Raw genomic sequence first — 60,948 nt, 5'->3', positions numbered from 1 at the left:
AACCGATCATTTGCAATGTTTGTAATTTTTAATGAACGTATATAATTGTATTTTATATGATATACTTATGTGTTCAAACAAGCACTGGTAGATTGTAGGCATATATGAATGAATGAATCAGATCAGTTAAATAATATATCCAAATAAATACACGTTTATCATCTCTTTCTTTGTCTTTTTCCCCCTGCATAATAGTAATCAACCGTACTGTAAATGTGATGCATGAATTAAGTTCTCAGACAATTTCACTTAGTTTTATAAAAATTGAATGGATTTTCCTTTTAATAAAGACAATTCGATCAACCACAACAAAGCTTTTGTGACTTCTCCAAAGAGGCTCCATGCGAAGGAGACATGACCGCATTCATAACAGACAAAAGTCAAATAAATATCGATCAGCTTGATTGCTGCCATGTTTTATTCATAAGCGCACATGTGTTTACAAGCGGACACACAGTATTAAAAAGCGGAAGCGGAAGCGCTTCCACACTACCAAGTCGTTCCTAAAGTCCAACGTTACAAACGCTAGGAAGCACTCGAGCTAGCACTCTAGTCTCATCTCCATAGGACGCGACTAGCAAGGACGCGTCCTAGCAACGCTGCAGCCTTCACTTTGGGAAACAGCCTATAATAGGTCCATGTAAAAACCATGCGGCAAAGGAGCTGCCGTCAATTGTGTTGTTTTTGTCGTAAACTAGGGTCCGATGGTTAAAAAATAGACAGATATTCCAAGGTATCCTTAAAAGCCAGGTTGGATGTTTTTATTTTCTGCAGTTTAGACTTCGTCTATCACCTATTTTTGAAGCAAAACACCAAGCTCATTGATTTAACGAGGCAGGATTATTTTAAACAATTTATTAAATATGTGTGAGAGGTCAGTCCTCCTTCTGAGTTTGCTTCCTATTTATGTCTAGTGTACACTCCTACTGTCCACCCCCCCACCTCCCCATATGGATTTGGAGAATTGTTGCCACGTCCCAGTGGTGGTAGGCCTATATGAAAGAGGGCATTCAATTATATTACAATGATCAATTAGAAGGCCGAAGCCATGAAGGAAGTGATGCAATAGGTGACTGGGGTCTCTTATATATCAAAGGGGGTCTCAAAGGACGCATACGCATCAACCTGTGGCTCTGGCCCTACAGGAAATGACTCAAGTGCAAGTGCTCCATCTCGTTGCACCTCACCAAGCGGCACGCTTGGAAGATTTTGGCCTGAAGTTCTTCCCAGACCTATACCCTAGCCATCCAACATGCATATCGGAGATTCAGGCCTCTCTTTAATGATGACAAACAGTTATGAGAGAAACACACATTCACTTTTTGTTATCTCATAAGCGGCGTGGTGCCGGCTCTTTTTGACCTTTTGACCCCAGACTTCAAAAAAGGAATTCTAGGGCCTAACTGGGACCCCCGCACCGAAACTTGGCCCGGTCGGACCCCGAGGGCAGAACAACTAGGTCTTGCAGGCACACTTCTGAGGGGCTTTGTTCAAATAACAGTCAATTTGGGAAAACTTTTTTTCTCTAAGGGCTAGAACTCCAAATCTCGGATATGTCATTTTCGGGACCCGGGGAAATGTGTGTAAATATTTTAGCATCCCTAGCTATCTCGAAAAGGCCGGAAAAGGGTCGTGACCTCCAACAGAGTAAATGTACAAAAGACAGAGGTTAGTTTCTAGTCCCCATTTTTTGTGGGATGGAGGTGTACATTTGTGTGTGTGTGTCTCTCTCTCTCTCTCTCTCTCTCTCTCTCTCTCTCTCTCTCTCTCTCTCTCTCTCTCTCTCTCTCTCTCTCTCTCTCTCTCTCTCTCTCTCTCTCTCTCTCTCAAAATGAATGGTTTGACATTCCGTTCTGTGGAAGACGAAAAGGTGCAACCGTGCACTGGGACACGATTCAATAGTCTAACGTTTGTGCGCATGAGCACGAAATCGCATGATATCGGTAATATATATATATTTATTTTCATTTCACGGATCCCTGTGAGACCAGGTCGACTCGCTCATTGAAACGGGAATCCGTGTGTGTGCCACGGAATATCAGTGTAATTTACTTGCATTGGAGCAAATTCCGCCGTGTGTGTGCCACGGAATATCAGTGTCATTTACTTGCATTGGAGCAAATTCCGTGCCCATATCACGGAAATCGGCGTGTTCCTGTGATGATCCCACGGATTTTGAGTTAAGCGTCCGTGGTCATTTCACGGATTCCTGTGAGACCAGGTTGGTTATTTCGTCTTTGGCAACATGAGCGCGAATGTTTTTTGAAACCTGCTCTAAACACTCAGTTTACTAGCTAAATTCGATGAAAAAATTAAATACAATACAAATATAAAGTAAAAACAAGTGTTATCTAGCGATCCGTTATCTGTATTATGTTATTTAGTCTTTGGCAACATGAGCGCGAATGTTTTGTGAAACCTGCCTGGCAAAAAATCTGTTGTCCAACGGACAACTGATTACGTAGGCGCAGGGGTGTCAAGTAACAAAGTACAAATACTTCGTTACCTTACTTAAAGAGATACTTCACCGTTGGGTATATAAAGGTTTTATGAATGAAATAATTCAATGTATTATAAATGTGAAAAAAAAATTGAAATCGGTTCATCCTAGCCTGAAAAAAGGCAAAAAGAGTGTTTTCATGGTCTCTCTGGCTCAAAGTAAGAAAACCTCCAACTACCACAGTGCATTGCGCTCGCTGCCCCGCCAACCTGTCAGTCTCCTGTCCCCCTCATTCCCCCTCAGTACGCGAGCTCCCGCCCCCTCTCATTCCTTATTGGTGGAAAAATTTGCCACCAAAAATGTGTTGTAGTCCTCGGCCCTTGTAGCGGGACAAGAGGTTTCTCCCGAAATGACGTCAAACGCGTCATTTGACGTCATTTCGGGAGAAAATTAGATGAGAAAAAATGGGCCAAGGGGAGACTGGTTTAGACTGATATTTATTTATATATTTATTTATATTACAATAGCGATTTTATAATGATAGAACGCCGGTTCTAAATGGGTGAAGTATCCCTTTAAGTAGAAATTTTTGGTATCTATACTTTACTGGAGTAATTATTTTTCAGCCTACTTTTTACTTCTACTTCTTACATTTTCACACACTTATCTGTACTTTCTACTCCTTACTTTTTAAAAATGGCTTCGTTACTGCTATTTAATTTCGGCTTGTTTTTATTCCGCCGGCAAAAGAATACAAACAAAAAAACCTATCCAGATAATTTGCGCCATCGGATAGAGTGAATTTGATTGGTTTGATGAGAATAGAAACATATACCATTCTGACACCCTATTGGTTTATACGCGATCCATGGCACCTGCGCATGACCAGAGCCCGTCTACATTCTCTGACATGACATGAATCGTGCCACATTCGAGCTACGAAATAGCAGCCTTATGGATCCGTAGCCTTGCTTGTGCGCGTGTCGGCTCATTAGCATCTGTACCGTAGCGGTCCGTACCGTAGCAGCACACCTCTCCCAAGTGGCCAAATTGGCCTGGCCTGGCCAGACTGGCCACACTCACATTGGCAGATTTGAGCACGGTTAGGTTATGAAAACGGCCACGGCCACGGCCAGATGGCCTAGTGTGAGTGCACCCTAGATGAGCGAAATGTCCCAACCAAGCCCCAGTCAACCCATCTACATCCCTGGAAGAATTTTTTGAAATGGTTGGATGCAAAAACAACTCAGTTCTTACTCTTTACATCTTAAATTCCTGCAGCTAAGCTTGGATACCTACATTTACATTACCAATAAAGGCTATTGATAACATGCCTCTGAAGTTTGACTTTTTGAACCATTCCAATACTTACAGGGAACTAGTCATCATATCTTCCGCTCCATGAAACACATGTTAATGCTCAGTAGTACACATATATGGTTCTTTAATGTTTTTGCATTGTACTAATATGCATTCATTTTCAATGGGCATAAATGTGTCTGAAACAGGTGCATCCCAATTTTTTCAAGATTAACATTATAGTCATTAGATGGCCTTTAGAAAAATGTTTTTTTGGGGGAAGTGGGGCAGTGTGCTATAGAGGTGTGCTGTGTGTGTGTCACTAATTCACGGATGGGATAAATACAGAGACCAAATTCCTTGTATGTGTGAGCATACTTGGCAAAAAAGCTGATTGTAATTCTATTGGCCCCTGTGGCACGGCCTAAGCTTTTGTCCTTAATGGCATTTTTTCCCCCTTGCATTACTTTTACTTTAATACTTTAAGTAGTTTTGAAACCAGTACTTTTATACTTTGACTTAAGTAAAAAGCTTGAGTTGATGCTTCAACTTCTACAGAAGTATCTTTAAACGCTAGTATCTATACTTCTACTTGAGTAATGAATGTGAATACTTTTGACACCTCTGCGTAGGCGTTACAAATTCGGCACCCGGTACAAATTTGGTTTGACACAGCCGAGTCTACTTGCAGTTGTGTGAGTATTGGGGAGGGGCTGGACCCGAAACGGGGGTGGGGTGGGCCTAAAGGTGGAGCTGACTAGGCAAAGCTTCCCCCATTGGCTCTAAGGGGAGCAGCCTCTCGGATGAAGAGGTAAAGAAGGAGAGGGGAGAGTCGAAGGAGGGTACTTTATTGGAAGTCAGTTTAATGATTGCTTTTCAGTCCAATTGATCATCTGGGAGCAGGTAACCGGAGGAATATCACAAGGTCCAATCCGCTTGGTAAAGATTTTTTTCAATCGAATTAAAACAATTTCACCTTGAATCCTTTGCGTTCAACGAACTTGAAGGGATTTCTGAAGGGATTTCTTCGCATCTAACGTTCAAGGTGGTTTCAACGCCTTGACTTAAAATGAAGAAGACGCAGCTGATCAGGTATGTTTGGAAATGGAACGTCTGGGAGTATACTTTATAAATATACTTCATAAATACTGCCATCTATGCCCGAATGAGGACGACTAGTCAATGAGCTACTTGAAACCACTGCACACAAGACGTTGGTTTTCTTTTTCAGAATCCTGCTCTCGGCAATCACCCTCCAAGCGCTGGCCTTTGGATCGCCAGGTTGGTAAAGCACTTCAAAACAAACGCATAGACGGAACGATCGAGAGTGGGTCCTTCGATGTGTGTTTTATTTATGTTAGGCTACTCTTGTAGTTTGATCACTTGGTAGCCTATCGGTAATGGTAGTGGTGTTTGTGGTGGTAGTTGGGATTCGAGCTCTATTTTCTAAATTAATATTTTTAAAACACTTATCTTCTCTGACATGGTTTGTCAATTTAGGTCATTAAAACTAATAAGAAAATCTCACAGACAGACTGATCTCTTTTTCATAATATTTTATTTTTCTTAAATATCACGATAAATGTGTCTTAAATAGTCAAGAAAATTTAGCTTGAAATGTGTGCTTTTGTATACAGGGCATTATATTGTCACACAAGCACATTGAATATTTACATGTAAAATAACTGACCTTTAACAAATGATAAACAGATGGAGTAAACAAGGGTACAGTTCAATATTAAAATAATACCATAATCGCTACCTTGCCTTTTCAGATTGTGAAGAAGAAGAGTGCCAGAAAAGAGCCTCCTCCTCGTCGCCCCCCTCCTCAGCTAAGGACTTCCTGGGCCAGCTCACCCAGGTCAACTCCCTCCCGGGTGCCGTCGACCGCAAGCATCGCCACCCCAGCCCCCTTCTGCCCTTCATCGGCCTCACCGGAAGTAGGTCACACACACACAGGATATCTATATTCAGATCAGGGCTTTGTCTTATTCCAGATATAAGATGTACAGATGACAGCTTTGGCAGCCCAAATGGAGGTATAGAGTCCAATATGTACACATAGAATCTGAGCAGTGGGATAGATGTGTGAATCTTAGCGAGTGACCAGTGGGACAACACTGGGACAGCTCGCTCCGGGGATGTTGGGTTCAGGGGTTAAATGGGATTCCGTGCCTTAACAACCTCCTACCATTGTCCGTCTTCTGGTGGTTATCTCTCTTTTTGGCGCTGACGGATGCGTCTAGAGGTTCTATGGTTGCAGTGAGGGGGTCGAGGAGGCTCCACAGAGTGAGGGGGTCGAGGAGGCTCCACAGAGTGTTGTGCTCTGCTCTCAGCCTGCCCTGCAGGTCGTTGGAGTCGCTGTGTCAGTTTTGGATGTTTGCACCGGATTTTCTCGGACAAACAGAATAGTGTTGTTTACGGCTGGCTGGCATTGGAGAAGAGGGCGTACGGCAAGAATGTTAGCTTGTATCTTTTGAAGGGAGAAAGGGAGAGTGGGGGAGGCAGACGGTGATGGAGAGGGGGCCTGGTTAGTTTCACTAGCACCCAGATAACGCTACCACAGCCTGGTGCCAACATGGCTATCTCAAAACATGTTAGAAAACAGTCAAAACACTATAACAAGATGGGACCATTGCTATTAAGGCTGCCACGTCTTTCTCTCTCTCCCTCTCTCTCAACACTTAAATTGACAAACCAGTTCCACCAAACGGACAATAACAATAGTATGCCTTGTAAAATATAAGAATACATGAATACATCCCTGGAAAATCTATTTCCAGGGATATTCAAACAAAGTACACTTGCATTTTAAAGCATAAATCCTCTCATCTCGTCAGGTACAAAGCAGAGCCGCGCGTGCTGTAAGAACGGAGGGACGTGCATTCTTGGTAGTTTCTGTACGTGTCCACGGTACTTCACCGGCCGGAGCTGTGAATACGATGAGAGGATCAGGTTTGTTCCCATGCCTTTTTTAAAGCTCTCATCTTTATGTATTTAATTCTGAACTAGTTTGGCATGTAAATGTATTCATGAACAACCATCATGCTGAATTAGTATGGTTATTATAGGCCATCTATGACCCGCCTCCCCTTTAAACTGAGATTCATCCTGAGCCTGTGGTTGGTCTCTGTCTCCAGGAGCTGCGGAGTGATTCCTCATGGGGAGTGGGTTCAGAAGGGCTGCTCCTACTGCCGCTGCGGCTACGGCACCCTGCACTGCTTCCCCCACGTCTTCCACAGGGACTGCGGTAAGCTACGCCCATACACAGCCCAGGGCACTAGGTACAGGGCTTGATCTAAAGGCCTCACCAAAATACTGAGGGTATCATCTTGAAAGTAGAGGGGGCCGGTTCCCAGACACACTGTGATCGTGAAACTAAGCCCAAAATCCTCCTTCCAGGGACAAATACACATAAGCTCCTGTGTCATGTTTAACAGGTCTCGGTGGTCAACTGGGTCTTGGGCGGGGGAGGGGGGAGCTAGCATATGAAAGGAGTGACGAGGAGATCTGCAGGTCCTTAGCCTTGAGAGGTCGGGGTGGGGGGCCCATCCTTTGTTTTGTGTGAGCCAGACATTTGGCCTCAAGGGTTGCTATGAAGACATGTGTGGGCTCGTGTTTCAAGTTCACGTTTATCCCGTGTGTTGTCCTGTGAACATGAAAAGCTGACCAGGCTTCCTCAACAGGGCAGACAAACAGTCCATACAAAATAATAACAGAAAATCAGCTCAACATTGCGAAAATGTTTTGCTAGCATTGCTTTTTCTTTTCTAAAGAAAAAAAAATCACGTAAACCAACAAACAGAATTATTGGTTTACAATGAACTGCAGGTTGATGGCACAACACTGGCCAGATCCTTATCTTACAGATAATGGAACAGATATTGTCCCACACAGGAATGTACGTGGTGTTGGTGGTGGTGGGGGGGATCCTAGATAAAGTTAGAAAAAGCTGTGTCGTGTGTGTGTGTGTGTGTGTGTGTGTGTGTGTGTGTGTGTGTGTGTGTGTGCCATGGCTATTATCACTATTCAATAGTCTCTTGAAATCAGGATGTTTCTGCCAACAGAGGAGAGGCAGGAAGGCCCTTGTGCTGGAGCTTCATGGACTTGCTAACGGGGCCTTCTCCTCCTTTCCCCCCTCTCTCTGAATCCTTCTGCATATTCATACAGCCCTTAGACCGGCTTTAGACATGCTAACTCACAGCTCAAGTCCCGCTGCCTCCCCTCTGTTATTCACATCCCCCATTCCTCCATTTCCTTCTGTTTATGTGTGTCTACCTTTCTTTATCTTTCTGTCTGCCTTTTTCTCTGTCTTCAACATTTTTTCTCCTTTTGGAATTTTGTCTTCCTGCAAGCACTCCATATTATCCGGTTAACATGTTTTTCGCTTCTGTTTTCTTTCTTGCAGAGGACTCAGAGGAGGTGCAGTGGTTTCCTTCTTCTGGATTCGGGACGGTTCGGATCCACTACCTCCTGTACCTGACCGCAGTGCTGCTCTTACTGTTGTGAGGGACCATACAACATGGCGACTGTATGGCCCTGTATACTCCCCACAAGTCTTACCAGCGTGGGAAGTTTGCTTCTTTGAAAAATGTTTTCCTTTCCTTAAAAAAAAAATACTTTTGGTTAATACCACATTTGTGGTTTCCATTGTTATCGACATACAAATGTTAAGCTTAAGTATTATACCAGTGGTCATGTGGCTTGTATAATGATTGATTGAATAATTGTTTTTGCACTGAGATTATTTTAGTATTAATACCAAATACTATATGAGCTTTACTTTCTTCAATCACAGCAGTTCATGTTTTACTGTTTGGTTGTTTATTTAAATAGACATCTTCGAGACAAGGTACCAAAACAGCCTGCGAGTCTCTCGCAGACTGTTGAGGTGCATAAGTGTCTCTTTTTGTTACCCTTTTAAACGTTTCACTGGTTGGGTGTGAAGCAGCGGTGCTGTAAACATCTCTAAACAAAGGCGTGCCATGACGTCCCACAACCCTCACCAAATGTATATGTTGAGTATAGTCCTGTGAAAGGTGGGCTGAATGTGGACCATGAACTCTGTTCTTTCCAGTATAAGGTGTGTGTGTTTTTTTTTGTCTGGAAGACAGGAAATGTGAACAAAACTGTATATAAGATATTTTTTTATGAAAATATTTTCTTTTAATGTTGCTTTGTTCTAGTTTTTTTTTAAACTTCCTTTTGGATTCCCTGGACGATGAAACGGTTTTTCGTTTGGAGGAGAGAATCCTTGGATACAAAAAACACAAATGTTTGAAAAGAATAGTTAATAAACTCATACTTATTTATCCGGAACTCAAATATAGTAAATACTAACTTAAGTATCCTCATTATACAACTTAAACTAACTTATCTAACTTTCCTTATCTGCCTCTCCCTTTCTGTATTCTCCTTTCCCTCCGTCCCCAACCCCCTGGTTAGTTACTGTAACTCTCCAAAGCAAACACTACCCTGTCCTATCACCTGGCATTTCACTGATGTGTGTGTGTGTGTATCTAAGCTCTGGACAAACAGGAGGTTTGTCCGTCAACACGGCACATTGATCACTGTTCAGTGTTCCATTCACTGGAACATAGCGATAGAGGACAGCCTCCCATCCACTCTGATGGACAGGCTACAGCCTCACAGACAGACTGATAGACTGACATAAAGACTTAATTATACAGAAGCCTTGAAAAACCGGCAGGAATTACATTTCAGAGACATTGAATGGACAATCGTTAAGAGAAATGTGAAATATAACTATGAAAGTTGAAGAAAAACGTAATAAAAATAAGCATTTTGAGCCCTGAAAAATGAACTCTGACCAATCACAGCCTTGCATGGTCAGAACCCTGGGAACAGCACACAGGCAGCCCAGCCATTGAGCTGCCAGAAGCTACTGATTAGAGAGCTAGTGTATCTGATGTAAGGTATCAGTTTGATCCACCCATGAGCTGGGAGGTTGGAGCAGGCCCGGTGTGACCCAACTGCTGGGGGGAAAGGAGAGGGGGAGGGAGTTTAGATAAGAACAGATACTTCTGTAAGGGATCTCTGGTCACTGCCTTGTTCTGCTAAGAAAGATTTGAATCAGGACGTCTTGTAATCTATCAAATTAGTCTATGGTTCTGCAATTTCCTTCTCCCTCTGCTTGAGGTAATCTGGCTATTGGTGGGGGAAGAGCTATAGTGTCAGCCTTAATCTTATTGGTCACGTTGTTGGGACCAAAAGGTCACATAAAGCACTTTAAGATCGACGGGTAAAATAATCACTCCAGGAGAGAGGCTCATATAAAATACCTACTGACTATGTACTTGCCAACACATAGTTGGCTTTGAATGTTAATGTGAAGCAAATGTTCAAGATGCTTTTGGCTAAAATGGTTAATAAGATGGTGTTTGTGTGTGTGTGTGTGTGTGTGTGTGTGTGTGTGTGTGTGGTTTGGTTGAACATTGGGCCTAAATAGTTTGGAAACAAAGTGAATTGTTGAAAATGTTTCTAGTCTTACAAAGCTAATCTACAGCAAGTAGAAACCAGTAACCAAGATTATGTATATTATCCAAATGCTGAGAAAAATCTGTGGCCTTAAATGAAACACATGTGCAAACACACACACACACGCACACACATACGACTCAAACACACACACATATCTTTTCTCTCTCACACACATAAGCATGCATGGGCCCACACGCACACACCCAAGCAAACACGCACACACCCAAGCAAACACGCACACACACACACACATTTAATGACTTACACGTTTAAATGCTTTTATTTTGATCCAAAATTACAAAGAAGGGGAACAAGAGATGTAAAGATTTTGGGAAGAAAGAATGATAATGTAAAAGGTTCATCACGCTTACATGCCTTTATAAGACCTACATGATAAGTTACGATATTACACCGAACACTTAAAGGGTCCACTTAACACAATAAACAAAACATCTTTGTCTCCAGATTTGCATACTACCTATGGTGGCTGAAAGAGGGGAACAATTTGCCAATCTTCTTATGTAACCACCCCAACCGCAGTCCTCACACACACACACACACACACACACACACACACACACACACACACACACACACACACACACACACACACGCACACGCACACGCACACACACCCACGTCTACATAACAAGTCCCTTGGTGGCTTAACCACCCCAGCTGTTACCTAGCGACAGCAGACTGATTTGGGGAGGAAGTTTCGGAGGGCTTTTGCTCCATGTAATATGGTTGAATTAGGGGAGATTAGTGGGGTCCCGGGTATCACCTGACCCCCAGCAGAGAGCTCCGGAATTCCAGACCCTGATTTAATGACACAGATCTCAACGTTATTAAACAGTCAAAAGTTTGAGTGAGTGTTGGGACATGTCACGTATATTGGTATTCTATTATACAAATAATGAATGGACAATGTATTCAACATGGATAATGTTTCCTGTTTGTCATATATCACCACAAATGTTTCTGCAGTATTTGTGAATTATGAATGAACTACTAAACAAAGTAGAAGATAGTCAGACAGACTGACAGACAGCTAGACAGACAGACCAACTGATCATCACTCAACTATGTCTGGAATCTTTTCGTCATGGCAACAAGGCACACACGGATTAAACAAAATTAAATAAAAGGGAAGGAGAGGACTGGAGAGAGTGAGAGAAGAAAGGAGAGCGGAGAATGGTTTAAAGAACCGAAAAGACAGAGTGAGAAAAGGAAGGAAGAGGAGAGAATGGAGTACGACAGAGAGCCAGAAGAACAACAGAGGGCAGTATGTACTCTCCTCTTATATCCCGCTTTATTGATTAATGCACAGATAATTGAAATGATACCAATTGAGAATATTTTACAAACATATTTATAACATATGCCGATCTTTAGTGATTTTTTTATAAATCATCAAAGATTGGGCTTCAGTGGCATGGGTTGACATCAAAATAATGTGTGTCTTGGATCATAAAATAATTTAATATTGTGTACATGTTTTGTGATGTTCGATAGGAGTTTAGCAGTTTAGCAAGTGTAACTATATATTTATGTTAGGGTGTTTGACTCCCAGCTGAAAAGTCCAGGGCGGAAACCCTAATGTCTGCAGTCAACTGTAGATATCATCGATCAAGATGTCCCCAAGCCAATAGCTGCTCCTTATTTATCTGATCAAATTAAAGTTTTTTGGGATAAAAGCCGAAAATACTAAGTGTGTGTGTGTGTGTGTGTGTGTGTGTGTGTGTGTGTGTGTGTGTGTGTGTGTGTGTGCGCGCATGTCTAAGTGCTCCCAGGGAATGAGTGTGGCTAGGATCCATGACAAGCACAAATTGAAGTCCTTCTGGGAGCAGAGGATCCAACAGCACATCCTGCTGGAGGGGGCGGAGCATAGCAGGGAGAGACAGCGCTCTGCTCAGGTCAGTAGTTACCAGTCAGTAGTTATGATACCAGTCAGTATTTATGATACAAGTCAGTAGTTACGATACAGTCAGTAGTTATCAAACCAGTCAGTATTTATGATACAAGTCAGTAGTTACGATACAGTCAGTAGTTATCAAACCAGTCAGTAGTTATACTAGTCAGTAGTTACCAGTCAGTAGTTATGATACCAGTCAGTAGTTATGATACCAGTCAGAAGTTATGATACTAGTTAGTCGTTATGATACCAGTCAATAGTTATGATACCAGTCATTAGACAAACTTACCAGACCTTATGGTTTACCAATTACACCAGACATGACCAGAATTGTAACCCAGAACTGGTCCAGATGATGGCTGGTTACCTTTAGACTAACTAACCAGACACTTGGTCTGTTGGACCTGGTCAAAGAAGATGTTTACCATGGGACCTCCAGACAGTTGGAGGAGTAGACTAATCCGAAACTATGACTACTGTACCAGATCTAAATAGATGTTAGACAGACCTAAGAAGGTTGGGTCATCTTCGAGACAGACTGTTGTACCATCTAGAGAACCGAACTGGCTGTAAGACGTAGAGTCAATTCCTTTAACACTTGCTCCATATTATAATCACCAATGCAGCTCCATGTTTAGAATAGGATAGGATGAGCCAAAGCAAGCGGGGCTCCAAGTCAGGCAGAAACAAAGCAAGGCTTCATGCTGGGCTGACAGTGACTAATCCCCAGCCTGTGTCAGAGTCCAGCAGGGCTTGTGTCCGTATGTGAACAGAGATGATCAGGGCTGTGGGGGTCAACAGGGATCAACACCCGGGAAATGTCAGAATACAACCCTAATCCTCAAACTAATCCCCTCCAGACACACACCTCGCCCCCTCCCTCCAGCCAACTAGATCAAAGTTAGTTCTCTGAGAGCTTTACAAAAACGTGTAAGTAGTTTGGGTTGTGATAGACACACATAATGTTGTTATAACATTAGATATTATTATAGTTAATTATAGTATCACAGCAGAAAGAACAGGAAGTGATATGACTAGAGTATTTGTGTACACGTTAAACTATTTGAATTAAATCAAATCAAATATTTTATTTAGATATGATATTATAATCCCTGCTATTATTTCAACACGCTGACTGCAGTATGGGGACGCTTGCGGTTGACACGTGTCTGTCACCGGACGGGGCTCACGATGTGAGTTGATCTCAGGCATTGCTCTGGATTCAAGGACTAATCTCTAATCAAAGTTCCCAGGCTACCAGGTGATGATAGATGAGGAGATGGATGGGCGGGCAGGCCTGGGCGCTCGGGCGCTTCGTTTTTTTTATAGCGATTGAGATACTAAAGCTGCACCCTGACCAGTGACACACCGGACTGTCCCACACCGGGCTGTCCCACACCGAGCTGTCCCACACCAGGCTGTCCCGCTGTTCTCACTAGAGACAGGGTCGCTGTGGGCACTTGGTCCTTGGTTTGTATTTGAAGGGGCCTCTACAAGAGCACCAATGTTATGATAATGTGTTTGTTGAACAACAGTCCCCTGAATCTTGTCAACATAAAAAGGAAACTAAGGAAATGCATAGGTTATATTATGAAATTGACAGCCAAAAGTGAACAGAAACCAGATGCATGGATCAGATTACCGTAATCCTAATAATATATGTGGCACTCACACTAGGCCATCTGTACTGTACCTCAATTAAATATATATCATCTAAATATAAAAATTGTTGTTAGGAATAACATGATATTTAGCACATTTTCACTCAGTAAAACATTTTATGTAAATGTTTTTATTTTAATCATGGCTAAATCTTACAGTGCCAGTTTAAAGGTCAGAATATTCAAAAGTGTTATCAAAGTCATTTCAATAATCTACCATATAGGAAACAGATAGATAATGTTCTTTAATATAAAGTTGTAATAATGTAGCATTAACTGTTCATGTCTACCTAAATTTTTTGCATTTGCATTAAGGCAAGGCTAGGCAACTTTATTTATATAGCACTTTTCATACACAAGGCAGACTCAAAGTGCTTCACATATAAACATTGTCATACAATAAAATAAAATAATAGGTAAGTAAAAGAAAAACATATGCAAAAAATAGAAAGTTAAAAAGGCATTTTAGTATTAAAATAGAAAATAAAGGCAAAGTTAAAAAAGCTTTTTAGAAAGTGCAATGTATTTAAGATTTAGCAGAAAGCTATAGCAAACATAAAAGTCTTCAGTCTTGTTTTAAAGGTGCTCAGAGTTGGGGCAAGTCTTAAATCCTCTGGGATTTATTCCAGCTATTTGTTGCGTAGTAACTAAATCCTGCTTTCCCATGTTTTGTGTTTACTCTGGGGATAATTAACAGATTGGTCTCAGAGCTTCTTAGTGGTCTAAAAGGCTGATGTAGTGGAAGCATATCAGTTAAATATTTTGGGCCTAAACCATGTAGGGATTTATAGGTAAGCAACATGATTTTAAAATCAATTCTCTGACCTACAGGAAGCCAATGTAACGATTTCAGAATTGGTGTAATATGATCAAATTTTTTGGTCTTTGTTAGAACTCTAGCAGCAGCATTCTGAACAAGCTGAAGCTTCCTCAGAGTTTGTTTTGGGAGACCTGTAAGGAGACCATTGCAGTAATCAAGCTTACTAGTGATAAAGGCATGTACAAGTTTTTGTAAGTCTTCGGTGGACATGAGCCCTCTAAGTCTTGCTACATTTTTAAGGTGATAATATGCCGATTTTGTAACTGATTTGATGTGACTGTCAAAATGTAAATCTGAATCCATGATAACCCCTAGATTTCTGGCTTTGATTGAGGTTATCAGGGACAGAGAGTGAAGGTGTTGGGTAACTTTAAGCCTTTCCATTTTAGAACCAAATACAATTATCTCTGTTTTGTCCTCATTTAGTTGAAGGAAATTTCGGCACATCCATTCCTTCACTTGCTCAATGCACTGGCACAGCAGATCTATGGACCGATAGTCATTTGGTGATAGCGATACATAGATTTGCGTGTCATCAGCATAGCAATGATGGTCAATATTGTTATTTTGCATGATTTGCCCTAGTGGGAGCATGTAGATGTTGAATAAAGAGGGTCCTAAGATCGAACCTTGTGGGACTCCACATGTCACGTTGGTTGATTCTGATACAAAGTCGCCAATGGAAACAAAGTAGTTCCTATTTTGTAGGTAGGACCTGAACCAATTTAAGACAGTGCCTGAAAGCCCCACCCAGTTTTCTAACCTTTCCAGAAGTAATGTATGGTCTACAGTGTCGAATGCAGCACTGAGGTCAAGTAGCATTAGTATTGAGGTTTTGCCAGAGTCTGTGTTAAGACAGATGTCGTTTACAACTTTAATAAGGGCGGTCTCAGTGCTGTGCAGGGGTCGAAATCCTGATTGGAAGGTGTCATAGCAACCAGTTGATGCCAGGAAGTGATTAAGTTGCTGGAGGACAACTTTCTCAATGATTTTACTTATGAAGGGTAGATGTGATATTGGTCTGTAGTTGTTAATAATAGAGGCCTCTAGGCTCCGCTTTTTTAAAAGGGGTTTAATAACTGCAGTTTTCAAAGCTTTTGGGAAATTGCCTGACTGGAGAGAGTTGTTAAGTATCGGCAATATGGCTACTGCTACGCAGTCGAAAACATCATAAAGAGGTTGGTAGGTAGTATCAAGGCAACAGGTGGATGGCTTTAGTTGTGTCACAGTTTCCACAAGATTTTGAGAGTCTATAACATTAAAGCATGCCATTCTTGGCACGTAATTTTTGCCTGACACGCGGAGAGGGAGCGCTTTTTACGTGCGTGCGTGCTAGTTCACACCTGCCTAGGCGAAATGGTTGATTTGAAGATATTTATTTCAGTGCTGCTTTTACACTAATTTTTCCAATATCTCCACTTTTTGTTTGAAGTGGAGATATTGATGGCGCGTCTGATACCTTCAATTTTATCAATATAAAAAGCTGCAAACTCTTTGCATTTCTGCGTGGAAGGAGATCAGGTGGAATTTCTGTTGGGGGGTTGGTCAGTCTGTCAACAGTTGCAAATAGGGTTTTTGCATTATTAGTGTTGGTTTTAATGATATTGGAGAAAAATGTTTCTCTAGCATTTTTTAAGTCTAAATTGTAGGCACGGAGGCTCTCTTTATAGATATCATGGTGAATATGAAGTTTTGTTTTACGCCAGATGTGTTCAACCTTCCTGCATTCTTTTTTCTGTGCTGTTACAGAAGCAGCTTTTCTCCAGGGTGCCTTTTGCTTTCCAGAAATCGTTTTAACCTTATAAGGTGCAATGACATCTATGACTTTCAAAATTTTCAAATTAAAGTTTTCTACAAGATCATCAGCAGAACATGGGTTTAGAGGTGGTAGCAAGGAGATGGCCTTTTTAAAAAGTACATTAGAATCTTCATTGATATACCGTTTTTTGACAGTGTTTGATTTTGTCTGTATGTCGGGAATAAAAGATATGTTAAAGAAAACACAAAAGTGGTCAGACAAGGAAGGATCAGTCACAGAGAGATCAGAAACATTGAGGCCCTTTGTGATAACCAGGTCTAGAGTGTGCCCCTTACAATGAGTAGCCTCTTTCACATGTTGAGACAGTTCAAATGTGTCCAAAATGGTAAAAAGTTTTTTTGCACACTTGTCATTCAAATCATCAGTATGAAAATTGAAGTCACCAGTTATAACTAGACAGTCAAATTCTGTGGAGATGCTAGACAATAATTCTGTGAAGTCATCGAAAAAATGTGCAGAATATGTGGGTGGCCTGTAAATAATTAATAGGAGAACTCTGGGGGAGCATTTCAATACAGCACTAAGGTATTCGAACGATGGAAAATCACCAAATAACATCTGTTTCCCCTGAAATACATTTTTAAATATAGCAGCAACCCCTCCACCTCTTTTTCCAGATCTACATGCATCAAAAAAGTTATAGTTGGGAGGAGCTGTCTCTATCAGAACGGTTGCACTTAGGGATGGGCGATATGGCCTAAAATCCATATTGCGATATACATGCAACCTATTGCGATAACGATATATATCACGATATATAAATCATAATAGAACCATTTAAGAACAGGTTTCATAGACTCTAAGGAAAGCTAAACTGCTAAATGTATGTCGTTTTGAGAACATTTATTGTGCAAAACTAATCATACAACATAATGTTGTAGCTGCAGAGACTTTAAAAAAGAAAAAAATATTCTGTGCAATGACGTATAGCCTACTTCTCTTAATGAAATAAAAATGAGCGGTGTCTTGTTAATAAAGAAACGGATACTGTGAATTAGGGAAATACGTCCAGTATTACGCATGGCTATTTTAAATAAAGACAAATCTTCCAAGTGTTTGCACAGATACTTGCTATTAAAACATAAAACAATTAGTGGAAAATGAACGCATATAATTTTGAAATGAACATGAAATGAGAGCAATCACCAGCTCCTCCGTTTCGCTTTCAGCCATATTTACCTGGATGACGATGATGCGTTGAAGCCGGTTGGAGCTCATGGCTCTTTAAATTCCGCGGGTCGCGGACGATGCGTTGCAGCCGGTTGCAGCTCGTGGCTCTTTAAATTCAGCGGGTCACGGACGATGCGTTGCAGCCGGTTGCAGCTCGTGGCTCTTTAAATTTCGCGTGTCGCGGATGATGCGATGCAGCTGGTTGCAGCTCGTGGCTCTTTTTAAAATTTGCGGGTCGCGGACGATGCGTTGCAGACGGTTGCAGCTCGTGGCTCTTTATATTTCGCGAGTCATGGATAGATCGCGTCAAACATACATTATCGCGATAGAGCAATATAACTAAAATCTCTATCGTAGGCCATTTTTTATCGTTTATATCGTATATCGTTTATATCGCGCATTCCTAGTTGCACTGTTAATTTGTTCCAGCCATGTTTCAGATAAAAACATAAAATCAAGTTTAGAAGTGGTAATAAAATCATTAACTAAAAATGATTTGTTATTAAGAGACCTCACATTAAGTAGAGCCATCCTGATAGTGTTGTTGATAGGCTTTAAGGTTGTTTTTGGTTTGGAGGCAATAGATATGAGATTTGTGAGGTTAGCAGTATGTCTAAGTTTCCCTTTGTTTACTCTCTTAGTGGTTACAGCATGAATGCGAAAGTTGCCCTGCTTTGACGTAGGCAACCTTGGGTTCAGCATAGGGTTGCCGCGGTATACGGTATTACCGGTGTTAACGGTGTTGAGGCCAACACCGTTTACTCGGTGTTGCACACCGGCAACACCGCGTTTTTTTTTTTTTTTTTTTCAGTAATAATTTAATAAATTCAGTAAAAATGAATAATATAATTAGAATTAAGAAAATTAAAATGTGTAGAATAGGCCACAGTTCTGCTCTGTGCGGGAGAATTGTCGTGCCGAGAATTGACGTGCTTCCTTACAAGACCGGTAACCATAGCAAGACTGGTAACCATAGCAACGCCGGTAAACAAACCCCGCAAAGCCCAATCCCTACGTGAGCTCCCCGCGCTACGGCCATAGAGCTTTAGAGGCTCACAGAGCTTTTGGCCGTGATATTATGATGTATAAAATTATATTATATATAGAACGTTATACAACGGGGGGCCTAAATCCAGCGATCTGATTGGTTCCTAACTGTTGTATAATGAGGGTATACATAACTGCTATGACGCCCGATCATTTTGTGAAAGTATCACTCCGCGCCTTGAAGTGGAAACCGTTACAACCGTTCTCTCGGAGGGACGCTAAAGTGTGTTGCATAGCGACCGTCGTGCATTTTGAAGGCAGCCAGGAGGGACCGATCCGTTCCGCACTGTGAAGGGGGTCGCCGGCCCTCCGCTGCGCGTCGGGGCCGGACAACGCCCCTTAACAGTGGTATAATGAGCACATACCACAGCCTGGCGTGATCTATTGCTTAATTATAAGCACCGAGAATTGGCACGCTGCCAGCCGCTGTCACCGAGTGTGAGAGGAGAGTTGACGGAGAAGATGGCGGTTGACCTAGTTTCAAAGTTAATACCGTTTACACCAGTAATACCGGTGTTGACACGAGCGTATTACTCGGTGTGAAAATGTCCACACCGCGGCAACCCTAGTTCAGCAGATTATGTGAAACTTCCTTTATACTGTGTCTACGGCTGAACCCTTTTTTGTCTCAGTAATACTCAGGACTACTATCAGTATAGGGGGGGGGGCTGGGGCGCCATCCTCTTGGGTGTTATCAGCCTGTGGCCATGACATGGCGATGCTATCAATGACACAGATATAAGTTTGCTGCCAATATATTCCAGTCTCTTATATTCGGCTGGAAAATCGCAAAGGGAGGAGAAATTGGGGCTGGAGTTGTTGTTGTAGCTATTGGAGAGTTGAGGCTGGAGGTCATCGTCGATGGGGGAATGCAGAGGAGGGGGGTGGCCGTTCCTCGCCAAGCCAGCATCAGTGTTGATGGCGTCGGGCGGGCTGTTGTCTCTCTTCAAGGTCTGTATCTGTGTGTCAGATAGTGGCAGAGTAGATGTAGTCTCGCTTCTTCTCTGCTCGCCTCAATGGCGACTGGTTATTGTTCCGTCTCTGTCCGCACTGTCCGTCCGGACGCATCTCGGGGCTCAGGGGTGCATGGGTGGCAGGTGCGTTCGTGGAATCTTGAAGTGGCAGGAACCGGTTCTTCAGTGGCAGGGTTAATTTCAGTGACGGGCTAATCCGGGGGTGGCCGTTCCTCGCCAAGCCAGCATCAGCGATGGGGGAAGGCACAGTGTTGATGCCGTCGGGCGGGCTGTTGTCTCTCTTCAAGGTCTGTATCTGTGTGTCAGATAGTGGCAGAGTAGATGTAGTCTCGCTTCTTCTCAGCTCGCCTCAATGGCGACTGGTTATTGTTCCGTCTCTGTCCGCACTGTCCGTCCGGACGCATCTCGGGGCTCAGGGGTGCATGGGTGGCAGGTGCGTTCGTGGAATCTTGAAGTGGCAGGAACTGGTTCTTCAGTGGCAGGGTTAATTTCAGTGACGGGCTAATCCGGCTGATACATGTAACTTTAGCTTTGATGGCATTGGGCGGGCTGTTGTCTCTCTTCAAGGTCGGTGGGCTGTCTGCTACCTGTGTGTCAGATAGTGGCAGAGTAGATGTGTGGGGGAGGATGTAGTCTCGCTTCTTCTCAACCTGTGCTCTGATTGTGGCCTGTGCGTCAGACCATGGCAAGGTCTGTGGGCTGTCTGCTATCTGTGTGTCAGATAGTAGCAGAGTAGATGTGTGGGGGAGGCTGTAGTCTCGCTTCTTCTCAACCTGTGCTCTGATTGTGGCCTGTGCGTCAGACCATGGAGATTTGTGGGAAAGCGAGAAAAGAAGATTGTCCCACAACAGTTTTGAGCCTAACCTGTTTGGGTGTAGGCCATCTGCTTGATGATTTAGGGGGATTGCAGAGCAACCAGTTAGAAAACATAATGGAAACAAAATAATAATAACTAATAAGAGAAATCAATTAAATAAACAAAATCTATAATAAGTAAACACAAGGAGAAATCAGCAAAACAACTCTTACATAACATAACATGGAACAGGAAAAGGAACAAACTATCGCTAGCCAAATGAACGGCAAAGCGATCGGGTCCGAGTCGGCCCTGACAAGGCAGTAATCACGTGGAAGCAAAGCAGCAATGGTTTTTATAGGTGGATTAGCCGCCGCTGCGTCGCTACTGTCGGCCACCAGTCGGGCAGTCCCGGCCAACAGGGCATGGAGCAGGGAGCACAACGCTATACGAAAGCGACAGTTCAGTAGGCGGCATCGGCTATGTATTGATGAGCAGCGCGCAGCCAGCAGCAACATCCAAGTGAGCCCTGTCACTGCACAGAAGCGGAAATGGACGCACAGGAGCTACGTGACCCAGCTTCTGGCAAGCAAGAGCCTGTCACCGCACGGAAGCGGAAATGGAAGCACAGGAGCTACGTGACCCAGCCTCCGGCAAACAAGAGACCGAAAGGTGCTCTACGCCCGCCTTTATACAATAGTCTCCCACCGTGATTGGCTGGGACTGCCGCACAGCTGACAGTCACCATGACAACAAACTACATGTTGCCACAATCTGTCCCCATCAATTCAGTCGTCGTCCCGACGATGGAATAACCAACAGCAAATTGAAATGAAATCATCTCCAAGGCCCAAATAGTGCCGCAACTGCGTTAGAAATGGGCACAGAAGGAAGACTACCAAAAAGTAGTCCCTCCTGGCTGCCTTCAAAATGCACGACGGTCGCTATGCAACACACTTTAGCGTCCCTCCGAGAGAACGGTTGTAACGGTTTCCACTTCAAGGCGCGGAGTGATACTTTCACAAAATGATCGGGCGTCATAGCAGTTATGTATACGCTCATTATACAACAGTTAGGAACAATCAGATCGCTGGATTTAGGCCCCCCGTTGTATAACGTTCTATATATAATATAGTTTTATACATCATAATAACATAACATACACACTTTAAGATGTAGTTGCACCAACTAAAAGAAAAGAGACAGCGACACAACAGGAAAAGGAACAAACTATCGCTAGCCAAATGAACGGCAAAGCGATCGGGTCCGAGTCGGCCCTGACAAGGCAGTAATCACGTGGAAGCAAAGCAGCAGTGGTTTTTATAGGTGGATTAGCCGCTGCTGCGTCGCTACTGTCGGCCACCCAGTCGGGCAGTCCCGGCCAACAGGGCATGGAGCAGGGAGCACAATGCAATACGAAAGCGACAGTTCAGTAGGCGGCATCGGCTATGTATTGATGAGCAGCGCGCAGCCAGCAGCAACATCCAAGTGAGCCCTGTCACTGCACAGAAGCGGAAATGGACGCACAGGAGCTACGTGACCCAGCCTCTGGCAAGCAAGAGCCTGTCACCGCACGGAAGCGGAAATGGACGCCCAGACGCAACGTGACCCAGCCTCCGGCAAACAAGAGACCGAAAGGTGCTCTACGCCCGCCTTATACAATAGTCTCCCACCGTGATTGCCTGGGACTGCCGCACAGCTGACAGTCACCATGACAACAAACTACATGTTGCCACAATCTGTCCCCATCAATTGAATCGTCGTCCCGACGATGGAATAACCAACAGCAAATTGAAATGAAATCATCTCCAAGGCCTAAATAGTGCCGCAACTGCGTTAGAAATGGGCACAGAAGGATTAACACTTCCTTGTCCAGCACCCCCTGCAGACCGTTGGAGGTGGTGGACATTGGGGTGGTGACCTGCCGTTAACCTTATCGTGCGCCGGACAGCATTTCGAGCAACAGGGAGGGAAGAAGTACTTGCCACTACAGGAGCAGGAACTATTAGGGAAGATGGCACAGAGGGGGCTGGGTCAGATGGTGGAACCAGCAATCTAGGGGTGGTTTGGGTCACAGCTTCGGCCTGAAAGGAAGCAGGCAATGGATTCTCAGGCCTCTCGACTAGCCAATCACCATCACCTGACACCTCATCCTCTGACTGAGATTGCTCAGGAGGGGGTGGAGACGAAACAGCAGCGCCACCAGGAGAATCTAACCCTACCACAGCCTTCAACAAAGAACGATGGACCTGCCTGGCTCGAGTTGGATCATCCCTAGGGGCAATGGTGTAGACCGATCCCCCTTCCCTCGGTGCCCTCATGACACAATACTTAACCGAGGCCCACTGATCCTGGATCTTGTGGCGCCCTCGTACACCAAGATCTCGCAACCACACCAACAGGCCCTCTTCGAGAGGAACATCTCGGACATGCTGGTCGTGGTTTTTCTTACGGCGCTCGGCAGCAGCCTTCAACCGGTCACGAGCTCCCTCAAAGGCCATCTGTAGGCGGGCTTGATGTTCCTGAACCCACTCGTGGACGTAGCCCCCAACAGGATTCTGAACCCTGCCTAACAGGAAATCAACCGGGAGTCTTGGCTCCTGGCCAAACATCAACAGGAAAGGGGACTCACCAGTTGCCTGATGCGGGGTGGTGTTATAGGCATACAGGACCTGGGGAAGACAGGAACTCCAGTCGTGCTTACGGGACACGGGCAGTGTGCGCAACAAATCATGAAGTGTTCTATTAAAACGCTCACATTGCCCATTCCCTGAAGAATGATATGGCGTGGTTCGGGAGTTCTCTATCCCAACACACATAACTGACGAATAAGAGAACCCTCAAAACTCCGTCCCTGATCGGAATGTATCCGGGCTGGGACACCAAATTTTGAGAACCCAGGCCAGTAACAACGCTGCCGCAGGAGCTCTAGAGTCCTCTCAATCCCCTGATGACCATGCCCTTGGTGAACCTCCGTCAGCACATCCGTTCTTAAAACTGCAGGCACCAACAACTGAAACACACCCTCGGCCCCATCTGGCCGGAAAACCCGGCGATGCATCACCCAATTCCTTTCAATCAACCGGTCCCACTGCCGAAGCAGCACCAGGGCTGACTGAGACACTGATCTCCGCTCCTCTTTATTGGGACGCTGTTTACATGTCCAGAAAGCCAGGACTTCCTCGATGACTGGGTAAGCACGCTAGAGTGCAGCGATGTCAGATGGGGGGTGATGGGGCAAGGCGGCAACAGTGGCTTGTGTCGCATCTACCATGTCTACTTGCAGGGCCTGCTGTAAGGGTTTGGGGAGCAACGTGCCATGGACCATGACTTGCAGGTCTTGTGCCTTAGGGGAATGCTGACGAGAAAGGGCATCTGCGTTTCTGTTGCTACGACCCGAACGATATTTAAGTTCAAAATCAAACGACGCGAGTTGGGCTACCCAACGCTGTTCAGTGGCCCCAAGCTTGGCGGATGACAGGTGACTCAAGGGATTGTTGTCGGTATAAACAACACATATATGACCCAACAGGTATTCCCTAAACTTCTCAGTCATGGCCCACTTGAGCGCCAAAAACTCCAACTTCATGGAGCTGTAGTTACTCATATTGCGCTCAGTGGGCCTCAAACCACGGCTAGCATAAGCTATGGGCCGAACCTTACCATCCTGTGCTTGGGATAACACGGCCCCAAGACCACCATGGCTGGCGTCCACCTCCAAGATGAATGGGAGGGTGAAGTCGGCATACGCCAGCACAGGTGCAGTGGTGAAACGAGTTTTCAAAGCCTCAAAGCTATGACGACACTCCTCTGTCCAGCGACCAGACACTGCTCGGTCAACCCGCTTGGGTTTGAGGCCTGCCAGCTCTGCTACCAGCTTATGCAGGGGTGCCGCCAAATTCGCAAAACCCTCTACAAAGCGACGGTAGTAGCTGGCAAATCCAAGGAAGGAACGCAGCTCTGAGAGAGTGGCAGGAGGAGGCCAGCTAGAGACAGCTCTGACCTTGCCGGGGTCAGTGGAAACACCATTGTCTGAAATAACATGGCCCAGGTAACTTACTTCCTGCTGGAAGAAAGCACACTTGCTGAGTTTCACCTTTAACCCTTTGTGGCGTAAACGCTCCAGCACCACACCCGACCTCTCCAGATGTTGCTCGATGGTAGAGGAGAAAACCACTATGTCATCGAGGTACAGCAGCAGGGATTGGCACTGCTGGTCGCCAAAAATCCGCTGCGTTAGGCGCTGGAATGTAGCGGGAGCGTTGCAAAGCTCAAAGGGCATGCGGTTCCACTCAAACAGGCCAAAGAGGGTAAAAAAGTGGTGGGGCCTCAGATGCAACGTCCCACACGCATCTGAGGCCATAGCTGCATGTGTCCACAAAATTGAATGCGCATCCCCTGACTCACCTGTTCTCATCCTTGGGGATTTTAATGCCTGTAGACTCAATAAAATACTTCCTACTTACCAACAATATGTTACATGCACTACCAGAGGCGATAAAACAATTGACCTGTTATGGTAATGCAAAGAACGCATACAAGGCATTTAGATAACCTCTTCTCAGTACTGCGGACCATAACATTGTCCATCTTATCCCCGCTTATCGCACAAAGCTTCAAAGTGAGGGTGTTATAAAGAAGCAGGTGAAAAAGTGGGATTCTGCTGCAATTGACAATCTTGCAACCAGCTTGCTGGTGTCTACTGCCACCTTTTTAACCGCTCACTGGCGGAACACTCTATCCCCTCAGTCTGGAAGACTTCCATCATATGCCCTGTGCCCAAAAAGAGTAAACCAACCTGTGATAATGACTATCGACCTGTGGCCTTAACATCCCTGGTCATGAAAGGCTTTGAGAGGCTAATTCTCACACAATTACAGGCAGAGGTCAGTAAGTATGCTGACCCGCTTCATTTTGCGTACAAACGTCACAGAGGGGTAGACGACGCCACATTAACGCTGCTGCACAGAGCTTACACCCACCTTGAGAAGCCCAAGTCATTTCTGCGGCTGGTGTTCATAGACTTCTCAAGTGCCTTTAACACTGTGCAACCCCATCTCATCTCATCTCATTTTCGTCCGCTTTCCGGGGTCGGGTCGCGGGGGGAGCAGCTCAAGCAGGGGGCCCCAGATTTCCCTTTCCCGGGCCACATTGACCAACTCTGACGGGGGGATCCCGAGGCGTTCCCAGGCCAGTGTTGAGATATAATCTCTCCACCTAGTCCTGGGTCTTCCCCGAGGTCTCCTCCCCACTGGACGTGCCTGAAACACCTCCCAAGGAAGGCGCCCAGTGGGCATCCTTACCAGATGCCCGAACCACCCCAGCTGACTCCTTTCTAAGTAAAGGAGCAGCGGCTCTAATCCGAGTTCCTCACGGATGGCTGAGCTTCTCACCCTATCCCTAAGGGAGACGCCAGCCACCCTTCTGAGAAAACTCATCTCGGCCGCTTGTACCCACGATCTCGTCCTTTCGGTCATCACCCAGCCCTCATGACCATAGGTGAGGATAGGAACGAAGATCGACCGGTAGATCGAGAGCTTTGCCTTGCGGCTCAGCTCTCTTTTCGTTACAACGGTGCGGTAAAGCAAACGCAATACCGCCCACGCTGCTCCAATTCTCTGGCCAATCTCCCGCTCCATAGTACCCTCACTCGCGAACAAGAACCTGAGGTACTTGAACTCCTTCACTTGGGCTAAGGACTCATTTCCTACCCGGAGTAAGCAATCCATCGGTTTCCTGCTAAGAGTCATGGCCTCAGATTTAGCGGTGCTGATCCTCATCAAAGCCGCTTCACACTCGGCCGCCAGCCGATCCAGTGAGTGCTGAAGGTCACAGGCCGATGATCCCATGAGGACCACATCATCTGCAAAAAGCAGTGATGAGATCCTCAGACCACCGAACTGCAACCCCTCCCCACCACGACTACACCTCGATATCCTGTCCATGTATATCACAAACAGGATTGGTGACAAAGCGCAGCCCTGGCGGAGCCCCCACCCACTGAGAACGAAACTGACTGCCTGCCGAGGACGCGAACACAGCTCTCGCTTTGGAAGTACAGGGATTGGATGGCCCTGAGGATAGACCCCCTTACCCCATACTCCCGCAGCACCTCCCACAGTTTCTCCCGGGGGACCCGGTCATACGCCTTCTCCAGATCCACAAAACGCATGTAGACCGGATGGGCATACTCCCAGGCCCCCTCCAGGATCCTTGCGAGAGTAAAGAGCTGGTCCGTAGTTCCACGTCCGGGGCGAAAACCGCATTGTTCCTCTTCAAACTGAGGTTCGACGATCGGCCGAACCCTCCTTTCCAGCACCTTGGAGTAGACTTTACCAGGGTGGCTGAGAAGTGTGATACCCCGGTAATTGGCACACACTCTCTGGTCCCCCTTTTTGAACAGGGGAACCACCACCCCGGTTTGCCACTCCTTTGGCACTGTACCCGACTCCCACGCGATGTTGAATAGGCGTGTCAACCATGACAGCCCCTCAACACCCAGAGCCTTTAGCATTTCTGGCTGGATCTCATCAATCCCTGGGGCTTTGCCACTGCGGAGATGTTTGACTACCTCAGTGACCTCCACCAGGGAAATTGTCGACGAAACACCATCAACCTCGAGCTCTGCCTCCAACATAGAGGGCGTGTTATTCGGATTCAGGAGTTCCTCAAAGTGTTCCTTCCAACGTCCGACGACCTCCTGAGTTGAGGTCAACAGAGTCCCATCCTTACTGTACACAGCTTGGATGGTTCCCCGTTTCCCCCTCCTGAGGTGCCGGATAGTCTTCCAGAAACACTTTGGTGCCGACCGAAAGTCCTTCTCCATGGCCTCTCCGAACTTCTCCCACACCCGCTGCTTAGCCTCCGACACGGCAGCAGCTGCAGCCCTTCGGGCCTGTCGGTAGCCTACAACCGAGTCAGGAGTCCTCCAGGATATCATATCCCGGAAGGCCTCCTTCTTCAATCGGACGGCTTCCCTGACCACCGGTGTCCACCACGGTGTCCGAGGGTTACCGCCCCTTGAGGAGCCTAAGACCCTGAGGCCACAGCTAGCCACCGCAGCTTCAGCAATGGAGGCTTTGAACACCGCCCACTCCGGCTCAATGCCTCCAACCTCCACAGGAATGCCAGAAAAACTCAGCCGGAGGTGTGAGTTGAAGATACCTAGGACGGGGGCCTCCTCCAGACGTTCCCAGTTCACCCGCACTACTCGTTTGGGCTTACCAGGTCTATCCGGAAATTTCCCCCATTCCCTGATCCAACTCACAACCAGATGGTGGTCGGTTGACAGTTCCGCCCCTCTCTTTACCCGAGTGTCCAAAACATGCGGCCTCAGATCAGATGACACGATCACAAAATCGATCATTGATCTTCGGCCTTGGGTACTCTGGTACCAGGTACACATATGAGCACCCTTATGTTCGAACATGGTGTTTGTTATGGATAATCCATGACTAGCACAGAAGTCCAATAACAAACGACCGCTCGGGTTTAGATCAGGGAGGCCGTTCCTCCCCACCACGCCTCTCCAGGTGTCTCCATCGTTGCCCACGTGGGCGTTGAAGTCACCCAGCAGAACTACGGAGTCCCCTACTGGAGCCCCATACAGGACTCCATTCAGGGTCTCCAAGGAGGCCGAGTACTCTGAGCTGCTGTTTGGTGCATACGCACAAACAACAGTCAGAGTTTTCCCCCCTACAACCCTTAGGCGCAGGGAGGCGACCCTCTCGTCTACCGGGGTAAACTCCAACACCACGGCGCTCTGCCAGGGATTTATGAGTATCCCCACACCCGCCCGGCGCCTCACGCCCTTGGCAACTCCGGAGAAGATTAGAGTCCAACCCTTATCCAGGAGTACGGTACCAGAGCTGAGACTGTGCGTGGAGGTAAGCCCCACCAGATCTAACTGATAGCGCTCCACCTCCCTCACAAGCTCCGGTTCCTTTCCCCACAGCGAGGTGACGTTCCACGTCCCCAGAGCCAGCTTCTGCCGCCCGGGTCTGGTCCGTCGAGACCCCTGACCTTCGCTGCCACCCATGTGGCTGCGCACCCGACCCCAACGGGTCTTCCCACAGGTGGTGGGCCCATGAGATGAAGAGAGGGGGGGTGCCACGTAGTTTGTTCGGGCTATGCCCGACCGGGCTCCGTGGCAAACCCGGCCACCAGGCGCTCGCCATCGAGCCCTCCGTCTGGGCCTGGCTCCAGACGTGGGCCCCAGGCTTCCTCCGGGCCGGGTCACATCTCCTCTTTTTCCGATATTCATTGAGGATTTTTGAACCAGTCTTAGTCTTGCCCCTCACCTGAGACCACTCTGCCATGAGAGACCCTACCAGGAGCACAAGGCTCCAGACAACACAGCCCTCAGGTTCACAGGGACACGCAAACCTCTCCACCACGATAAGGTGACGGCTCCAGGAGAGGCCACCCCATCTAATGGGACAAAAACTAATCCAGATGGATGTCAATCCCCACCTCATACTCTGGGTCCTCTCATTCCTGACAGACAGACACCAGAGAGTGAGAGTTAACGGCCACCTTATCCAGAAGGATCTCTACAGGTGCTCCACAGGGCTCTGTCATCTCACCAGTTCTTTGTACACTCTACACCAACGACTGCAGAAGCACAAACCCAGACATCACATACATCAGGTATTCTGACGACACTGTCATCATGGACTCCACCAACTCATTAGATCAGTTAGAGTCCGAGCTGGCCACCTTTTTAGACTGGTGCAGGCGGAACTGCCTTGACCTCAACATCACCAAAACAAAATAACTAATTATAGACTTCCGTAAGGCCCCCTCCACCTTCCCCACTCTGACTGTTAACAACCAGCTAGATAGAGAGGGTTGACACATACAGTTACCTTGGGACAACAATCGATCACAAACTCAACTTCAAAACAAATACTGATATCATCCACTCCAAGTGCCAGCAACGTCTCTTTTTCCTTCGTAAACTCCGCAAACTCCAGGTCCACCAATCCGTTCTGACAGCATTCTACAGATGTTTCATTGAATCCATAATCACCTTTAACATCACCTCCTGGTTCGGAGCACTGTCCAACATCCATAGGAACCCACTAAACAGAATCATCAAACTGAGCAGCAAAATAATTGGACAACAGCAGGAATCCCTCATCAATATATGCAACAAAAGGACTAAGCAGAAATCAACACAAATCACCCTTGACATCACACACCCTCTACACAGCCAGTATTCCCTCTTACCCTCAGGCCGCAGATACAGAGCCCCTACAGTAAGGACAAACAGAGCCCTGTCAAGTTTTGTCCCGGCATCCATAAGACTCTTGAATGGTTTAACCCCTCCTTGAACTGTATCCTCTTGTTTTAATACCTGGAATCTTTTTAAATTATTTATTTATTTATCCTCCACTATGGAGGTAATAATACTATTTATTTATTAGGCTTAGGCAAGGATTTTTATTTTTATTTTCTGCAGGGCTGATGGTGTATGTTTGAGAGTGTGTGCGTGTTTTTCTTTTGTTTATTGTATGTACTGTTGGGTATGGACACACCCTGCTGCTCCTCCACATCTGAAGTTCCTAACGGAAAAATAAAGTAATTTGAATTGAATTTGAATGTGAAAATGTTGCTCGAAAAGGGACTCTGTAATAGTTGACACCCTAGACCCTGTATCCACTAAACAAGAGACAGCAACCCCTCCCATCCTCACACCTACATGAGGACGAGATGACATGAGCTTGGACACTTCCACGTCACCTGGACCTAAATCTGAGCCAGTAACTCCCCCCTCCGAACTGTGACTCTGCAGTTTGGCGGGTGCTAGTTTTCCGACACCTGGGCGGGATGGAATGGCCCACCTGGCCGAGAGACCGGCAAAGAAGGCTGAGTGCACCTCCTACAGATGATGGGACCACGAAAAGGCGCTCGGCTTTGCTGCTGAGAGACCTGCAGACGGGAAATGCTCTGAGTCAGTTGGTTCAACTGTTCCTGCTGCAACTTTAGCATTTCCCTCATCTCACACAGCTCCGAGGCTTGAGGCGAACCGACACCTGCCTGATGGCTGCCCTGGACCACACACTGAGCACTGAAGACAGAAGGAACAGAATGACTACGACCTCTAACACCTCCAGGTAAGCCCCCTCGTTCCCACCTGATCGCCTCACTCCTAGCCTCCAGTAAGGTAGCAGTAGGCTGCCTGCGCACAAACTGCTTTAGCTCACGACGAATTGGCCCATCCAGCACATGCTCCACAAATTGATCCCGTAACAATACCTCTGCATTGGGTATGCCACTGGGTGCACGCTGCTTCACAGAGGTCATAAGGCCCATCAATGCGAGGGAAAACTCTAGCAGAGTCTCTCCCTCATGCTGCCGTCGGGAGAAAAATGTCTCTTGTAAAGCTACATACGACTCTGCACACTCATAAAGCTCCTCTAATACCGCAATTATCTAGCTGGGTCTGAACGCTCTTCACTGGGGCGGTACTTAATTTCCTCACGCGCCTCCCCCTCTAGGTGGTCCAATAAGAAGAATGCCTGATCTGATGCAGACAGGCTAGCACCTCCTCCAACCATTCAGCTAACCCTATGCCTGACCTTGCCCTAAATGTGGGACATTTTCTGTCTCTAGGTACAAAAATCAGTCTCTCCGTTGAAGGAGCATTGGCACTGGAGGATGCAGCAGGCGCAAGAAGAACTGGGGGCGCTGTACTAGGGCCAGGCATGGCTGCAACCTGTTCCTGTCTCAGCCCCTCGTTGTCTACCCTTAGCTGAGAGACTAAATCCCTCAGTTCCTGCAACTCTGCCTCAATAACTAAGCCTATACAAGCTACAACCTTCTCTACCGTGAAGAAGAGACCAGGGCAAGGGGAACTGGGCTTGTTGCAGGTCCACAAAACCAGCTGCTGCTTTGCTTCGAAAAGAGAAAAATGAAAAAAAACACAAGTCAGACAGACACTTTAAAGAAACTAATGAAAACTAAAAAAAATAAACCGATTGTACGTCTCTGCTCTCAAATTGCAAATCCTGCCGACAACGCCAGATTGTGGCAGCACGAGCTATGGAGTGATGCCCCTTTTCTTAAGGCAGTATCAGTAGCATTAATTATTGCCAGACAACGCCACCCTGGGAATTTCACCCAGAGATTTATTTTAAGTGGACTAGCACAAATGAAGGAAAGGCACTGAGGTCCGTTACGCAATGAGGCAGAGACGGCAGTTTGATCATACAAAAAGACATTTATACAAAATATCTGTTCTTAAAACTAGAGAATTACTCACTGCGGGGAAAAATGGGGAGAACCTATCAGTGCTGAGACCTACTGTGAACACCTGCATCCAAAGGAAAGGGGGTCCCAGGAACACCACACGTAAAACAATTGAAACAATACAAAAGGGACACCGTGACCAGGACACCAGTCCACCACCGTAGGCTCAGCACCTGAATTGAGGGGGATCGCAGAGCAACCAGTTAGAAAACATAATGGAAACAAAATATTAATAACTAATAAGAGAAATCAATTAAATAAACAAAATCTATAATAAGTAAACACAAGGAGAAATCAGCAAAACAACTCTTACATAACATAACATACACACTTTAAGATGTAGTTGCACCAACTAAAAGAAAAAAGACAGCAACACAACAGGAAAAGGAACAAACTATCGCTAGCCGAATGAACGGCAAAGCGATCGGGTCCGAGTCGGCCCTGACAAGGCAGTAATCACGTGGAAGCAAAGCAGCAGTGGTTTTTATAGGTGGATTAGCCGCCGCTGCATCGCTACTGTCGGCCACCCAGTCGGGCAGTCCCGGCCAACAGGGCATGGAGCAGGGAGCACAACGCTATACGAAAGCGACAGTTCAGTAGGCGGCCTCGGCTATGTATTGATGAGCAGCGCGCAGCCAGCAGCAACATCCAAGTGAGCCCTGTCACTGCACAGAAGCGGAAATGGACGCACAGGAGCTACGTGACCCAGCCTCCGGTAAGCAAGAGCCCGTCACCGCACGGAAGCGGAAATGGAAGCACAGGAGCTACGTGACCCAGCCTCCGGCAAGCAAAAGCCTGAAACCGCACGGAAGCGGAAATGGACGCCCAGACGCAACGTGACCCAGCCTCCGGCAAACAAGAGACCAAAAGGTGCTCTACGCCCGCCTTTATACAATAGTCTCCCACCGTGATTGGCTGGGACTGCCGCACAGCTGACAGTCACCATGACAACAAACTACATGTTGCCACATTAGCATTTGGCGTTGAGTGAACTTGTTGATTCACTTTGGTATGTTGTTTTGGCTTAGCGCCGACTCTGTGCCAGTGAGACGCAGCTGGAACTGTCTCTCTCTTGTCCAGCTACGGGAAGGATACAGTGTAACTTTGATCATCTTGCTGTATCTGAGTGAGCTCAGCAAACTCACCCATCGGCACTGTATCCTGTAGGAGTCCTTTGCATTTTTCTAATGCTGCTAGTCTCGTTTCAAAAATAAAGCCAATGTCTGTTGCAGTTTGGTGCAGTCTGTGCATTTCCCAGTCTCCGTGCCTGAGAAATCCGAATACAGAGGCATGTTGGCGATAGGAAAGTCCAAGGCTTTTTCTGCGGTCTGATCCGGGAGTAAAAAGTGCCAAAATGTATTGTTGAATCGAGCGATTGAGGACGACGGAAACAAACTATATACTGTTAGTAGGGCTGTAACGATACGCGTATCAAACCGAAAATCGCGATACTCAAAGCCACGAACCTGTCTCGCGGTGTGAGAAGGCAGAAGCGCGATATGCCCTTTCTAACTCTTCGGTCAAATTGTCCGATTGAAATTTGCTAATAATTTGTCTAAATAATAGTCTGCTGACAGCGCCCCCTCCTATCGATGCCGTAAATATGTGACGAGATGCCCTCTCTGTGATCACAGCTCTCCGTGGCTATGGAGGATTGCATTTCTCCACAGCCGTCGAAGTCCTCATATGCGATACGATAGACATTTATCCAGAGTGGGCCAAGCGCGAAAAGAATTGCCTGTGTGATCCTGTCTCTATTGTTTTGTGTGATTTGACTGGCAGTTTGTCTGCTTATAGGTCGGAATGAAGCGGCCACCGATTATTGACAGGATGGCTACTTTATTCTACCGGACTCGTTCGCTTCTTCACTAGACACACGCGCTCCCGCTCGCTCTCCTCGCTCGCTGACGTCACTCACACACGCATACGCACACTGCCATTCTCGCGCACACACATATGCTACTCGTAACACTATGCCTCGTTATTGCGACGTTCATGTTTTTCCTCATCTATTGAAAGTTAGGCTATTAAACATGTTGCATCCTATACGGCCTGATTATGTCATTATTTAAGCTACATAGCCTAATAAGAATATTTGAATAAACCAACCAAACAGTTAAAGGGGCCCTATTATGCCTACCAGCAAAAAGCATCCTCCAACTGCAATCTTTGGTTATTTCTTTATTAATTTAGCTATACTTTAATAGTATTCTTTCGGTTCAAATCTGTTCAGTGTTCCAAATTATTTGTTATTAAATGTTACATTAAGATAATTGGTATATAAGTGTTGTTTAAATAAAATGCTTTTTAAATTTAAAAGAATCGTGGGATGTATCGAACCGTGGGTCAAAAATCATGATACAAACCGAATCGTGAATTTGTGTATCGTTACAGCCCTAACTGTTAGGTATTATGATCATGAAATAAAATAAGATAAAGTAGATCTGAACGATGAATTAAGTAGTTTTTTCCAATGCCTAGCGGAGCTTCGGGAAACATGACCTCTCTCTCTGCTGCCTCTCTCGACTCTCGACTAACATTGATATTACTCTTATTGTGTACATAGTTTGGTTTAAATAGTTGCATCTCTTACATTTATTGTAATTATTGTGGCACCGGATTAATTCCCATCTGGGATGAATCAAGTAGCAATAAAGTAGGTCTGCGTTCTCTTGGAATTTTTTTCTAGTGTAGCGCCCCCATGCCATGGCTATGAACATGATATTCTAATTAACCCAAAAGTTAATTGGGACGCTTCCAAGTTCACAGTAAACTGACCACACGCTATATGTGGTAATCTACCCGATTTTATGTTTAGTTATATTGTAGTGTCTTGTAGAACTAAACCCCTAATGTATAGGAATCACTGCATGGTAATGACAATAAAAATACACATAATTTACTATGAAAGATGGTTTCATTGAATTAACACGTTAAACGTTAACAAGAATCATTCTGTGCATCGACCCACAGGTAAATCAATTCACACATGAAATCAAATGCATTTTGGAAATGTTCAAAGCAAAATATAGTCCTATGCCGGCACGAACTATTTATCCCCACGTTGCAGGCCTGTGTCGTCGCTTGGGTACGTTGAGGCCAAAAACAGAACGGCCGCTTCACTCACAGGAGCAAACAAACAAACAAACAATCAAATGTACCTTTCACCTCACTTGGCAGGGTGTGTGTGCGTGCGTGTGGAAGCGATCGGACAGTCGCGGTCCTCGGGTCGACTGGTCCACGCTGGAGTATTATCCAAACCGACCGGCAATGACCCTCATGCTGGCGTCTTATCCAAACGACCGCACGTCCACGTCTGGAGGCAGGCTCAGACCCGGCGCCAAGGGCGGGCCAGACCGGGCCGGGCCCGCCCATTTGGTGTCTTTGCCCCCCCCCCCCGCCCATTTGATGTCTTAATAAAAATAATTAAAAATAAAATGTATTTTACTTTATTTTATTTTTTAAGCTGAGATATACTATATGATGTCAGATACTATTTCAAATCTCAAAAAATAATTGTTAAACTAAATAAAAAATGTGTAGAAAATAGAGACTGTGATTGACATTGTAAACCTATCACTATTCAGAATGCGTCACACGGAACGACAGCGTTAAGCGGCAAATTCAAATCAGTAGCTTTTGAAAATGGATATCAGACGCTGGTTAAAAACTAATGGAACTTATCCGGAAAAAAAACCTGCAGTTACAGTTAGTAAGCCTAAAGTTAGCTTAAACCCTGACCGGGCTGAGCCTCTTGCTGGAGCTGGATTTTAGTTCACACCGCTAGCTGAAACAACGCAGCTGCCACTAGCCCTCTCCTCCGAGACCTTGCCTTTTACCTCTGACTCCGACCTGCCAACACCTACCGCCTGCTCCTCGCCTCCACCAGCATCCAGCTCTTCTTTACCTGTCCCATCGCCGCTGTCACCACACCTGCTACTACGAGCAGCCTCCGCCTCAACCTCCGCCTCCGCGGCCTCCAACTCGCCTCCATCACGGGGATCCGGCTCAACAGCCGGTACTGCTGCTGCAATAGGGCCAGCTACACACGCTCTAAGAGCATCAGAGACTCACGCCTCGTTTCCACATACGTACATTCTCGTATGCGATCCAACCGTCTACGAAAGAAAGTCCATTCATTCCTATGTGATTCTCCGTAATGTCCGTTTTTCCTCCGAGACTCCTCCCCTCCGTAACATTTCTGTCCGGTATGTCCGTAATATACGTTCAAAAAATTTAACTTTCGCCGTCGTTTTACGGAGATACCGTATGAAAGTTTTTTTGTTTTTCACAAAACTTGTAGGCCAAGTACCTTGCAGGCCAAACTCCTCAGCGATCTCTTTCCAAGCCTGTTGGTTTTGTTTTTATCTCTGTATATGTCGATCCTCATGTTCCAAAGTACCGGTCTCCTATCCGCTTATCCGGGGTCGGGTCGCGGGGGGAGCAGCTCATGCAGGGGGCCCCAGACTTCCCTTTCCCGGGCCACATTGACTAACTCTGACGGGGGGATCCCGAGGCGTGGCCCGCCCTTGGCGCCGGGTCTGTTCCCTATGGAAAAATTGCCGATTTAATACGCGTCTTACGCGGGTAACGCGGTTGGTGTGGCCGTACCTTTACTCTGAGGTCATTTGTGCAACCGTCTCCAATGAGGAGAATCCCCCGTCCATAAAGAGCTCAGTGTAGCGACCCATCTTGATCGAGTCCAGCCAGTCCCCCACACTCTGGCTCAGAGTGGTATGGTCCACCTCCACACTGGCATGTTCCACCAAGAGGTTTGAAACCCTGAGGGAGGGAGGGAGGGAGGGAGGAAGGAAGGAAGGAAGGAAGGAAGGAAGGAAGGAAGGAAGGAAGGAAGGAAGGAAGGAAGGAAGGCACATTTTTCATTGTTTTGGCGCTTTTCGTTTGTCAAAATAGTTAGATTGTAATTGATCTAGGTTTTGAGATTGTAATCTGTCAGCCTTAAATAATAATTATAAAATAGGTTCTTTAATTTGCTATATTTTCAATGCTATAGCAACGTCATAAGGCTCGATAGCTGACGACAAACGTAGCGGCCATTCTAAACAACGAACATGATATGGACCAATATTGATATTCATGAATACGTCGTTCTGGTTCCATTTATCCTCCAGGCTAGACCACACTAGGTACCTAGAGCCTTCTCCATCAGAGGAAGACACCAGAACACAGAGCAAGCCTGGTGAGGCTTAACTGCACAACAGACGGTAATATAGATGATACTATCTCCTGCCCTCTGAAGGAGTACCACAACAGAGCCTTGAGCATGTCTGTGAGGGGACATCATCCTGTAGGGATCACACCCCCTAACAGACTCTCATCACTACCCGCCTCCACCAGCCGTGCACCAACCCCTCTCTTAGGGGTTGGTGCACGGCGATTGGTGATTGTTGTGAGTGTGGCCTCCTGACCTGTGGGAAAAGTTGACCAGCTTCTTCAGTGAGCTGGGGTTGCGGATCAGCTTGTCCAGCACACACACAATCTCGTCAAACTTGGGCCGCGTGCTGCGCTCCCGCTGCCAGCAGTCCATCATGAGAAGGTAAAGGGCCTCGGGGCAGTCCATGGGCCCTGGGAGACGGTAGCTCTCATCCACTGCCTTGATCACCTGCAGAGGGGACCAGAGGCGTGAGTGGGGAGCCAGCGGGGTCTGGTGCAGGGAGAGCAGGTAGATCAGTGAGGGGAAGCCAGAGGGTCCAGTGCAGACAGATCAGTGACTGGGGGGCCAGGGGGTCTGGTGCAGGGAGAGCAGGTAGATCAGTGACTGGGGGGCCAGGGGGTCTGGTGCAGGGAGAGCAGGTAGATCAGTGACTGGGGGGCCAGGGGGTCTGGTGCAGGTAGATCAGTGACTGGGGGGCCAGGGGGTCTGGTGCAGGTAGATCAGTGACTGGGGGGCCAGGGGGTCTGGTGCAGGTAGATCAGTGAGGGGGGGGCCAGGGGGTCTGATGCAGGGACCTTTCTAATAACAATTGATTTGATGTGACATTTTAACATATATAACAGTATTTAGGAGTATTGAATAGCATTGGAATGGAGAAGAGTTGTGTCTGATGCAAGCGTTCAAATTAAAAAACTGCAGAGGTCCTGAGGGCCGGATCTATGGTGTGGCGCAGAAGAAAATTCTACAAAGATTTGGTAGGAATGGAGATTTCTTTAATATATATTCTCTTTGGCCCCACTTTAGGGCAATATGGTGCCCACAATTCACTCACAGGTTTATTTGATTGGTGTTGGATATAGCTCTAGGCATCTTTTTTGGATGCAGCAAGCAGTAAGTCACCAGAACAGTATGAGTGTGGTTTGATGTAACAATTTTACTTTGAGAAGAGGGAGAGGGCTTATGAGACGAGATGTGGGCACCTAGTTCTGAGAACACAAGAACAGAATGCAGGGAATTCCACTTTCAAGACACACACACAGACACACATACACACACACATAGACAGAGAAAGAGGGGGGAGGAGGAGGTAGAGAGGTAGAGAGAGAGAGAGGTAGAGAGAGAGAGGTAGAGAGAGAGAGACGTAGAGAGAGGTAGAGGTAGAGAGAGAGAGAGAGAGGGAGAGAGAGAGAGGTAGAGAGAGAGAGGTAGAGGGAGAGAGAGAGAGAGATATTGTGAGTTTGTGGGAATAACAGATGATGGAGAGAGATAGAGGGTGTGAGAAACATAGATAGACTCAGGGAGATAGATAGAGTGAGAAACATAGATAGAATCAGAGAGATGGAACTTATAAATGTGAAATGACTTAATAAAAATCCAAATGATAAAAGTAAAAAAATAAATAAAATAAAACCTTCCCAGCATACAATTAAAAACTATTGAAATTTTTGCAATCAAGTAATACTAACAAACATATCAATATGTGGGGATTCATTCCCACATATTGAATCCCATATCATTCATTAATTCACTGGCAATGAGAGTGGGGGAGAGAGATGATTACAGCTGATGGATAGAGTGAGAAGGAAAGACAAAATCAGCAATACAGACAGAAGTTCTGGCAGAAGGGTTGGGCTAGGGGTGAGAGAGGTTGAGGTTCTGTATCATGTGGTAAATCATGTGGTAAAACAACTCTATTTCAAGAAGATCAGAAAAAATCCTGCATATCGCTTTCAATTAAACATCAAAGACCTAACTATCTCTCCTCACCGCCCTCTCCTCTCCTTTCCCCTCTCCTCTCCTCTCTTCCTCTCTCCTCTCGAGACATCTGCCAGACAGACTAGAAGCTTAGTTAGAAAATGAGCAGCAGGATGAAGAGGTCATGTGTGGGTCGTGTGTGTTAGTGGTTGGGAGTGTGTAACTTTATATAAATAACACCTCTGGGGCTGTTTTCAGTATTTCACTGGTGTGACACAGTTCATGATTTCATGCTAATGCCTTCTGTGCATATCTCTCCCACTCACTTTAAAGCTTGCTCTACTTCTCTTTCTCTCTCTCCAAACTCAAAGTTCCTACTGTAGTAAAACTATATTGAAACTTTTTTCTGTTATTCTCCTCACTTCACACTGGCCTGTGCAGACTCCCTACCTACCTATTCTAGCCTAATCAATCAATCCTTCAATCTATCAATCATCTTTATTATCTATCCATTCATCAACCTATCTGGCTGTGGCTGTAGCTGTGACATACTCACATCCTGATTGGACATCTCCCAGTAGGGCCTCTCGCCGTATGACATCACCTCCCACATGACGATGCCGTTGCTCCACACGTCACTGGCCGACGTGAACTTTCTGTAGGCGATGGCTTCCGGAGCCGTCCAGCGAATAGGAATCTTCCCACCCTGTGACATCACAAGTTCAAGTTCAAAGTTTAAGTTCAAAAGCTTTATTTGTCAAACATGTTGCCATATTAGAAATCGTCTTTGATTGAAGGCAATCTGTTCTCTAATTGTGTGTACATGTGCTGCAAGTAGATTCCACATCAACGTTCCAACAGCAGAAACTGAAGGCGCTTCTATGGGACCACCATTGTAATTTTAGTAAGCCATTTCAAACCATTTCACCATCTGACCTCTTGCGTCAACACCAGAGGCAGGGTTCCACCCCCACGACTGGCGAATAGAACAGCCTAACAGGGGCTACAGACCGCTGGATAGGCACATCTATCTATCATACATCTGGGTTGTGGATGGATTAGAACTGAAGCTTGTCTGCACTATAACTTGTAATAGATTATATAAAATGTCCTCCTGTATTTGATTCCCACCAACAGTAAGAAAGGTGTTATTGCTGCTGTTACTGAAACACACACACACACACAAACCCACGCACACACATAAATAACCACCAACCCCAACCAGAGTCGTACCCGGGTGGTGTACTCGGCCTCGGGTCATCCTCCAGGACTCTGGAAAGGCCGAAGTCGGACACCTTGCAGACCAGGTTGCTGTTCACCAGAGCTGCCAGGTCTCTGTGCACATAGCCCATCTCCGACAGGTACCTGTCATACACAGCAGCAGGGTGACTCATCTTCATTTCAAACGCACTATTGTGTGTATGTGCATGCGTGTGTATGTATATGATAGAGAGAGAGAGAGAGAGAGTGTGAGTGTGTGAGCTTCTGTGTACCTCATGCCTGATGCGATGCCTCGCAGCATGCCGACCAACTGTATGACCGTGAACTGTCCGTCGTTCTTCTGCAACGAAGAAGAAAATGACATCAGCCTCAGGGCTTCCCGATCGATGCTTACCTCACGCTTCAACATACACCTCTGTTCTGACAACCAGTATTATTATTATAACCTTTTTATGATTAACATCAAGTACAGTGAGACAATTGGTTAACTTTGTCCTTCCCTCGGACATAACTGGATTGGCTATTTGACGAATGGATAAGAGATGAAGGGTTGATTGTTACTAAGCCCCAGACAGAACCCAGACAGACCCCCACCTCCTTCACAGTTATGAAGGACCACACTGGAGCGTCCAGCTGAGGCAGAAGCGATTAGCTGCCTCCCGTTGCCATGGTGAGTGTGTTTGCTTTGGTGTGACGTATGGAGCGAATGTTCATACATTTTCAGCTCTAACCACCGGCAGGCCATTACTACGACCTGTAGCGAACCCTGTCACATGAGGGCTGATCTTACCAGCTTCATATCTAATCCCTTTGAATAATGGGATTCATCTGTCTCATCCCTAACTGGTCCGGTGCTGCTGCCGCTAGGCTCAGAAACCGACATATTAGACCTTACACACTCAGGAATGTACAGTATACCTTACCTTAAGGTCATTCACAAAGCCCTGTTTGTCTAACTCCTAACTGCTCCTTAATGACATGTCTTTGTACTATCTAACCCCTACATGCTCCTTAAAGACCCGCCTTCTGTACTGTCTAACCCCTAACCGCACCTTAATGCTCTGTCTCTATACTGTCTAACACCTACCTGCTCCTTAATGACCCGTCTCTGTACTGTCTAACTCCTACCAGTCAAATGAACTACAATAACTAGGATGTGCTTTATGTAAGGCATATGGCAATATGCCAAATACCTTCTACATCATGCCAACTACACCTGGAAGAAAATTTGGAGTTCTAGGCCTAAACCTTTGGGAGTTAATGGAGTTTTTATGGTGTGTTGTCACTGGCGGCACAAACCTCTCCAAAATGTCTCCAAAATGGCCAAATTGTGCCAAATGCATTTACTCACTTCTGTGACACTGGAAACATTACTGAAGCATTTTGGTGACTATAAAACCTTTCTCCATGATTCAAAACATAATTTTTTCACACATTCATTTGATATGGCCATATTGAGACATTGTCATGTGATGAGACACTACCGGATAGTAACCATCATAGAAAAATGACAGAATATACTGGACTGAATTTCAAACAAGGATTTTATTATTCTGCAATATACTATTATTATACTATTATATATAATATTATTATATTATTATACATTGACCTACAAACACAATGCAATGCACAAATGTCACCAAATATAATGAAGAAATATATAAATGCAATTCAATGGGGTGTTATTTACATAGAAAACAAATAAACAAAATATATATGTATTTATATTATGTCATTTTTTCATTTATATATATAATGTATACTATATAACTATACTGTATTGTTCACTGTAAGCATAAAAACCCACACACAAAAATACACATAGATGGCGTCACTCACCGATCTAAGACGTCGTCTAATTGTTGTTTGAACATCTCCTCTATCTCAGAGTCATATTGGCTGTCTTCGCTGTCCTCGGATGAAGCCAAAATCAAAGCGAGGGCTTCTTCATGGGTGTAATATTTTGTTTTCTTCGTTGATTTCGCCATTGTAAATGGCGAAATCAATTGCGTTGTAAATGGCGAAAGCTGTGTGCGTCGTGCGTCCTGGTCCGCTGGAGGCTCTCTCCTGCGCAAAGCGAGTTGTCTGCCGTGATGACGCAGCTGTATATCTCGGCTCATACGTATCACACCTGGACACGCCTGGTAGCGTTGGAAAGGTAAACTCATTGGCTAGAAGCCCAAGTGATTGATATATCAATAGCCAATACGCTGTCCCTATACTAAAGCCGCAAAACAAAGTAAACAAAGCCCATTGGCCCTTCGAACTGGGAGCGCTCCATCTACTTCACGGGCTGTACCGGGGTGAAAACTGAACAGAAAAAGACGGGGACACTTTTATTTTGTAGCCAGCAAAGTGATGAAAACAAGAATACCCAACAACTCCATACTGGAGGTAGAGAAAATATCGATACGGCTTCGAAAATCTGGATGTTAGTTGACGAACAAAGTTTGGAGATGGTAAACAAATGGACTTTACACGACAATATTCACAAGCTGGAATAATTTTATGAAAAACCATTTGGATGCTTTTGATCAGTGGATTCTCACGGACAATTGGAATATAAATAATTGAGGAATGGACACATATTACGGTTCTCCGATTGCTTCAAAGGTAGGGAGTCGCTCTGTTTTTTGGCATTTCCGGTTTACCATGCTGGTAAATATCAATGATTGATGGTTTTGTGCTCATGATTTATAGAAAAAACAACTGGATGAATAAATTGTGGAGATTCTACCCTTTCTAACGACGTATAGAATGTCTGTAATGATGAAAGTTGAAGCGGGTTATGTCGCTGCGTAGTGGAAACATGTGGTCAACAAACACAAATCGCCCACCGGTGGGCGAATGGGTCTTAAGAGGTTAATTTATCCTCTGGGCCAATAACAGGTTGTTAAAGAATGTCCTCTAAAAGTGTGACAGATTACATTCTAACATTATGGGAAGGATCCCAACAAAGAAATACAACTTGTTTCTTTAGCTTGGATTAATCAGGTCCGTTTGTTATTGAGAAGTCGGTGGGAGGAGTCTGGCTTTGAGGTCTTGTGAGAGATTAGTTGTTGCAGGAAGAGAACAGTGGAAAGGTGAGTGAGGAGGGGAACTTTCTTTTGTGTTGGACTACAGAAAGCATCACCTTGTGTTGTCTAAAACAGTTTGGTGAAAGAGATGAGATGAGATGTAATGACAATAGTGAAAAGTCCAATTGAGACATCTCCTTCAAAGAGACTTGGTTGGACACAATAACAAAGCCGGATCAAGCGAAAGATAAAGAACAAAATTGTATTTCTCTTTAGGATCCCTTCCATAATGTTCCAATATAAACATTCTCCATATTCTGAAACAATAATTTATATTCAATATTAATCCTGTTATATTCTTCTTCTTATAACCCGGTTCATCTCCTGTTCCTCTATGGTTCCTCTTTGTTCCTCTCCTGTTCCTTTCCTGTCCTCTCCTGTTCCTCTATGGTTCCTCTTTGTTCCTCTCCTGTTCCTTTCCTGTTCCTCTCCTGCTCCTCTATGGTTCCTCTACTGTTCCTCCATGGTTCCTCGCCAGCTCCTCTATGGTTCCTCTCCTGCTCCTCTATGGTCCCTCTACTGTTTCCAAATTCTTCCTATATGGTTCCTCTACTGTTCATCTATGGTTCCTCTACTGTTCCTCTATGGTTCCTCTCCTGTTCCTCTACGGTTCCTCTATGGTTCCTCTATGGTTCCTCTCCTGTTCCTTTCCTGTTCCTCTCCTGCTCCTCTATGGTCCCTCTACTGTTCCTCTATGGTTCCTCTCCTATTCCTCTATGGTTCCTCTCCTGTTCCTATATAGTTCCTCTACTGTTCCTCTATGGTTCCTCTCCTGTTCCTATATAGTTCCTCTACTATATATACTGTTCCTCTATGGTTCCTCTCCTATTCCTCTATGGTTCCTCTCTTGTTCCTCTATGGTTCCTCTCCTGTTCCTCTATGGTTCCTCTCCTATTCCTCTATGGTTCCTCTCCTGTTCCTCTATGGTTCCTCTCCTGCTTCTCTATGGTTCCTATATGGTTCCTATATGGTTCCTCTATGGTTCCTCTCCTGTTCCTATATAGTTCCTCTCTGGTTCCTCTATGGTTCCTCTCTTCTTCCTCTCTGGTTCCTCTATGGTTCCTCTCCTGTTTCTCTATGGTTCCTCTCCTGTTTCTCTATGGTTCCTCTCTTGTTCCTCTATGGTTCCTCTCCTGCTTCTCTATGGTTCCTCTATGGTTCCTCCCCTCCTACCTTGAGGAAGGAGTCCAGAGAGCCGTTCTCCATGTACTCTGTTATGATCATCACTGGCTTGCCTGGAAAAAAATATAACAACAACTACTGAGCCAAGAACCATGATGAATGAAGCAAGTCAGGATTGAAGTCAACTCAATTCATTCTGTGTATAAAATTAATTAAAGGGGTTCCAATGAACAATATTATGGTTCCTGGAAAAACAAAAGGAACAAAAGAGCCAAATGGAGAAAAGTAATCAGAAGCTGAAAGGAAGCTTCAACATTGGTTAAGGAATACAGTTCATACAGTGAACTTAGATTGATCCTTCCAGCACCATGGGGCTCAGCGGCCGCTCTCGGCTCCATCCTGTTTCTAAAGCTGGGCGACCATCCTGCCTGACTCACTCTTGGTGATCATCACACCCTCCAGGTGTATGATGTTGGGGTGGTCGAACTGGCCCATGATGGACGCCTCCCACAGGAAGTCCCGCCTCTGCTGCTCGCTGTAGCCTGCCTTCAGCGTCTTGATGGCCACCTGGAACTCCCGTTTCCCTGGCAACTGTAGGGGCCCGCTGCACACCTCTCCGAACTCACCTGGACAGAGAGATTAACTGGTGGGGGCTTAACTCAAAATCCGTGGTGGTCTGACGGAATCACTTAAATTATCCGTGATGTGGCCATGGAATTTGCTCCAATGCAAGTTAATGACACTGTGTTATTCCGTGGCACACAGGCAGATCCCCGTTTCAACGAGCGAGTCTACCACGGGCGCCTAACTCAAAATCCGTGGTGGTCTCACTGAAACACTTGAATTGTCCGTGATGTGTGTGTGTGTGTGTGTGTGTGTGTGTGTGTGTGTGTGTGTGTGTGTGTGTGTGTGTGTGTGTGTGTGTGTGTGTGTGTGTGTGTATGAGAGAGAGAGAGAGAGAGAGAGAGAGAGAGAGAGAGAGAGAGAGAGAGAGAGAGAGAGAGAGAGAGAGAGAGAGAGAGAGAGAGACAGAGACAGAGACCGACCTGGTATCACGCCAAAGCGTGAAGCATTGGTCCACCTCGCAAGACGTGTTCAGTGTCACGCTTTGCCTGACTAAAGCGTGAGGAGTAGACGCTTTCTTCCGCTCATCTAAATGAATGGAGGAATAGCACCAACAGGGGGCGCGACCTTCTCCCAGCATTTGGTGAAATGTTCCGTAGCCTATATTAATCTTTATTATCTGAATGGGAAATGCAATATCTTAGGACAGATATGCCATTAAATGCGTTTCTAATTACATTTCTAGCGATGAATATACTTTTTACTTGCACTTCAGTCAGTGATTGTGTCTGATCTTTAATTTTATAGTTATTAGGACGATTTCATTGGCTCGCTTGCATGTTTCAACGACGTCAGGTTGCTAGGGACGCTGCTTTCGCTAAACAGCTCACATGTTTTCTGCGGTTGTGTTATTGAACCGTTACTTTATGTAACTTTTAATGATATCATATTGTTAGAAACTCATATCTGAGAGCCAACCTAGTCGCCAAAAGCATACGTTGACAGTGTACGTTTCCTGTGAACACTGGATTACGTCGCATTTCAACATAAAATAGCGCGTCATACCTACAGTATGTATTGTATAATCTTTATGAAAACTCAGTCAGAGCTATTAAACACCAGAGGATGGGCGGGGTTGGGCCGTGGACACACACACACACACACACACACACACACACACACACACACACACACACACACACACACACACACACACACACACACAATGCATTTCGCTGCCAGAACAACAAAAAAAATAAAAGAAAAAGTTCCCTCAAATATTATTACTGTCCAAACATTGGCCAAAATGGAATATCTTTTGTTTGGGCTGCTTCTAGGACATTTTGGGTGGATTTTGAACGGTATGTGTGCAGGACGTTTTTTGCAGGACCTGGCAACCCTGCGCTGTTGCCCGAGGTGATGAAATGCTCCGATACCGATCTGGATCCATGGCAAAAGACTTGTTTGGTATATTTAAGAGGCAGCTTGGATGTTTTTATTTTCTGCAGTTTAGAATTCTTCTATAACCTATTTTTGAAAGCAAAACACCAAGCTCATTGATTTAACGAGGCAGGGTTATTTGAAACAATTTATTAAATAAATATTTGTGAGAGGTCATTCCTTCTCCTGAGTTTGCTTCCTATTTATGTACACCCCTACTGCCAACAAGCATCCCCCCCTCCCCATATGGATTTGGAGAATTGTTGCCACGTCCCAGTGGTGGAGGTATCATATATATGAAAGAGGGCATTCAATTATACTACAATGATCAATTAGGAGGCCGAAGCCCTAAAGGAAGTGATGCAATAGGTGACTGAGTCGAGAACATTTCAGTAAGCTGTACCTTGGGGTCTCTTATATATCAAAGGGGGTCTCAAAGGACGCATACGCTTCAACCTGTGGCTCCAGCCATACAGGAAATTACTCAGCAAGTGCTCCATCTTGTTGCACCTCACCCAGCGGCTCGCTTGCAAGATTTTGGCCTGAAGTTCTTCCAAGACCTACACCCTAGCCATCCAACATGCATATCTGAGAATCAGGCCTCTCTTTAATAATGAAAAAAAGTTATGAGAGAAATAAACATTAACTTTTTGCTATCTCATAATCGGCGTGGTGCCGGCTCCTTTTGACCTTTTGACCCCAGACTCCAAAAACGTGGCCACAGGCCAGCTGTGTCTACACACCTTAAGCCACAAATGTACACCTCCATCCCACAAAAAATGGGGACTAGAAACTAACCTCTGTCTTATGTAAATTTACTGTACTGTTGGAGGTCACGCCCCTTTTCCGGCCTTTTCGAGATAGCAATCTAGGGATGCTAAAGTGTTTACACACATTTCCCAGGGCCCGGAGAACGACATATCCGAGATTTGGAGTTCTAGCCCTTAAAGAAAAAAGGTTTTCCCAAATGGACTGTCATTTGGACAAAGCCCCTCAGAAGTGTTGCCTGCAAGATCTAATGGTTCAGAATGTGGTGGAAAAACGGGGGGGGGCCTTTCCTGCCCGAAACTTGGCCCGGTCAGACCCCGAGGGCAGGCCCCCCCTTCCTGCCCTCAAGGGCCAAGTTTCGGTGCGGGGGTCCCAGTTAGGCCCTAGAATAAGGTATTCAAATTTCAGGGCGGTAGGACCTTCCTTTCACAAAAACTGTTTTTTTACTGAAATGTTCTCGACTCAGTCACCTATTGCATCACTTCCTTTAGGGCTTCGGCCTCCTAATTGATCATTGTCGTATAATTGAATGCCCTCTTTCATATATATGATACCTCCACCACTGGGACGTGGCAACAATTCTCCAAATCGATATGGGGAGGGGGGGGATGCGTGTGGACAGTGGGGGTGTACACTAGACATAAATAGGAGGCAAACTCAGGAGAAGGAATGACCTCTCCCAAATATTTATTGAATAAATTGTTTCAAATAACCCTGCCTCGTTAAATCAATGAGCTTGGTGTTTTGCTTTCAAAAATAGGTTATAGAAGGAGTCTAAACTGCAGAAAATAAAAACATCCAAGCTGCCTCTTAAATATACCTTGGAATATCTGTCTATTTTTTAACCATCGGACCCTAGTTTACGACAATAGAATACCACCCTACACACTCAGGAGATAACTGATATTTAAATGATTATGACCATGAAGTCTTTATTTGCATGGGTTTACATTTTTTTCTGTGTAGCATGGAAAAATCTGGGAAAAACTCCCATTCAGAATGCATTGGTTTACATTTCGTTCTTTGGAGCACGGTTATTTGTATTTATTCATTTATTTTCAGTTTTTTAGGAGGTGCTTCAAGGATGCCAATTTTTCTGCAATAATCCAAAATCCAATGGAAGAACCTGTTGGCTTTTTGTCAAGGGAACCCAGGGCGACGCTCACATATGTTGGCCAACATACGTCATCCCTCCACCACTCGATACTTTAAAAACACATGTTCAAGTTGAATGATAATGTATGAATTTATTCTTTATTCTGCCATAGTATTTATTGAAAGAGTGGTTGGGGGGGGGTTGGGCATACAAGTCTTTTGGCCATGGATCCAGATCGGTTTCGGAGCATTTCTGCACCTCGTGCAACAGTGCAGGGTTGCCAGGTCCTGCAAAAAACGTCCTGCCCACATACCGTTCAAAATCCACCCAAAATGTCCTAGAAGCAGCCCAAATAAAAGATATTCCATTTTGGCCAATGTTTGGAAAGTAATAATATTTGAGGGAATTTTTTCTTTTTTTTTTGTTGTTTTAGCAGCAAAATGCATTGTGTGTGTGCGTGTGCGTGTGCGTGTGCGTGTGCGTGTGCGTGTGCGTGTGTGTGTGTGTGTGTGTGTGTGTGTGTGTCCACGGCCCAACCCCGCCCATCCTCTGGTGTTTAATAGCTCTGACTGAGTTTTCATAAAGATTATACAATACATACTGTAGGTATAACACGCTATTTTACGTTGAAATGCGACGTAATCCAGTGTTCACAGGAAACGTACACTGTCAACGTATGCTTTTGGCGACTGGGTTGGCTCTCAGATATATGTGTTTCTAACAAGATGATATCAATAAAAGTTACATAAAGTAACGGTTCAAAAACACAAACGCAGAAAAAACGTGAGCTGTTTAGCGAAAGCAGCGTCCCTAGCAACCTGACGTCGTTGAAACATGCAAGCGAGCAAATAAAATCGTCCTAATAACTATAAAACTAAAGATCAGACACAATCACTGACTGAAGATTATGCAAGTAAAAAGTATATTTCTCGCTAGAAATGTCATTAGAAAAACGTTTAATGGTGCTAAAATATTGCATTTCCCATTCAGATAAAGATTAATAAAGATCATACACATTCACTTGCTGAAGATGAAAGGAAAATGTATATTTCTCGCTAGAAATGTCATGAGAAACACATTTTAACAATTTAATAGATTCCGTCAGACCACCACGGATTTTGAGTTAAGCCCCCGCCGTGGTCAACTCAGTGAAACGGGAATCTGTGTGTGTGCCACCGAATATCAGTGTCATTTACTTGCATTGGAGCAACTTCCGTGGACACATCACGGACAATTTAAGTGTTTCAGTGAGTCCACCACAGACTTTGAGTTAAGCGCCCGTGGTAGACTCGCTCGTTGAAACGGGGATCTGTGTGTGTGCCACGGAATATCAGTGTAATTAAATTGCATTGGAGCAAATTCCGTGGACACATCACGGACAATTTCGGTGTTTCAGTGAGACCACCACGGATTTTGAGTTAAGCGCCCGTGGTCGACTCGCTCGTTGAAACGGGGATCTGTGTGTGTGCCACGGAACATCAGTGTCATTAACTTGCATTGGAGCGAATTCCGTTCGCAAATCACGGAAATCGGTGTGTTTCCGTGATGATCCCACGGATTTCGAGTTAAGCGTCCGTGGTCATTTCACGGATCCCTGTGAGACCAGGTTGCAACAGACTTTTTGCAACTAAACTTTTTGGCTTACACCGAAGGAAAATCGCGCACGCACGCACGCACGCACGCACGCACGCACGCACGCACGCAACCAAAACAGAACCGATTCAAATCCTGCCGTTATTTGATTTCCTCATGTGACTGTTACTCCTTGCTCGGCGGACGTAGTTTATAGGCTCCGGGTGTGTCTGCCTCTGGTTCTGGAACTTTTGTTTCTATTGTAGAAATACAAACTCATGTACAGCAGTTAGTTGTTCAAAAACATAGTTCCTATAATTCTATTTTTAATTGTTCTAATGGAAGTCCATTATGGGACCCTAGAACTGTAAGTGTAAGCATGAATTTAACCGTAAGCATTACGTGCAAAGTTAGCTGTGTCAGAGTGATACACGGTACTCATCTTGCTTCTGGAAACAGTGGACCTGAAAATTGTATGCGTTTCAAATATGTTTGTATTATAATTGATAATGCCTCATTTGTATTCCTTCATCTAACCAATTCTATTTAGTGCTTGTACAGATTTTAAATTTTTGTTTTGAGTTCCTTATTCCCATTCCTTATTCTGAGCTGATTTCAACCTTCAACCTTGATTTAATATTCACACTACATCCCTCCTTGCGCATTGCTTCAGCCATGCGCATTAAATTAACCAATCCTAAAAACGGTGTAGTGCAACCAAGTTGAAGTTCCTTTCCTTAATCATTTGTACATAAACCAATCTATTGTGAAGAGAAATGAAGACCAGTACATACAAAACCAAAGGTCGATAGTGGTGGGTCTATGCAGCCGTCTTGAGACCACGCTGTTCTTAAATGCAGCAACCCGTAAATGTTTCATGAGTCAGTATACCTGTGTGCTGTAACTTATCAGACTAAAAAAAAATATCAGACTATGAAACGCTGACGTTGTATCAAAGCGTTACAGCAGTAGCAGTGGCATTTGAAAGGTGAACCCATTACTTCTGAATCTAAATTGAGCCTATATTGTCCCTGGCGAGCAGATGTATCGCTAATCCATTTCTTATCTATAAACCCAAAAAGATGAAAAAAAAAGGGAAATAACAATGTTAAAATTTGTATGTTCAATATCACTTCTTTGTAACCGTATCTGGTTCCAACAGTTACCTTCATTATACTACCCGATTATCCTACACTAACTATGTATATTGGATGACCTAATCTTCATTTATTCTACGTATTGTTCGCATTTGATGTTGTCCACACTTGATTCACTCCTATGTACATTGCATACCACATCAAACGTGTATACGCCTTATTCTCTGCCTTTTGCATACCACATCAAACGTGCCTATGCCTTAGCAAAGTGAAGTAAAGTAAAACGCAGTTTTATCTTTACTTATTTATAGCTATACATGTCCCGGACACGTCCATTACTATTTCCAAAACAGTTTTTTTAGCTACGCAGGTCCCAGACCTAAATATACCATTACATGAACAGTATTTATTATTATAATTATCTAGTTTTTTGTTGGTCAACATCAAATCGATACATTAATTCAACCTTTTAATCCTGACCCACTTGAATTCTCCCCGAAGGAGCCCGTGATTGTGAATTCTCCCGGAGCCTCCCATTGAGCTCCACCGTCACCACCTCAGAACACTGCAGGAACGATTAGTCGATTAACGCGTGGCTCGGAGGCTCCCAAGGAGCGCCACAATCCAACGTCTGACACCAAGTATATGGGGGAATCTTGAGCCAGGTCAATTAAAACTGTCTAAACTAGGTAGAATAAGAGTCATCCGAACTCACAACAATTATGCACACCTGGGTATTAAATATAGGGTGATATTCTAAAACAAAACAAAAACTGAACCTAAAAGAAAAATTCAGAAGTTATTGGGTGAAGCAAATGTTATTTATGTTAAGTTAAATGTTAAGTTAATTATAATGAACCATTTTCTAATTATCTTAGTTTTATATGTGGTATGCTTTCAAAATCGCCTCGTGTATTGTGGTGGCCCAGCCGCTGAGCAGTGCCCCACATGGCCACGGGGTGGCCAAAAAGGCAGGCAAAGGCAGCCAAGGGGTGTGGTTCTGGATGGGAGGTACTACTCAGCTTACCCTGCACAGGTGCGCTGAGTTAGCCCTGCAATCAGAGGGCCTTTTTAACTCCACCAGAACAGGCTGAAGAGAGACTGGCTGGAGGAGCGTGTGGAGACCAGAGACACGTTAGGCCAGTCTCGTGGTAAGAGGCCTGTGGCCAACCCTCTTGATCACTCCAAAACTAATCAATGAAGTTACGTTCAAGTGGAACGAAGAGCTGTTTTGTCGGTGTGTGTGAATTGTGTCATGCTGTAACCCGACCGAAGGCCGGCAGCTGAAGAGGAACCCCAACGACTTGAAGAGGAAACCCAAGCCGAGCTAGGGCGAAGAGGTCAGTGGCAGGGACCACAGACCCCACTAACCTCGGACTATCTTTCTCTCTCTCTCTCTGGCCCCACCCCAGGAAGAGCCAGAAAGGGCACCCTGACGACAGCCGCCAACCCGGTGAAGATTTGAGTTGCCTTTTGCCCCCTCCCTTTTCCCCCTGCACCTTTTTTATAAATAAATGACTTAAGTTGATTTCACCGCAACCCCCGCTTCCGCCTGTTCTATTCTGATTGGTGATCCCACTGTTGTACCTCAGAGACCAGGCGCCCACATATGGTGGAGAATGCAGGCATCCTGAGTCCTCGCTATCAGTGGGTGAACCGATCGGAATAGGATAAAAAAAAAAGGGTTAGTATATGTATGTATGTATGTATGTATGTATGTGTGTATATGTGTGTGTGTGTATATATGTGTGTGTGTGTGTATATATGTGTATGTGTATATATATGTATATGTATGAACATGGAAGAAACCATGAGAGCGATCTTGGAAACCCAAGCCACGCTGCAGTCAGCTCTAGCTGAGTTGTACAGGGTAAGCGGAAGACAAGAGCGACGACCACGAGATGTGCTGACCAAGCAGACGCCGGATGATGACGTAGGGAGAACTGGCCAAGAGCAGAATGGGCGAACAACCTAATGCCCTTCTTGACTGGGGAAGCTCAGAAAGCCTGTCGGGACCTTTCCGTTGCAGATGCCATGAACTATGATACGGTCAAGGTTGCCATCCTGGCTCAGTATGGACTTAGCCTTCCTGCTCGGGCCCAGCGTGTGCATGAATGGAGATATGACCCTGCGGTTCCAGTCCGGGCCCAGGTAACGACACTGGTCCGTTATACCAAGAGCTGGCTGGAGGAAGCTGCAGGGCCACCAATAGTGGACCGCGTTGTGATTGACCGGTGCCTCCGGGAACTGCCAAACGACGCCAAGAGGTATGTCGCCCAGCAGGGGGCTCCAAGTGTGGACAGATTAATAGCCTTGCTGGAGAACCACAGGGTGATGGGTAGCATGATGCGATCAGAAAGTGTCATGCATACTAACTTTAAAGCCAACAGAGGGAAAGAGACCAGTGGCAAAGCTGTGAACACGCCAACAGCCCGGACACCGACTGGCTGGACCAGACAGACGGAGAGGCGAGAACCAATGCCTCCTCCTCGCCCACGTTGCTATTCCTGTGGCCAGGAGGGACACCTAGCCAGAGAGTGTCCGGACCGGGATGAACCGATGCCTACGGCCGCATCTACGGGTGGAAAGGGCTTCTTCAGCCAGACCCTAACTACCTGTTGGGCCCACCAGGGGGCCCCAGCCCCAAAGTGTCCTGTTAAGATAGGCGGGAGAGACACAGAAGCACTCCTTGACTAGGGAAGCATGGTTTCTCTAATGAGACCGCAGTTTGCTAGTGACACCTGGGGAGAAGAGATCTCCGTCTCCTGCATCCATGGAGACACCCGGAAGTATCCCACCTCGGAGGTCCAGGTTATTACTCCCCACGGACCATTCACTCTGCGGGTCGGGGTTTTAGAGCAACTGCCGGTGCCAGTGCTTTTCGGCCGAGACAGCCCGCTCTTCTCCCACTACTAGCCGGAGAAATTGAGGAACCGGAATAGGCGAATCCGAAGACGCCCGGTTGGGACGAAGGCCTCCGCCACCCACCAGGCTTGTGCTGCCGTGTCACCCGATGGCAGCCCGGCGGAAACCAGCGATGACGAAGTGAACGGGCCCCTCCATAGGCAAAGTACAGAAACGGATCCTGGACGTGCAGCTGAGGAGCAGGAGCCCCTGGAAGAGATACAGTCGGATGAGGTATTCTCAGAGTTCCCCCAAGTCGAGGTGGATGAAACGCTCAGGCCTGGACGATTCGGGTCAGCCCAGCTGCAGGATCCCAACCTGACCCAAACCTGGAGGGATGTCCGAGTGATTGAGGGCCAAAACCAGGATGGGGTGAGTCAAGTGTCTTTTCCCCATTTCATGGTTAAAAATAAGCTGCTGTACCGAGTAACACGAAAAGACTCTGAAATCTGTGAACAGTTGCTTGTCCCCAGGGAATATGTCACAAAAGTGTTGTACCTAGCACACTCCCACTTACTAGGGGTGCATTTAGGGAGAGAAAAGACCTATGACCGTGTCCTCAGCCGCTTCTACTGGCCGGGGGTCAAGAGAGCCGTGGAGGAATACTGTCGACACTGTGGAGAGTGTCAAATCAACTCCCCTAGGGTAGCGTACCGAAATCCCTTAATACCCCTTCCAATCATTGAAACCCCCTTTAGTAGGATTGGCATGGACATTGTCGGACCCCTCCCGAAGTCTAGCAGCGGCCACCGCTATATCTTAGTCATTCTGGATTACGCCACGCGGTATCCAGAGGCAATTCCCCTACGCTCGGCAACAGGAAGGGCGGTCGCCCGGGAAATGTTCCTGCTCTTCAGTAGAGTGGGATTGCCTGAGGAAATCCTTACAGACCAGGGATCCTGCTTTTATGTCTAGGGTGATGAAAAGACTGCCAAAGTCTGAAGGTATGGCAAATTAAAACCTCTGTCTACCACCCTCAGACAGATGGACTCGTGGAAAGGTTCAATCAAACCCTCAAGCACATGCTGCGCAAAGTTGTAGAGGTGGATGGTAAGAATTGGGACCAGCTGCTACCTCATGTCCTTTTCTCCATACGTGAAGTTCCCCAGGGTTCCACTGGATTTTCACCATTCAAACTATTGTACGGACGGAGACCCCGGGGCATGCTGGATGTGGCCAAGGAAGCCTGGGAGCAGCAGCCATCCCCCCAGCGCAGTGTCGTGGAGCAGATGCACCACCGAATGACCCAGGTGTGCCCCTTGGTTCGTGAACACATGCAGCAAGCCCAGGCACAACAGGCAAGGGTGTACAATCGAGGAGCCCAGGTGAGAGAGTTCGAACCAGGACACAAAGTGATGGTCTTGGTCCCCACGAATGCCTGCAAGTTTTTAGCCTAATGGCAAGGACCTTATGAGATAATGGAACGAATGGGACGAGTGAACTACAGGATACGACAGGTTGGCCGAAGGAAAGGCAAGCAAATTTATCACGTAAACTTACTGAAGCCATGGCATGAACCTCCCCCTGTCCCCTCCAATGTCTTCAGTGCCAACCTGTCTCCCCAGAGTCTACCGCCAGTGAAAATGGGCGATCAGCTGTCGTCCAGACAGGTACAGGCCCTCGGAGAACTGCTGGCCAGGAGCAAAGATGTCTTCTCTGAGACCCCAGGGAGGACAACAGTCATCGCCCATGACATTGAAACCGAGCCGGGAAAGACGGTAAGACTTCGACCGTATCGAATCCCGGAGGCCAGACGAGAAGCCATCAGAGAGGAGGTGAGGAAAATGCTTGACCTTGGGATCGTGGAAGAGCCCCACAGTCTCTGGTCCAGTCCTATAGTCCTTGTTGGGAAGCCCGATGGTAGCATTAGGTTCTGCAATGACTATAGAAAACTGAACGAGATCTCTCTATTCGACACTTATCCTATGCCCCGTGTGGATGAGCTGGTCGAAAGGTTAGGACCTGCCCGGTTCATCTCTACATTAGACTTAACCAAGGGGTATTGGCAGGTGCCACTAACGCCACAAGCAAAACCAAAGACGGCGTTCTCGACACCAGACGGGGCCTTCCAGTACCGGGTCCTCCCATTTGGACTTCATGGGGCCCCGGCATTTTTTCCAGAGGCTCATGGACAAGGTGCTACGACCACATTGGGACTATGCAGCAGCTTACATCGATGACATCATTATCCATAGCACGTCATGGGATATCCACCTCCGGCACCTAGAAGCTGTCATCCAGGCCTTGCGGGAAGCAGGGCTGACGGCCAACCCTAAAAAGTGTTCCCTGGCCCTGGAGGAGGCGAACTACCTTGGGTACACTGTGGGGCGAGGAAATGTCAAACCCCAAGAGAAGAAAGACGATGCCATAGCAACCTGGCCCCAACCCCAGACAAAACGTCAGGTGAGGACCTTCCTAGGGTTAATGGGATATTATCGACAGTTCATTCCTAACTTTGCCTCCATAGCTGCCCCCCTGCATGAGCTGACAAGCAAGAGTGCACCAAACAAGGTGAAGTGGACGGACCAGAGCGAGCAGGCCTTCAATCCCTGGCCCTGTGCAGCGAGACTGTGTTGCACACACCTGACTTCAGCAGGAGGTTTGTGCTACAGACAGACGCATCGGAGGTAGGACTTGGGGCGGTCCTGTCCCAAATACACGACGGCATGGAATACCCGGTAACCTTTGTCAGCCGCAAACTACTACCACACGAGAGAAACTATGCAACCATAGAAAAGGAATGCCTGGCAGTTAAATGGGCCATGGAAAAATTACGTTATTACTTGCTAGGCCGCGAGCTTGCAATAGTAACTGACCACGCTCCACTGAAGTGGATGGCCCATAACAAAGACAAGAATGCCAGAATAACCCGTTGGTTTTTACACCTGCAGGACTTCAAGTTTACAGTGGAACACAGGGCAGGGAAGCTTCATGGGAATGCTGATGCCATGTCGAGAAGGGATGATTGCTGTTGGTCTGTCGCTCCCCACCGAGGTTCAGAGCTGAGGGTGGGGGTATGTGGTGGCCCAGCCGCTGAGCAGTGCCCCACATGGCCACGGGGTGGCCACAAAGGCAGGCAAAGGCAGCCAAGGGGTGTGGTTTTGGATGGGAGGTACTACTCAGCTTACCCTGCACAGGTGCGCTGAGTTAGCCCTGCAATCAGAGGGCCTTTTTAACTCCACCAGAACAGGCTGAAGAGAGACTGGCTGGAGGAGCGTGTGGAGACCAGAGACACGTTAGGCCAGTCTCGTGGTAAGAGGCTTGTGGCCAACCCTCTTGATCACTCCAAAACTAATCAATGAAGTTACGTTCAAGTGGAACGAAGAGCTGTTTTGTCGGTGTGTGTGAATTGTGTCATGCTGTAACCCGACCGAAGGCCGGCAGCTGAAGAGGAACCCCAACGACTTGAAGAGGAAACCCAAGCCGAGCTAGGGCGAAGAGGTCAGTGGCAGGGACCACAGACCCCACTAACCTCGGACTATCTTTCTCTCTCTCTCTCTGGCCCCACCCCAGGAAGAGCCAGAAAGGGCACCCTGACGACAGCCGCCAACCCGGTGAAGATTTGAGTTGCCTTTTGCCCCCTCCCTTTTCCCCCTGCACCTTTTTATAAATAAATGACTTAAGTTGATTTCACCGCAACCCCCGCTTCCGCCTGTTCTATTCTGATTGGTGATCCCACTGTTGTACCTCAGAGACCAGGCGCCCACAGTATGTAACAGTCGAGTAACCTCCATTATTTTGGTGGCTCTGACACACACGAGGACATTCATACATGGTATATGAATCCACCATTTGTTTTCATTTTATATTTTTATTTTCATTTTATTTTTATCTCTATATTCACATTCTTAAGAAAAGCACGAACGAAGATGCATCATAACATGCATCAACAGACCTAAAAATAAGCATATTATTCAACAATTTGAGGCCTCAGATGGGATTTCTTCCTGCGGAGCCATTCATTTTCTAAAGGGTCCGCAGAGGTCCGCTGAGTGGCCAGGAGTTTACACATTCAGAAGTGTTGCTGAGGACAGCTGCCTCACAACAAACCAAAAGCCTTTGTTAGCCATATGGTCATCCAAGTTATCATTCCTTAAGATGTCATAAATATGGGGTTGGCCGTTCCTTATCACTTGCGTCTCTGCGCTTCTCTGGGACACACAGGACAACAAAGGAACTGAGTGAGAACTGATTTCCACTAACCTCAAAGGATTTTGAACGACCCTGCAGAATAACAGGGTGACAAGACCAGATGGGAAAATACAAATATACAAAACTTAAATTTGAACATTATCAAAATATCTTAATATTAAAAATGTGCATTTCAATATTAGGCATCATACTTCTGTTGTTACCGGAACGTTGTCAGTTGGGAACAGTTGGGGTTACGTACGGCTGTGCGTTTTGGTTGACCATTAAACTGGTTGTGATATATTGTAATTATCGAGTATCTTGTTTTGGCGTGTAATGAAAAAACGTAACACGTATATTGTTAATCAAAATTAGGATGAATTATGGATTACATTTTATTACTTATGTAATTTCATTGTAAATATTGCCAATTATTAACCATAGATTACGTGAAGACTTTTATTAAAATATTGTTATTTTCATAGTTTGTAATGAAATATATATTTTATTCTTTCTTATTTTGGTATTTTGGACCTCGTCAGGTCTGTTGAACTATGCATTTCTACCGCTTGTCCTCAGGATCCTCTATTGGGGGGGACTCTTCCGCTCTCCTACGAGGCAGGTTATCCCAGAATTCTCCTAATAAGAATCCCCAGGCCTGGATAATCCCCGGACTTCTGTGGACGAGCGGTATGCACGCTATGGACAACTTTAAAGGCTAACCGTTCATGATGTGGAGTCTAGATAATTATTCCTATCTTAAGATCACCGTGTAACTGCCGTACAGGGATCTGGTTGATGCAAGACCCCTGGGTTGGTGTCCTTTTGTAGGACTTCTTTCGGTTCTGGAATCCGGCTTTCCTAATTGTTGAATACAAGAAAATGCATGCATATTGGTGGTACAATATTGTATCTATTGCAATCGCTCCAATGGAAGCAATAGTTGACCTTTGAACACCTCACGCAGTGTTATTCAGTTTATTCGTATTTAGTAGCTGATTATAGCAGAATTTAACCCATGTACCTTTAATATTCGCAAAAAACGTGTTGTAATTGTGTCTACAGCTGTTAAGCTAACTCCCTCCTTGGGCACCGTTTAAAACCATGTGCACCATTTATTAATTAGACATATTATTCTAGCAGTTGAACCCTGTGTCTATTTGAACCAGCCTGGTTCTCTACCTGTCTTGCTACGCAAAACGCATGTTGAATAGACAGAAGGGCTTAGCAACCTGAAAAAAAATAAAATAATAATAACTATTGTCAGTGTTTGGCATTCGTTCTTATACTGCCATTTCCTGGAGAGAGAGAGAGAATTAAGATCAATGCAGAGAAGTAAAAAGATGAGTGTTTGGCAACTATAATGCTTGTGTTGCCACCTCCTAAAGAGAAAAGAGAATTCATATTTTATGCACAGAAGTAAAATGATGATCGTGGGCAACTGATCGTTGTGTTGCCACTCCCTGATTAGAAAAGAGAATATTTGTAGTAATGTTAACGATTAAAATGATGAATGTCGGGCATCCATTACTGCTCGGGTTGCAAAGGCCTGACGAGAAAAGAGAACAAATTTAGTACAAATGCAAGACATTTATAGATCGTTTAAACTATTAATGTTGGTGAATCAAAAAACATTGATTACAACCTACACAAATATTTGCGTGTTTTGCCGATAGTATCAACTAGGGACTGGCTCCCTGTATTTCAGCACCCAGACACACAGACCCTCAAATATACAAACACATTGACCAAATTTACATCCTGGTTCCAACATATTACCGGGTGGGATGGGGCAAGGGGGAGAAAGAACAATGAGATAAGACTTCAATTTAACTGACAATAGGAAGGGGTTTAGTCTCCTTCTTTAAGCAATGTAAATAAGGCAGTGTGTGGTAAGTAACACATGTAAACCGTGTGCTTGCCACAGCGCATACTATTCCAATTGTTTCTTTTTTTGGTAACTGGGTAGAAAACCTAAAAGTGACAATTCATCGACTTCACAGATCAAGATGGATTAGTGCTTGTAATGAAACCGCCGGCTACGATCGAACATTCTCCAGTGGATGCAAGTCCGTTAGGACTATTTTAAACTTTATGTTGTAAATGCCTCTCGGCATAGTAGGCCTACTCAGACAATATTGCTCTTTGTATGATAGGAGGCCGATACAAATCTTGGATGGGTCATCTGAAACGACTGCGATGTGCTCAGCATCTCCAACATTATAGCCTAGATAAACTACCATTTGAAAAAAACAGAGGGCTACGCAAATAGTCTGGAGTGAACTGAGGCCAGGTCCTCGATTGGTAGTGTTGGCTATGTAAGGCTATTTAAATATATTAAAGATTTGCGCGAGAATCTGTCTCTCCACTCCAGCAAAACGTCATCCGATATGCCAAGATGTCGAGCCGTGGTCTTATCAATCGCTCCCGGTGGATTGTATAATTAGCGTTCCGATATCAGCAGTTCTCTCATCAAAAGGCCATTGTGAACACATGAAATCTGCGGTGAACGCCGGTTGAAATACCCAAAACCGGGTTATGTTTCAAACTTAACCTGCGCAAAACCTGCTCCGACCAGGTTTGATTCAGAGCATATGTTTCTATAGCAACTAACATACCGTGATCCTTTTGGAACGGAAAACCTAGGGTTACCGCAAACCCTGGGTTAACTTACCCGGTTATGTGATAAAACGGGCTTTGGGGAATACCCCTCAGGACTGGCTCTCCACCAGTTTCCAACTAGCTCCTGTCACTAGAGAAAACATTATTTTAGGGGTGTAATATACAAGGAGAGTGATTTGATTGTAATAAAAAAGGATGCTTCTGTTAATGTTTTTTATCCATGCCAGCAAGTGGAGGAGAACCAAGCCACTTTTCTCTGTGTTTACGTGGGACTGGTTGCCAATCATTTAAGTTCGTTAAAACAAATGAAAAGTAAACATGCAAAAGCACCTCTTGCAGCTTATGCGGAGAAACATGTATTTGAGAATTGTATTTTCATTCGTTTATTACTTTATTTTTGGTCAATTTTTGCCAAATGTTATAATTTGTCCCATTATTTTACACAATTTAAGTTATCTTTTTATTCATTGTGCCTTGTATGCAAATTAGGAGGGGAAATTAAAATGTCTATGCCAACGATCTTTAAAAAATAAATAAAGACTAATA

General features: G+C 45.5%; 2 protein-coding genes across 3 annotated transcripts; one reads left to right on the top strand and one right to left on the bottom strand.

Moving 5' to 3' along the window:
* The first annotated feature begins 4,513 nt into the window (after window positions 1–4,513).
* Window positions 4,514–9,053, top strand: tdgf1 (teratocarcinoma-derived growth factor 1). Of its 2 annotated transcripts, XM_030357168.1 has the most exons (7): window positions 4,514–4,678; window positions 4,785–4,831; window positions 4,971–5,020; window positions 5,515–5,679; window positions 6,580–6,694; window positions 6,880–6,989; window positions 8,148–9,053. In XM_030357168.1, the coding sequence occupies exons 2-7, from the start codon at window positions 4,809–4,811 to the stop codon at window positions 8,246–8,248; spliced, it is 564 nt and encodes a 187-aa protein (XP_030213028.1). In that variant the 5' UTR covers window positions 4,514–4,678; window positions 4,785–4,808; the 3' UTR covers window positions 8,249–9,053. The 2 variants fall into 2 exon arrangements, with proteins under 2 accessions (XP_030213028.1, XP_030213027.1); XM_030357167.1 differs by having other exon boundaries at window positions 4,517–4,831.
* Window positions 9,054–35,465: 26,412 nt separating this feature from the next.
* On the bottom strand, window positions 35,466–44,838 carry LOC115544229 (ephrin type-A receptor 4a-like; the record flags this gene model as incomplete). Its single annotated transcript, XM_030357095.1, is given in 9 exon segments — window positions 35,466–35,748; window positions 36,313–36,477; window positions 37,125–37,318; window positions 39,342–39,491; window positions 40,019–40,038; window positions 40,041–40,150; window positions 40,279–40,346; window positions 44,260–44,321; window positions 44,646–44,838. Coding segments are annotated over 9 exon segments (1,245 nt in total), but the record flags the coding sequence as incomplete, so codon positions are not given.
* Window positions 44,839–60,948: the final 16,110 nt, after the last annotated feature.

Source organism: Gadus morhua, chromosome 5, assembly GCF_902167405.1.
Source record: "Gadus morhua chromosome 5, gadMor3.0, whole genome shotgun sequence".
NCBI lineage: Eukaryota > Metazoa > Chordata > Actinopteri > Gadiformes > Gadidae > Gadus > Gadus morhua.
Note: the sequence above shows the minus strand (reverse complement) of the source record. Positions and strands in the feature narration are given on the sequence as shown.

What these genes read in the sequence shown, in the direction of transcription:
- tdgf1 (XM_030357168.1), top strand. Translation starts at nt 4,809, where the DNA reads ATGAAGAAGACGCAGCTGATCAG. An exon ending in GAATACGATGAGAGGATCAG is followed by an intron (nt 6,695 to 6,879) that starts GTTTGTTCCCAT and finishes CTCTGTCTCCAG; the next exon opens with GAGCTGCGGAGTGATTCCTC. An exon ending in CGTCTTCCACAGGGACTGCG is followed by an intron (nt 6,990 to 8,147) that starts GTAAGCTACGCC and finishes TCTTTCTTGCAG; the next exon opens with AGGACTCAGAGGAGGTGCAG.